Source organism: Rhea americana, unplaced genomic scaffold, assembly GCF_003343005.1.
Source record: "Rhea americana isolate MKP2758 unplaced genomic scaffold, rheAme1 scaffold_28, whole genome shotgun sequence".
Classification (NCBI taxonomy): Eukaryota; Metazoa; Chordata; class Aves; order Rheiformes; family Rheidae; genus Rhea; species Rhea americana.
In genome coordinates this window covers 4,406,648-4,478,736 of record NW_028186401.1, presented here as the reverse complement: position 1 = coordinate 4,478,736, position 72,089 = coordinate 4,406,648, and the positions used below count along the sequence as shown (strand labels likewise).

The window sequence follows — 72,089 nt, the reverse complement described above, 5'->3', positions numbered from 1 at the left end:
GACCGTACACRGGCCAAAAATAGCTTGGTGGATTTTAACGTAAAGACACTGTTAGGATGTGGGTTGAGGTTACTTTTTTTCTTACTCGGCACCTAGGTGCTGGGGAGCTCAGGGTGTTGCAGATGAGGTTGAATTATCAGCGAGACCCGGTGGCATTCGAAGGCTGTTGTGGATGTTCAAAGGCGGGTCGCGATGGAAGCCAACGCCTGAGGTCTGGGCGTTCACACAAGATCCTCACTGCAGGCTGCAGCCAGACTTGCCTCCCACGCAGCAACCAAGAGAGGGATGGAGACATAGGCAGAGAGGGGAGGGAGAAGGGATTTATTGCGGGTTATAGGATTAGCTGGATGCAGGAGGCAAGTTGGGATTAGGGTAGGGTCCAAAAGGGGAGGAAGGGAGAGGTAAAAAGGGCTGAAGTTTTGGGAGGCTGCAGACAAACACAGGGACGGTTCAACAGAGAAGTGGGCACCACAGRCCTTGAGGAAATAAAGTGGAAAATGGTGTCCAAGGTGGAGCACATTCCCCTGGCCATGGGTGGAGGAGGAACGTCCTTAACTGACTAACAGGATATCCAAATTTCAGAGACAAAGAAGAGTTTCTTTCAGCGGGGAAAGAGAGAAAGTGACTTTTTTTCTGCTCTCCTATCAGACCTCATGTTGCACACACACTTTTGGAGATGATGTGGAGGAGATGCTGTGGGTGTTTTCTAGCTTGTCAGTTGTGCATGGCCTGGAGCCTCCTGAGCTTTATGGCTTGCTGCCTTCGCCACAGAGTCCCAAAGGGGTAAATGTTCTCAGTCTCTGCCAGTGAGTACTAGAGATTCCCCCTCCCCTGCCTGAGCTTTAAGATACCTCTGATACTGGAGCTGTCCAGCTTCGGCAATTCAGGTGGGAATTCCACCTGGAAACCCATGGGGGCCCCCAAATCACTAGTGACATCCATTCATGCTTTCCTGGATTTGTATAAAATTGCCCTTTTCCTCCTTCCAGTTCCCTGAGGATGTAGCGATTGTGGACTCTTGTTGGCCCTGCAAATGTATTGCAGGGAATATTACAGCAGGGAGAGTCAACCTGCGACTTTCAATCACCGTGAGAAATCAAAGAAACTACATTTGACTTGGAAACCAAAGTTCCCTTTGTTATCTGAGTGTCCAAAATAGATGTTTAAATCTTCTGCCCTGTATTCAAAGGAAAACTTTGGAAAAATTCCCTCTCATTTTGGTTAAAGATAAATATATCCAGAGAATAGTTATCCACCTGACATATTCTGCCAAAATTCTGGTAGTCTGGAATCAAAGWACCAGGCAACCCAGCAGACAGAAGACAGGTCATCCAATGACTTGCRTGGCATATCTGAAGCTTCTGGTCCTGCTGGGTCATGTAGAGGAAAGACAGTTCTGGCAGAAAAGGTTTCTTGTAGAGGTAGTGTTTCCATAGGTCCTGCAAGGGGAATTTAGCTTGGATGGATGTCCTTTCGCTGGACTACATTGTTTTTAATATGTAATTGGCACTGAGAATTGGTTTCCTACTTCTATTTGTAAATTGAGTCAGATCTGTTGTATTAAAATAATGCTTCTAYTGTTGTATTAAAATAAYGCTTCTAGCATTTGATGGTAGTATCCTGTGGTAAGGAGGCCTGTAGCAATGCCTTTGAGTAAATATACAAGCAAAACTTTGCTTACTCACAGCGCAAGTGCCAATAAACAATATTTGCTCTAAAGTTCACCAAGCCCAGCAAGAAAGTGTGCAGAAAGAAGGGACCATATCTGTCTTTCTTGTTCAGATGACGATGGTAAGTCCTCAGCAGAATTTGCTGTTCCCTACACATTTTCACTGTTCTTCAGAACCAATTAAAAAAATCCTGAAACTCAATTTCAAAAATTACATCAACCAGTTCAGCTTATGCTAGCCATTGATCAGTTCCTAAGTGTTTTTTGATGATGTTACACGGTCATCGGTAATCATACTTGATTAGAAGAATGTRGTCACAACAGGGTTGATGGATAGATTCTCAGCTGATCAAATTGGGATTAGTCTACAGCCCTGAGGCTCTGATCCATACTGTATTTAAAACCAAATTAAAAATCTAGGCTGATGTTATTAGAATGTGATGTTTGTTCATGGTGAAAGTCATCTGATACGATTTTGGCATTTYTTTTTCTTTCAGACTGTTTAGTGTAGCTATTTAGCTTCAATTATTTTTTCCTATTTTTTATAAAAAAGTTATTGTCTTAGCACTGGGAATTATTCCAGCTGGAAGACTTCCAAAACAAAATATTTTCTTTGACATTTAAAAATCAAAATCCTGAAATCATTTTTATTAGATTTTGATAAGCCATTTGATTAAAAATGATCCAGAATTTTCAGCTCCACATAGCGCACTGTCAACTGCTGGACCTGATAGTGATTTTTCAATTCCTTTAGAGAATTATTTAATTAACTGTTTGTTTGGTTTTTTTCATGGCTGCTATGAAATAATACTATGATTTTTGGCAGGTTCACAGTATCTGAGAAGCAGCTCTGCAGAAGTGTGTGGAGAAAAAACAGACTACTAAATCTGCCACAGCATGAGTAGGAAATAATGCTGGCTCTGCCAGGCCCCAAAGAGTTGCAAACAAGATGCCTGGGCCAACAGTTCAGCTTGTTACGTGGACATTTCACAGGGGCCAAACCTCCTGTGCATCTTCSTTGCTCGTGACTAGCTGAATGAGAGGATTTTCATCTTTTCCTACTTTGGGACCTGTAGGATGGTGGCTTAGGGCAAAAGCTATGTAAATCCTATTGCTTTCCCCCGAAAGGTGCTCTTAACTTCGGTGGAGACCTCCATCTCTCTCTCCAGGTGCCATTGCACGTCAGCGATAAGACACCCTTTTTTCTTGTTCTAGTATAGTATGTCCAGATGTAGCTCAGCTTCTCTTGCTTTCGTTCTTCTTTTCTTTCGGCTTAATGTGTGGGGGAGGGACTCATCAGGGAGGGATATCCCCTGGATGGAAGGTTATTGCAAAGCGACTGCCACAGAAGTTTTGAGAGCAAAAGCATGGAGCCCAGCTGTGGAGGGATGTGGTGAGAGGACTCAGCTTGCCGTGCATCTGCAGAGGGGCCGTCTTCCAGCCCGGGAGATGGTGGGTGCTGCAGAGGCCTTGAACAGCAGCAAAACAAGCAGCTTCTCACTCCGGCCTTTATGCCTGCGAGTGGGAGCAGGTACTGGCAGCTGGGGAATTTCTGCCCGATAGGGTTTCAGTGGATAACGGAGCTGCTTCTGTAATTAGCYCTGGCAACTGCTGCCGTATTAATTAGTGGCAGAATCAAGGGTACTGGAACACAGGTATTACTAATTTGGCCATGAATGCAGCCTGGAGCTGGGAAAGTTTAGGGTGAATTTTGCTCCCAYCATTAGAAAAAATCAGTTTCAAGATCTGTTTCCAAATAAATGTTTGAGTAGAAAATGCCATGGTTGTTTCCATCGCTTGGCTGTATGAGATTTCAGTGCAAAGCCTTCCTACAGGGCTTTATTTTGCATCCATCTGGCCCTGTTTGCTCACACTTGGACTGCCGTGTGCTGGCTGAAGGCRGTCATTCTGACTTCATCTCCCCACCAGGAGGGGGAATCTTGCCCATTCCAAGTGGGGAGATCAGAATATGTATCAGGCTGAGAGGCCCCTGAAAGGTGTGTAGGAATAAATCATTTAATGTGGTTGGAGAAGCAGAGGCTTGCTCTAATCAGCCATGCTTATTTAAAGCACGTAAGYGAGGATGTAAAAGAATTGCTTTGTGTCATACTAGTGTGTGCTGATCCAGGTGGGTCTTTGCCCGTTCAGTTACTGGGCAGCCTTCAGCATGGAGAAGGATTTTCTTATTTGGCATTTGCTGAGTCAAATGTGCATATCAGTTTACTGAATGAGCCCTTTCTGCATCCTTATGCAAAACATTTCTTGCTTGAAGATAGAGCTAATAATTGTGCATGTATTTATCCAGTTCTAGGGGACCTGCCAAGCTCCTATCTGTATTTCATGAGTCTCAACTCTCCCTGAGGCTTGCTGAACTCCTCTTTGCCTGCAACGAGTAGCTCCTCAACTGCAAAAGCAATAATGACTCAAGAAAAATGCACGAACAGATGAAGCTGTCTGGATTTACCTCCCCTAACTGCCTTGGCCTTATCCCCTTATTGTTGGATGGCATCTGGATGGTCTTGCAGAACCTACCAACAGTCAGACACACGTGGGTAGCCAGTCAGYGAGTGCTCGACCATTAGGCTAAGCTGGCAAACAAGCTGTTCTCCACACCAAAGACAAGTACTACCTGCCTTGTGCCATGCTCTGGTGTCTTTTCCTTCTTTTACTCGTAGAGTGGTTAAAGCAAGGCTCAGCTCTACAGTCAGCATCGGGCTCATATTTGTGGGGTGCCTGCTAGCAGTTTGTCTTGTCTGTTTTTCAGCAACCTCAGTGACGGGTTTTCTATSTTTTCCCCTGGTACTGTGTCCTTCAGCCCTAAAGCTTTTGCTGTCAGGAGGCTTTGTCTAAACTTCAGCCTCAGGCTGAATTTCAGGCTTTCACATCTTCTGCAAGTGCCCCAGCAGCTGACCAAGGTGATTTCTCATTTGGTGTAAACRTGAATAGATCAGCAGGAATGTAGCACTCTAGCTCAGTCCCCTGGTATCTGTCATGGCCAAGCTTACTCCTCCACAGAAGCCCAGCCAGCTTTATTTGAGAAGCAGACAGAGAAGCAAATTCCAGAATTGAGAAGCAGATTTTTTTTTGACTCACTTTGCTTAGAAACTTTCTTTTTATTCCTAGCTGGAATGTCTTCCTGGCCAGTTCACACACTGYTTTGTTCTTGTAGTTCGCATTGGATTAAGTAGCATTTTTCCTCCACTTTCTCTTCCACTGCTCTCAGTGCAGCTGGTTCCAGCAGGACTGTGTGGACAGTCAATTTACACCATCAAATGAGGCCAATGTATTAATGGCCTCATGTCTTTCTGGARAACAAGTTCACTCCCTCTGGTCAAAGAATCTTCATCCAAACATTTTATTCAAATRGTCTGTTCTTGACAAATTGGGAGTGTTTGAGATGAAAACACTCCTTTTTGTCAATGTAGGGATRTTTTAATGAAAAAAGACTTAAATCACATCAGGATTCTGAATCTTTGGAAAAAGCRTGACAAATCTTGAAGAAAAGTATTGACTAATATGAAGAAAAGGTTTATTTGCATCTTTTTTATAGAAAACTAGACTTTCTGATCTTTTCTCACTGCTTTATCTGCCTGAATGAAGCAAGTAAGTAAGCAAGCAAGAAGGAGAAAACACTTTAGAGTCATATTTTTAACATTCAAGGTTATTCCTCTGGTTTCCAGTAGGTTGCCTGTTTGCTGGGCTCTCTTAGTCAGARTCATGCAGAAGAAATAATGTCCGTTTATATCAGTAGAGCTGTATTTTTAGAAAGGGTGCAGAATATAGAGGTAAGGTTGTGTTTTTTAAAGTAATCTGTGGGTTTTCTAATGGTGTTCACAATTTTTGCTTGTTTTGAATTTAGATTTGAGATACTGTGAGTCTTGATTGGTATTTGAAACTGAACTGTGTGTATGTGGTTTCTTTATATTGCTTTTGTGGAAAGAACAAATGACACATCAGAGGTAAATCTTCARCCATTTTTAGTGCAGCATGATATTCTTCTAGTTGGGATCAAGCCAAAGGAATAATAATGTTTATCTGTGCAATGCATATCTATGAAATCTGCAGCTCTCATTGCTCTGGGATCCAAAGCCTGGCGATTCTATGACTGCTAATAACCATTGTAATTATGAACCTAATTAAATATCATCAGATCTTACCATTCACAGACAGTTGATCAGCTCTGGGGGCTGGTTTGGATTCTCCRTCTCTCACCTCATATGCAGTCTTATTGGGCAAGTAAAGCATGAACGTTTTTWATCACCCTTTGAAGTACCAAATACTAGTCATCAGTAGCCTCGGGCTCAGGGAGGGATGGACCAGCAGCATGGTTCAACGTGGCTAACAAATTCCTTAAAATTGTATCGAATGTGCTGAAAAAAAGAAACAACCTCCCCCCCACACACACACACACAGAATGACTGAACTAGAAAGGAACCAGAAAGGGCAGGAAAGCTTTGCCATCTTCCAGCAGAGAAAGTCAGCAGTGTCTCAGCCATCTGTAACAGCACAGCGGGCAATTTGTCAGCTAGTGTTAAAATGACTCTGAGATGGATCTAATCTGTGGCTAGGGGGAGGTGCTGAGGGTGCTGTACATAAAGATCAGCAGTTTGCCTCCACCAGGCAGCCAGGGTTACTCTACCAGAAAAAAAATTAGTGCTGCTCATGAGCCAAGCGAGCTCTCTCCATGATGTCATGCTGCAGGGGAACCCTTCCACTGCAGAGACCTGTGGGCAGCACTTCCCTACTGCAAAGCAGACCAGATGGGAGAAGTGTGAAGAAGACTCGAGCAAAAATTCCCTGCCTGTACTGAGAGCGGTGCAACCTTGGATAGGCTTCCAGGGAGAGGTGGACACCCACAATGACATTGGGCAGAAATGGGTGCAAGTCCAGGAGAACAGCACTGGGGCACCCTTGAGCTTAAGATGCACAAACATCGGGSATGAACTTGGGTTCACTAAGCCCCGCTGTGTTTTGCAGTCCACAGTACTGGGCAGCGTATGTGCTGGTGCCCATATTTGACCACAGTGGAGTTCCTYCTGACTTCACAATAGTCTGACACATAGGAGCAGAGTGGGACCCTCTTAAAGAAATACTTTCTCAGGTTCAAACAAGTTGAAAGGCTCATTTCAATAGAAGTAGGTGGAACTATTTCCCGGAGAAAAGACTTGCTGTGCATTGTTGTGAACAGGGAAAGTCTGCAATCTTCTCAATTTCTGGCTCCTTTGGACAGCCTAATATTTTTGGTGGTTAAATAGATTTTCAGTTGAAGGGTACAAACATATGAAACACGGTAACAAATCGATCTGAGAATCCACAGCATGAGAGGCAGAAGGCTGGAGCACATTCAGAGGCATGTCTAACCGGCAGTCTGCTCTGCCTGAGTGGAAGCAAAAGTTCTTTGAAAGTGGACAGCACTGTATAACTTTGTCTGTCCTGCCCCCAAAGCAAAGGTTGAGGGCATGGAGCCAGGCGACATTGCAGTAAAAAAGGAATTGGTTCTGCTCAGTCTCAGCATATGAAACCAAAACCATGCATCAAATTCTGGGAACCCAAATTAATCTATTCTGTGCAGCTGTTGCAGAACAGAGATCTCCTGCAGAGCCTAAATTTCCAACAACCTTGGAATGAGAGTCTTGATGAAAACAGCTGGGCAGACTCTCAGGAAACAGTTAAAGCTGTGACAACTGGATGGCTGTGAACCTGAACTCATCTCTGGCTCTGTCTCCTGCTGGGGTAGGTCAGAGTGTGGCTGAATACACTGAGATGCTGTGCTGATGCAATTGCAAGATGTCTGGCTGGGTACCTTGAGGAAGGTCTAGCTTGGAGTGCCTTCCCAGCAATCCATAGCTGGAGTAGATGAGATGCCCTTGCTAAGACCCAACCTCCTTTACCAGTTCAACAAATGCCATTTGCAGCAAGCCCTGGATTTATGGGGCATGTGTTGTGTTGGGGAGAGCTGTCACATGTGGCCTGTGAGTGTCTCCATTAAAGGCCCTGGGCCAGCCCCAGAGGAAAGTTTGGGCACCAGTACAGCAGAATTGGAGATCTGGGCAGGGCCTAGCTCCAGTCATGGTTTATTAGTAATGATGTATGCCTCCATTCTCCAATGCACATCTGATCCTCAGATTTTCCACGAGGAAGCAAAAAATACGTTTCACTCAGAAATAAAAGTTCCTTCCACAGACCAGTTTCAAAACCCATCTCATCCCAATCACAGCAGCAAACCTATTTACTGCTGAATAGAGGCAGACTGTGCTTGGCCTTTTTCCAGCACTAAGCTCAAAACACGACTGACACATCAATGAGTGTTGCTCACTGCTCTGAGCCCATCAGCTAGATCCATTTATGGTTCCCATGTGTGCAGGAATTACAGATACTGGGAGCTGTCCTTGCTACCTATCTGTGCCTTGCAGCAAAGCTAAAAACTGAATATAGTGCTCAAGCAGAATATAGTGCTCAAGCAAAGCACTAACTTTACAGGTTTTCAAACCGGCTTCTTCTACAGCACAGGTATACCACTTTCCACACGCTGCGACCTTTCAGGTGCTGTCCAGCCAAGATACAACATTGTCAGCCTCTGTTCTCAGGCATTTCACAGCATATTTGGGAAGTAGGCTTCAGTCATTTCCATTCTAAAAAATGGGGAGTAAAGCAGAGTTAGTGGTCACACAGTGCCTTACAGAAATTCTGTTGCAGAGAAAGGACTTTACATATAAAAAGTCCTGAATTGGTGTGTTAATCATGAGCCCATATTTCTCTTCCTACCATTACTTCCTTCCAGGAATCTCTTTCAAGCAAGAGGGGACTCCCCAGATCTTGCCCTTTCTTCCAGGCCTGTTGTGAGTGGTGCTACTGTAGTCTTGGTACTGTAGATTTCAGTGCTCTGGCTACTTATCCTTAAGCAACCGAAATGATGTTACAGCCACCAGCAGATTTTGCTCAGGTCACTATAGTGCTGTCAAAGACCAGTCATTTCCCCCAGCCAGTCTGCTTTAGACTAAAGGCTTTATATCCACTCGCTGTCTGCAGGCTGTTCCTTGGATCCCCTTCAAGTAAGTCTGATGTTACACTTCGATAAATAACTTCTGATCATCATCTCATTCCTGCCACTTGCTTCACCTGTGATATTTTATCCTCCTCCTTCTGAAGTGTCACTAGAGCCATCTGTCTTGAAGTATTCATTATCCTCTGGAAATTTCCCAGCTAATTCCCTCCAGCCTCATCATCTAGAGGACATCTGTTCTCACACTCCATTGCTGGGCTGCTTTCTCTCTGTATATCATCCAAGATTCCTGCTTTCAGCAAAAGTCTTGGATTTATTTTATCTTAGACCTACTCAGGATGTGACAGATTGTATTTCTCTCTCCCTTTCAGGAGCAAAAGCCACTTAGTCTGACAGCACTGTCTCTGGGGTCATTTCTGCATGAATAGCCCCGATTTAGCTGGTCAAGGGGATGCCGTTTTACAGCCTTTCTGTTATTGCTACCCAGGATCTCTCTAGGAATCTCTCTAGCCCARGATCCTCTCTCTGACAGTGGACAGCGGCAAACACAAGCAAGAAACTCCTCAGTAGACAGTTACAGAATAACCTACTCCAGAGTGAAGTTCTCCTGTTGATGTTTGACTGATGTCTTGAAGCAGAAGAACTTATTTCTCCTAGTATAAAAAGCGATTATCGAGTCAAGTGAAACTGAACTTTCCMCTTCCCCTCAGACACATCAGTCCCCGCTGTCAGTCCTGCTGCAGCCTTGGTGTTATGCAAGGAGTTCCCCAGGTTAGCGCGTAGGCAGAGATTTCCCCGTGTGCCATTTAAATCTCTTGTCTTTCTAGTTTCCTGAACGTCCCRTGGTCTTTTGTTTTGAGAAAGCAAGCAAGTCTATCTCATTCACTGTCTTAGGACAAAGAGACAAACTTTTTTTTCCTGTGGCAGTAAATACTTTTCCTGTCACAGAGCAAGCTTGAAAACAGAGCCCACATTAGGGATGAGGAAGGCTGATACACATGAAGACTTCCTACTGAACTTGTTGCTTTTGCAAGTCTTCCCTTCCGCCTGGCACGGGGTAGGGGACACACAGCTTTGGTGGCCGCCAGGGCTGCCTGCCCATATGTGACTTGACCCAGCCTTGGAAGGACAGGTGCTGCACCACCYTGCAGAAGTGCTGCCAGCTGACTTATGGTTGAAGTGAAGAATGAAAATTGAGCTTTGCACAGTGGTGCTGGATGTGATCTGTAAAGCTAGGTGGGAAGGAGTAGTATCAGCAGTAGGAGTAAGTGCGAGTAACACACTTCAAAATGCACTGGCCTGCATGTTCTGCTGGATTCAGGAGTTTGTCCTCAGGCACTGGCAGAAAATAAGAACTCTTCCCACTCACTTGCTCATCAGAAGCCAGGTGGAGGCACACTGCTGCAGGGAGTGATGGCTATATATAGACCCAAATCCTGAATCCTGTGAGCAGACCCTACCAGGCTTTTCAAGAATAGCTTTCCATGGTCTTTACAGCCTATTGTGGCTGGCTGTATGGTACACCAAGCACAGCTCTCTCTCCTAAATCTTGAGACTGTCAAAATGACAGTCAAAACAACGGGCAAAGTGGCCCTGAGAAGCCTGGGGCGGTTTGATCTCAGCACATCTGGACATTGACGGGAAGTCGGATCCTCAGAAGGGGCCAAATGCAGCTGCCCACCACCACCCCACGAAACATCGGACAGAAGAAAAGCCATGCTCCAGCTGAGGTTTACAGAGGCACGAAGTGGGGAGGGTCTCCTGGTGCCAGATAACTTGTGCTGAGTTGTTTTTGCAAGCAGGCTAATTAGAAGTGGAGGCCAAGCGACTGCATATGTGCCTGCTGGAGAGGCACAGCAGGCTCTTGGCCTCAAGCCTGATCTCTTGGTGATATGCCACAGAGCACATGGTGATGGCAGCAGTGGGATACTCTATATCATTGACTCCCCACAAGAGAGGAAGATGKTGAGTTCTTCTGTGGTAGCTTCTTAAATCTTGCTAAGGGACATATTCTTCCATGAAGCTTGCTTCAGCTGGAATTTCTCCTTTATAGCCCCTCTGCAGGCTTGAGCTCAACTGAAAATACTGACTTTGGAGGGGGGGAGGATTCCCCTCATTTCAGTACCTAGCAAAAGGGGCAAGCCCAGCCAGAGGATGGTGAAGACTGCTCTCCCTGCACATTGACTGGAGAATGCTAGTGCTGCTACTTTGGCTGGTTCACTTTAATCCCAACTCAAAAGGCAAAAATTTCCTGCTTGAGTCYCCTTCACATAATTAGAGTATGATAACAATAATGAAGATTTGGGAGAACCTGTCTTCAGTTCAGAAGTAATTAAACCCCCTATTAATAACAAGTCTTTCAACACAATTAATTACAATTAATTTAAACTCAGTTAATAACAACTTAACCCTGCTTTTATTACCATGGAAAGAGCTGACACTTCGCTATGTTTCCTTGCAGTTATTTAAGAAAATTATGCAATGAAATGAGATGGACTGGTGGCTAAAACATTGCCTGAAGGACTTGCTTCTGTCCTGAACCCTAAACTTGGTCACTGTATTAGTCACTCTTCTCTGTTCTTTCTTCAAAGCAAACAGTTTGGACCTGTAAGGTCCACGACCTTTTCCAGACAGGTGTTTCCAGACACCTTTGCAGCCTACAAAGACTTCTGAGAAGCTGAGAATTGTCTCTTCCCTATGCTTTGGTCATGCTGCAAGCATTTCAGGTCATGAAACGGGCCTTTATTTTAGTATTCGTTGACTAATATTAAGAGAATGAGGACATGTGAGGATATCATCTCTAGAKATGGGCTATCATGTATGAACAGTCGGAAGAGTCTGACTGCAATGTCCRTAGGGACTCCAGAGTTTCAAGATCTCTCCCAGCTGCCTTTCCCTTTTCTGGGGTTCTGATGAATATTATCTGTTTTTTTAGCATATCTTTGTCAGGCAGAGCTGAAGTAAGAAGAGGAACTGAAGCACATGTATGAAACAGGCTGGAAGTGTCATTGATTCTGATTAAAACCAGCACATCTGAGACACATTTGTGAGACACACTGTCCTTGTGAGGATAATTTCAAAACCACAGTAGTCCTGGCAAGGACTTTCTAAAGACCATAAAATGAAACTTTTGAACTCTCCATCAGAAACTACAAGATTCATTTTTCAGTTATGGATGTATTTATCCTTATGAAATCTCTGACAGGTAGGGAAAGTAAGTTCTTAGAGCTATTTAACATATGGAAAAGAATGACTAAATGTCTTCTCTAAGTTTAACCAGGCAATCTGTGGCATTACAGAAAATTATACTCAATTCCTAATGCTGCCCAAGACATTCAGCCATCCTTCCTCTGATCAAACCTGCCTAAGTCCTGACAAATAGCTACACTGGTATATATTTTCATTTTTCTTAGCCTTTTCATATTGTACAGAAGAATTATATGTAAAACATAAGCAGAAATAGTCAGACTTCAACTCTTATGGCATAAATTACACTGATGGCAATTTGACTTTAACTCCCATCTGTACTGTTGCACCCTACCCACAAGCATGAGTCATACTAAGCAATAAATAATAGCTAAATCCATCTCCTGCCTCGATAAGTGATTTTGAGGATTTTCTCTCCACATACACATGAACTATGGTGGTATATGCTGGTGATGTATTGTAGCTATTAATATTTAGAGGTGAAAACTATTCATCATTAATGTCCAACCTGAACACAGAAGTTCATTAGGCTGTTTGGGARCTAAATGCACAGCCTTCTCACTGCTTTGTAGTGGCATGCCTAATTACACTTATTTTGGAAATTTTACCAGCTAAAGGCAACATTAATTTCCAAGCCTGGGTAGTACAGCTGCTGTTATGCCTTTTCCTCTCCCTTCCTTTCTGTCCTCCACACTCCCACATCCACCTCCTTGTCCTAGCTCCTTTGCTATATGTTGTATCCTGTGGTTGTTTTCTCTTGTTCTCTGGGTCCGCAGTATGTGCTCCTTATTTTGGTGGTTTTCTCTTTCCTTCCATTTTCTCATCTATTCAACAGAGGGGTGAATATCGTTTTAGAAGACAGTAACACAGCAGACAACCTATAGCAAGGTGGAAAACCACAGGACTTTGCTCAGTCAGGACAYTGTCCAGGCTTAAGGTCCTGTATAAATGAGCTGCTCTAGCAAAGAGTTGTCCTAAAGAASGACATCCAAAGAGATATCCTAAAGTTATCTATAAGAAGAAGAAAGGAATATGAGATGCTTGGGAAGAAAGACCCCAAATAATCCACCTTTCCCTGCTTTGGGGTAGCCTACACTAAGTGTTCTTAAAGTAGCTGCACTCTTTTTCTGCTATATAGTGTACARAAAGTGCCAGAGGCCCTTTTGATTTGAAAGCATCCATATGGATATAAAATATAAATTTAACGTCACTGTATGTGAGGTCTTGTGYTATCCTTTAAGTCAGTGCCAACATATTCCAAGCCCTATGGCAAATTTAGTTTGCATGTTTAGTCAGTGAAAAAAAAAATCTATTTTTGTGATTTTCTGCAAGATACTTGTTGCAAAAGCAGATTCTTCAAGGATCTGGCCATCTGAGACATATGAAGCGCAGTTCTCAGCTAGGAGAGGCTATGGAAGTCACTTATTGCCAGAAAAAAAGAAGTATTGCTTTGTAAGTGCATTTTGTTTACACTGCAGTGGTATATATAATGCACATGGTGAATTTGATAACCAGATAGCAGAATCTGTTAAATGATCCTGGATAGTACAAAACTCAAGTCTTCTCAGCCCTGTCTTATATCCAGAAATGATTAGGCATATCAAAATGCTATGAAAATAGATGTAGCAAAAGCACTTGCTCCAGTACTTTTCCTGCTAAATAACCTTGAAAGGAGTCTTASAGTGAACATCTCTTTAAATCTGCTGCTGTTTGCACTTGTATTTCTCCACAGGCAAGGTGCATAATGAATAGTGTATTTGCAATTTTGAAAGCTCTTGTGGCCAGAAAAACAATGGTATCAGAGAGCTTGTGTAGAAAGGAAAGAGACTGAATTTAGGCTGAGAACTAGCCCTCTTTGACTGAAATCTTAGCATTGTAATAACTGCTTCGTAAAACTTTAGGGTCAAGCAGCCCTGCAGAGAAACGAAAAAGACAAATCCATTGAAGAGCATTACGGAAGCATAAGGTTGGCTGTGACTGCGACAGGCTGAGGCACAGAGGATTTCTTGGAACGGATTTGAATTCTGGGGTGGCTGGTGCCTTGGTACACTTCACTGGAACTGGCAAGCAACTGTCTCTAGAGACTGATGCCTGAGCATCTTGGGCTAGGAAAAGTCTGTTCCCAACAGCAGGAACCATTCCTTACAAGGAGTGCTCTCAGCCTGCGGAAATCTCCATGTCAAAACCATCCTAAACATGAACCAAAACTCTAGAACAAAACAAGRGAAAATTCTATAATGGCTGTTATGAGATACATAGTATGATTTTGTCCTCCTGTAGCCTGTTCATGGGGAGGTTTGCAGTGCTGTTCAGTACCTAAAACACTACAGTTGTTTCCTGTTTGAGATAGGAATCAARTGCATCCTGTCCACAGCACTGTGGCAACTTTGGGAAAGTGTGACTTTGTGGGACAACTACACTAGAGACACRTTGACTTTATGGAGCCAAAGAGAGGGGGGAGCTTCTGATGTCAGCAGAAGAAAGATGGGAAGGATAGGAGCAGGGAGTGCTGGGAGAAATGGACACAGCAAACTGCTCTATTAGGAAGAGGCAATAAAAAAATGAGGTATTTAATAAAGATACTTACTCAGATAAAATTCCCTTTTGAGAGAAAGCAAAATTTAGAAATCACTCAGGGTTGCATCTGCTTTCATGCCTCTGTCAGTGGAGCAAATCTATTCATCGCAGCCATGTATTAATGAATTAGTTAATTGAGTGGCTCGTTATTTAATAACACAGACTGCAAATGTGATGAAATAAAAGTCCCCTTTACAGCTAGAGGCACATCTTTGCCAATAAGCTACACAGCTCATTGTTAATCAGGCACGGTTGCTGTCTGACACCGACAGAATTTGCTGAATTGYAGGCAGTTTGCTTCCGAGGTTACTGCTAACACATCTCCAGGAACTTGTCAGGGTCTCCAAGCCCAATAAGGTTAGGCCTAATTAGCTGTCCAAGAGCAAATCGACATGGAGACCCTCAACCTTGTTAGATGACACCAGGGCACTATTGTTTCTGAACCTACACTAAATTGCCTATTAGTTTATACTGCCAGATTCAATGAGATGTTGGTTTGTTAATAGGAATTAAAGACTTGGAGATTTTAGCTCTCTATGATCTTCAGAAAGACAGGACACGAGAGAAACATGGGTTGGATATTTGCCATTGACATGGGTGACCTTAGGAAAGATTCTTGGGTTACATCTATATTGGGACATTGATATCCAGGTCAGGGTTTGTGCCTCAGATCCAGCTCGACTCCCCATGAGGAAAMGATTTGTGGGGTGCCAGTCCTCAACTTTATCTTGATCATCATATGAAAGACAACTGAGTGCAAATGTTAAGGCAGAGTCTTAAACAGAGGAACGGTGAGCATTGCCTAGATACCATGATAATGGGAGAGGAGGAAAAGGGAGAAAAGGTATCTAAGAGGAGTTTAGAGACCAAGAGTCTTTTCTCACAGAGAAGATTTTTAACCTCAATAAGCTGGCCAAATTCCAGTTCAGGCATATGCATTTTTAAGTTGCCTTTGGGTAAATTATCATCACCGCAAAACTCTGGCAGTTGAAAGCAGACACTCTCTTCTCCCACTAGTCCTCCTGCTGTGATTCTCTACCCATCATCCATGATTTCGTTCTTTTCCCCTTCACCTCCTCCCTTCTGACTAAGCTCTCAGCTGTGATTTTTCCTTCCTTTTGCTTCTTCATGCAAGTTTGTTCATTATTTATTAGCTGCCATACTTTTATACCATCTGTCTCAACTCATTATCTATATTCAGCTTGTCAATTTGACCTTTTATGGCCTTTCCCTGGAATCCTAATGTGTAGTCTGTCCCTCCTTATATAGCTTTATGACACTAAGCCATTGCTTTCCAACTCCTACTGTTAAACARCTCCTACTGTTAAACACTCTTCTCTGTATCTCATGAACACTCAGCTTACTTTTCTGTGCCCTTAACTTTAGGAGTGCTGTTTAATTCTACTTGACTGATGCTTGTTCCTTGTTTCATTTGCTGCATATTCACTGTGCCAGCTTGCTGCAGCACATACTGTCTTAGATATGTCCTTTAAAGCATCTGCACCAAAATAGCAGACTTTGAAGTACAATCTCTCTTCACCAATCTAGGGGACTTTCTGTCACTCAGCTCAAAACATAACATAGTGAATTACAAGTTAAGATCATCCCACAGTGCTATGAAAGTCACCATCACATAAGGTAATGGTATTTTAGGGCCTGATGTGCTGGAAATTAGAAATTTGCCACAATGCTCTATGGATGGGGGAGGCAAAAAATCTGCACCAGACCTTGGGGTTTATCATGTATGTTCCTGCATAGCATAGGAGGCTTTCTAGTCTCATGGGTTAGTCATTGCATCAAGACAATACCTCATCTTTTAGTTATCTTTTGCATGTCCTTAATGCAGAAGACTACAGCAAGAACCAAAGACAAACCATCTTTCTGTGCCTGTTTCTTTGGGTGCTTTGATCAGATCATGGCTCTAACAGGAACAATAAAACAAAACTTCAAGTATAATGTGTGTATAGAAAAACTACTTCTACTGTGACAAAGAGCAGTGGATATTGAGGATCTCTGTTCCTTCAACCACATTTCCAGAATCATTAGAATTCAAACAAGATGCAACTGTAATGTTTCTTTTTAAAATGACTCCCACTCTTGATCCCCATTCATATCAGATGTTGCTTTCTCTTTACCTTTCTATACCTACTTTGCTATTTTCATTTGTACTGAATAGAAGCTTATACAGCGTTACCCAGTACGGAAAAGCGTAATGGCACTAGAGCGCTATGGACAGATTCTTACTTCATGTGAATCTGGATAGCTCAATCAAAAATAACTGAACTACTGGTGTTCATACTACATCCAGTTCTATCCCCAAATTTGTGAGCTACTGTAAAAGCCTAATTTTCAAACTTAGTGTTTCCCTTCACAGAATCAGTAAGGTTGGAAAGGACCTCTGGAGATCATCTAGTCCAACCTGCCTGCTCAACAGGGTCACCTAGAGCATGTTAGACAGGGTTGCATCCAGGCAGGCCTTGMATATCTCCAGAGAAGGAGACTCCACAACCTCTCTGGGCAACCTGGGCCAGTGCTCCGTCACTCTCACAGGGAAGAAATTCCCCCTCACGTTCAGGCRGAACTTCCTGTGCTTCAATTTCTGCCCATTGCCTCTTGTCCTGTCACCTGGGACAACTGAAAAGAGTTTGTCCCCATCCCCTTGACACCCTCCYTTCAGGTACTTGTACACRTTGATAAGATCCCCCCTCAGTCTTCTCTTCCCCAGGCTGAAGAGGCCCAGCTCTCRCAGCYGTTCCTCMTRGGGCAGRTGCTCCAGCCCTCTGATCATCCTCRTAGCCCTATGCTGGACTCTCTCCAGTAGCTCCATGTCTCTTGTACTGGGGAGCCCAGAACTGGACACAGTACTCCAGATGAGGCCTCACCAGAAGCTATGTTGCTGTAGCACAGTAACGCATGACTGTCACTAGGCCACATTGGAGCAGGTTTTGTGCATTGGTGGAACAAAATATGTGCAGTATGCACTGGCACAGAAACATGTAAAAACCATCATGGATCAATAGAGATTATCTAGAAATTGTAAGATGACATGACTTAAGTTAAATAGACTCTATAGCAGTTAATTCTGAACTAAAATGTTTTCCTTGTTAAATAATCTGATCTACTGGTAGCACACTAAATTGCTTGGGTTCTGTTTTCCCCACATTTCTCAATAAACCAGTGTTGCATTAGCACCAGTCTTCTTCCTTGCAATAGCACAGAYGAAGTGAATAAATGAGTCTCGTTCCAGAGATTCCAACAGCATCTTAGGACAAATCAATGATTTTACASTGAACAGAAGACTTTTACCTTGCGTGTCCTAACTATGCTGCAGGAGAGCAATCATTAGGTGCTCTCTGTAGTGCTGAAAGCCAGTTCAGTGAACCAGATGATATGAAGTCAATGACTTTCAAATATCTTGCTCTTCTTTTAACTTACAGCTACTAATACACACACTGTASTGCAGATAGTGTGCTTAATAAGCTCCATGGAGAGTTTTGAACCTGTACTTCTATCAAAATAACTGCTTAATTAAAAAAAAAGTCTCAGGAGAAACTTGTTTTTATTTTTGGTTTTCACTTTAATGCAGTGCTTCTCTGTGAAGCTCTAACAAAAGACATCTCTTTATCCAGAGTTCAAACCAAACTCTTTTTTAGGTAGGCGCTGTTATAGAAATGGATCAKGCAACTTTGATCTTCTAATCTCCTGTTGTATAGGCCCAGTTAGCCTCCCTTAAATATTTGCAGCCACATTTGATTGTTGTAGCCATTAACACATAGCTTTGCTCCTGATAATTGTATCTTGACATATCCACGTGTATAGAAATGGTATCTTTGCTGGCAAAGTAGCTCCTCATTGCTTCCAGCTACCATGCCAGTAATTAAGAAACTAAAAAAAACCTCATGTGCTTGTCTGGAATTTTCTGAGCAAGAACAGTAAGCGTAGTGGAAAACATGCCTAAGAAATTCAGTCTGGAACTAATATTCCTCTAGATTCAAGGGGTTCCAGCCTAGGATTGAGATATCTTCTCTCAAGAGTGCTTGATGACTATGGTTTCCTTTTGACATTAACTCAGGTCAGATTCACTGCAAGAACAGGTTTCCCTTCAAATCTTGTGGAACTAGAGAGGCAAGAAGAGGAATCAGGAATGTTTGTTTAGTGATGTGTATTTTCAGTTCTCTGTATACCACCCTATATAAACCTGTGTCCCAAGGGCTAACTTGTCCTTCCAAAAGAGACCAGATCTTCAGCTAGTTATATTCCACTGATTCACTGACTGCTGTTCAATAACTCCGGTTCAGAGCTGAGAACATCCTATTGGAAACTCCCCAGGGACTCATTTGTCATCCCTGCCATGTGATTAGGCTTTTTTTTGATGGAAAGAGAAGGTAAGGAAAGTGACTGCTGAAAAACCTGACCTAATTTTATATGATTCCACACACAATTCCTCCCTGTAACTAGTGGCTGATGATGTTTTAGGCCAGGTGATATTCCCTACTGTCAACTTCACCTGCAAGTATTTCAGAGTCATACACTCTAAGACTTTTCACCTGTCTGATTACTGTTTTGGCAGAGAAATAAGGCTTCAGAAGTCAGGTAAGAATTAGTAAGGATTAGGGCTAACCTCTAACAGATGGCCTGAGATAGGTTTATCTTGCTCAGATGTGAAGGTGAGAGCTGCTGTTATTGTCTAACCTGGGCTCCAAGAGGGGTTGCATGCAACGGTTTTCCCATTAGCTGCTTTGCGTGGACAGTGAAGCTCTAGACAGCAATCACCTTGCAGAAAAGCAGGTACAGCCAAGTAGTTACTCTCTTGGAGGCAGTGGCAGCCTCTGCCTTCCTGCAAGAGGCTGTGGAGGGTGAGATAACCTGCTGCTCTAAGCATACAGGGGTGCAAGAGGAGCATCCTACCAAGGACCACTGGCTGGCTTTTGTCTCCCACGTGTGTCAGTAGCTCCTGAAGCCCTTCAGGAAGGAGAGCATTTCAGGAGCAGCTCTGGCTGTGAGGGGAACCCTTTCCCTCTGCTCTAACCACAATTTTCACTTGGACCACTGAATCTTCTCCCTCCTCCCTGACTTCTGACTTCATTTGGTTTCTACTCCTCTGCCTTAGAAGCCTCCTCATTCCCCTTTTMTAACTTCAGGCAAATATATATTCCCTCTAGATCCTGTCACTTTTCCCTCTGCAGAATCCTTGCCAAGAATCCAGCCTTGCCATCTGCCCAGGARAATGACGATATTGCTCAGCTCTCTTTGAATATTGACTGATGTAGCTGAAGCAGCACTGTTAACATTAGCAGGAAAGAATAATCAGAGCCCCTTGGAAGCAAGGCTGTTTCCTACCCTATAGGATAGAGGTTGACAGAAAAGACCCTTTTTTCAAATCCTGAATTTTTCGTGGGGAAATCTGTTTCAACAAATACCTCTAAAGAAAGCAGATAGAATAGCTAACATGCTAGCATGTCCTAAATTGTTTGTTTTCCATTTTGAAACAACTCTTCATGCTGATTTTTATTTGTTGTGATGAAAAGGGCAACCTTTTGCGGTTGTAGTGAAATGAAACCTTTTAATGTATCTGATCTGAAAGTATTTTTGTGGTTTATGGAGTTGGAGTCTGATTTTTGAGATTTTTTTAGTACCTTTTGGAAAGAGGGAAAAAATTTCAGCCTTCCCTAAATCTCCTCAGCTATGGTAGCCCCATACTACACATGGTTATATCAACAGTTATAATGCCACAGATCTTATTGAAACCACCTGTTTGTTAGGGCACTAAACACAATGCCCTACAGGTGTGAAGCCAAGCCACCCCTGACACTAAGGCTATGCCTCTGACTTCTCCCAGGCAACACTCTCCTCATTGAAAATACTGGAGAATCTCTCTCTGGTTRTGCTTCTCTAGGCCCTGATATCAACTTTTGAGAGTCATCGGGGCAGAGGGTGACATTGGAGATGGCCACAAACACTTTCAAAACATACACCTGCTGTCTAAATGGGAAAACACATAGCAGCTCAAGCAGGAGGGAAGTGATTCTGTCATTCTCCATTCTAACAAAATGGAAAAAGTGATCTGAAGCASCCAGGAAGCTCCCTTAAGATTAGGCTTTTCAAGCAAAATCACTAACACTAACAACATTTTGAGAAATACGATCTCCTTCCTCCCTTTTCCRTTTGGAAGGCAAGAGATTCATGAGAATTATGTAGAGTTTAGGGTTTGGAGTACTTCAGATCTTACATTACAGAGAAACCTATTTCAGAGCATTTTTCTGAAGCTGTTATTCTTCCAAGCAGTGGAAAAATAACAGTTTACATGGCTAGAAAAAGAAACACCTGATGATGACTCTGGGGAAATTGCTTAATTTTGCTGTGCCTCATCTGTGAAGTAGGGGACACAGGGATGTCTTTTCTCCCAAAGATTGTTCATTTAGGCTTTTGGGGGCCCAGGTTTCCATCTCCTCATATAGCCACATTTRCAAGGAATTTAAATAACCAATCTGCAATTCACATCAGAAAAAGCTGTGCTATTCCCATTCGCAAAGGGGGTGGGGTGGGAGTGGAGACAGGGATCCTGGAAGCCAAGCAATTTTCAAAGGCTGCTCAAACTGTCTGCAGCACAGAGTTATACCCCAAACACAGTAACACTTTCCCTCTACCTAGCAAAGTGGCATTTAGACCTTGCTACAATCCTTGGTCTGTTTAATAGTATTTGTGTAACTGTAAGTTGTCTGAAATCCAGGATACTGCTCTCTTGGGAGCTGTRAGTTCTTAAGCAGCTCTCAAAAGCTGGTCCTTTATGCATACAAATGGATCCATTATTGCATCTTCATTAATAGCCTGAGATGAGAACATCACAAAACCCTATATGCACAATTTCTTTTCTCCTAACCATCAAGGGAAGATTCCTCCCAGGCTGTTTCTTTTTTTTTTTTTTTTTTCCTCTCTCCTGACAGCCAGTTTTGTGAGTGCAAGGTGCCTTTATGGCCACTGTAGAATTCAGGCACCTTCCCATTGYTGCTAGTAGAAAGCAGCTCTGGGAGCAAGGATGTTTTGCTAGAGGAGTTGTCCTTCAGGAAGGGTAATGAACTGCTCTGCCATCTGCTTTATGGGGATTATTCTGGTGAATGTTAGATATCCCTTGAAAACATTTTCATCATGCCCCTGCACTGCTCCTTAACACTGCTTCCTTTGCAATAACATTCATGTAACCTCTCTCTTYAGCTTTTGACTTTAAAAGTTTTTCCTTTCTCAGCACAAAAAGGCAAAGAGAAGATCTGGATCCTACCTTTGGCTCTCTCCCCACTGCATACAGGTGTGCACTCACAGCTCCCTTCAGCCCTGGCTCCCACAAAGTAACGCTCTTCTCTTTCCTGGAAACTCCTTCATGCACCAGGACTGAACATGTTATAGCAAGTCTTCTCTCCACAACTACTCTGCTCACTGATTCACTCTAAGGACTGTTCTCAGCTCTCCAGCAAGCCCTAGACTCCTTTTGTACTTTCTTCATTTTYTGTCAGGCTGCTTTCCTACTGCTCTTGCAAGAAACTACCTGCACCTCCTCTAACTCCTACTGTTCTTTAGCCAAGGGCACCTCCCTTATATGTATTTTCACAGGTGCAGGTGTTTAGCAGCTCTTCTTAMAGGTCTCTTTTCCTGAGTGGTATGGTTTTTGTTGTGAGTGCATAGCAGGCTTTAGGTTGCTGTTTTAAATTGTGGTGCTCAAATGACTTAATTGCTGGTAAGTATAGAACATCTGAACTGCCTAAAGAGCTAATAGAYGCAAGAAAAATGTAAGATGAATAGCATGTTTTGAAGAATTAATGCAGGCTAAAGTATAGCCTGAGAGATGCGATTAAGTGAAGGATATGTGCTTACTAGTATCAGGATAGCTGGTGACATGGGCTGTTTGGTGGGGAAATAAGATTAAAGTATGTACTGATGCAAAATTTAAAGGAAAAGCCACAGTGCAAAAGTACTTAGAGGGGAAGAAAAAGCAAGGTAATGTGTTGAGAAATAAACAAGGAGTTATGGAGAATCACAAGCCAGGAAGGGAGCTGTATTCCCAGTTACTTTAGATTTCTGTCTGCAAGGCTTGGTTTATTGAGGACRAAGCTTAACACTTCCTTGAATGTGTTACTTTGAAAGAACTAGAATGAGGCTATCCCTCCTTTTTCTGCCTCTCTCTGCCCTCTGCTTTCTGCCTTGGGGAACCTTGTATTTGTCTTSTGTTTAAACCTCACTTGTATGTCTTGGAGCAGCAGCTGTCTGTTTTAAAGGGCCCAAGGCTGTAATAGGCTCAAAGTGAAGTGTATATTTGTCTCAAACTGTCATGCATCACTCTAAAGCATAATTAGAAATCCAGGCCTTGAATCCTTATGAGACATTMTGATTTCTCATCTAAATGCTAGATGAGGCTGCTAATATGAGTAAGTGCAGCTCAGCTTGAGTGAAAGAGTGTTAAAGAATCAGGTCTAGAGTGAATCAGCCTGCGCACAGGTGACAACGAAAGAAGGCAAGTAGTGTGAAGTGTCTAACTGAAGTATTTAAGAGCTGTAAGTTGCAGGGGGCTTCTGGGTGCCTTGCTCCTCATGGTTACTGCCCCTTCATCTAGGGGCACCCCACAAACATCCGTCACAACGTTCACAAAGTGAATGGTAACCTACTGGCTATTATTTGACAGGACGTATTTTCAGTGTGGCATGTTCTTCCTGACACAGGTGGCTGTCATGGGTCTRCAAGACTGATCAGATCATTCCATTATTTCTTCCACTGCCCGTGATGCAAACGATGCCTTACAGTAGAAACAATGTTGTATATCAATGCAAGAGCACAGATGCTTAAATGAATCTTCTCTACGTTTGTTGTCATCTGTGGTTCTGTTAGTATAGGAAGCAGAAARCCTGGTTTCTACCTTTGGCATCTTAGTAGAGTAGAAAAAGTTCTTCCAGTGATTGGTCTTCCAAGACATACTTTTACCTTTTGAAAAGTCTAAGTGCAAGTTCTCTGGATGACTTGGAATCCTATGAAATCTATTGATTAATCATTAATATTATTATTATTTCATTTCATAAGACTGATTTTTCAATCCACTTTTGTAGCAACCAGAACAGGACAAGAACAGTGAGGTCACTACATTTTCTGTTTTGTCATTTGAGGTCACTTTGAAACATAACCTGCCAGTAAATGACACTTCAAGACTTTCAAAGCAAGGTCTAATATTCCTTAGCACATTTTTTTTTTTAAAAAAAGAAAGAGCCTTTTCCCTAGTTTTCAGATGAAAATAGGTCTCTGTGGAGAACACARTGTTCACTCATGGTACAAATCCTTGTGTAATCAAGAAAGTTACCTCAAAAAGGGGAGATTTTAAGACTCAAAGGTCCTCAAGGAGTGTTTTAACCATTCATGGTGAAGCTCTGGCATTGAAACAATACCTGTAAAMCCCATTTAAATTCTTCTAATGGCTGACAGATGTATAACTCCCTTGTATATTAATACTTTTTATTGGATGCTCTTTATTGTTACATGCACTATAGTCTATTCATCTTTCTAACTTGATCAGAATATATGTAAGTGTGTTTAATTTATTGCTTATTGCTTATTTTTCACAGCTTATTTACAGTTTATTTAAGCAACTAGCTCAAAATGTAAAGTGCACTTGTGCACTTTACAAAAGTACACTGTACATTTGTGCATGTGTACTCTATACTGGCTCTTCTGACATGACTCTACGGTTTTCCATGCAAGCTTCCTTTCAAAATCCTTGTTAACAGCTGTGTGCGGCAACAARTGCAGTAGAGCACTGGAGAGCCAGCTGGCTGAAAATCTCTTGAAAGATAATGGAAGTCAGGTGTCTGAAATGAGAATGTGTTTAGCTGTGACTTGGCTTCYCTTGGTTTTCCCTGTAGAGAGCAGAGGTTCCATGTTAACTTAATTTTTCACTCTGTGAAAATCATGCATTGATGGAAGAACGATGCTTGGTGTGACTTTGGGTGACTTTATTTTGGCAGACACAGCTTGTCAGTTCCACGTCTGTCACACAGGGAGACCCTGGTGGTGGTGGTGGGGAAAACATTAAATAAAACTAAATCTGGGGCACTGGATAAAATACAAAACCAAGCTCATATTTTGTGTCATTATGATGTTAGCCAGCCATAACTACTGAGGAGGAGTGAGCTTAGGGTAGACAGATGAATATCTGCAGTAACCTGAAAGCTCTGTTCAAGCAACTCTTCTCTGTATTGTTCTGCTGTAGAAATCACCATCACATCTGAGAGGCAGGATTTCTAGGAACAACAGTCTGGGACTAGACGATATTTTAGATCCTACTTTAGGTTTCCACTTAGATTACTTAGTGAACTTTAATGCCCTTTTATGTACTGAGGCTTTTGGTTATTTGTTTTGAAGGTGCAATAACGTTCCCCAAATACTGAGTTGCCTTTTTTGAGATGGAAAAGTGTGTTTTCAAAATGCTAGGCATGAAATTCAAGCTTACCACATTCTCATTGCTATTGTTTCCTCTTTCTCAGGATAAGATCTTCACCACCAAGATGAATCAGGAAAAACCTGCCAAATAGCTCACTGGCTGTACAATTTGCTGTTCTCTTGCTGTTCCCACACAAAGTAAGGAAGAAGCCAGCAAGTCACAAACCACGGCTGAGAAGTGAAACATCAAAAGCTCTTTGAGTGTGTCTTGCATAGAAAAATTACAGTGCTTCTCCATCTGAGCCTGAGAAACTATATGACATCAACTCCTAAGAATAGAGAAGATATGTTCAAGTAACCAATACCAGAAATTGCATAAATAAATACATACGTATATATTAGAGTATCTACACGCAGTGGTCTACAGCATTTAGAAATCTACATTCAGAATGGATGATGGATACAGAAATACAAACCTGTATCAAGGGACTAGGGACACAGGCAGGGACACAAACCAAGTCTCAGATGACTATAGGTACCAGGATGGTACCTACGAAGGGTATGCACCCAATGATGGCTACTACCGTAGTGGGGATGAACCTACTCATGAAGAAGATGCCCAGAGTGATGTTACAGAAGGCCATGATGAAGATGATGAGGTCTATGAGGGGGAGTACCAGGGAATCCCACACCCAGATGACATCAAACCTAAGCAGAAGAAGAGAGCCCCTGCAGCGGATGATGAGTACAGAGACCATGCTGATCTTATGGCAGAGAGGATGGAAGATGAGGAGCAGCTCGCCCACCAGTATGAGAACATCATTGAGGAATGTGGCCATGGGCGCTTCCAGTGGACACTCTTCTTTGTGTTAGGGTTGGCACTGATGGCAGATGGGGTGGAGGTGTTTGTGGTTGGATTTGTTCTGCCCAGTGCTGAGAAGGATATGTGCTTATCCAGTTCAAACAAAGGGATGCTTGGTAAGTGCTGCTTGTGAACAGCTGTTCTTACACCTAAAACACCATATTCCTAAAACATCTCATTCTAGTGGCTGGCTGATTTCAGGATCTTCTGGTGACTCCTTTCTTGTTTTGTACGTTATGCATAGCCACGAATGGGTGGATCTGATTTGAGGTGTGTTTTGCATACTGTTGAAGGCAGCTACTCAAAATCAAGAGACTCGCACCACATCTCAGCCCATCTTCTGAATGTGTTACGGTGCCAGCACTGGCAGCTACGGCTAAATGAACCAGGCAGCTTGCARTCAGCTGGTGCCCAAAGCAAAACTCTTAGGACTGCTCAGAGACAAACACGGAAGGTTAAAGGTGGCATTTCCCACCTGAGCATCTAGTGAGTCAGATTTTGATGCTTTTAGCAACTAAACCGTAATGAGAAGTCCACAAACAGTACTGTTCCAGTATGACAGATACAACAGCTAAAGGCCTGTTTGCTCTGGATCATTTGGCAGGCTGTTACATTGTGGCTGCCAGGGCTTCCTTGTTCTTCAAAGCTTTTTGCTTTGTCTAGGCTCCTCTTTTCTGTAGTCCTAAGTCCCAATCAGCAAATTGACTGTGTAGTAAATTTATTTGCATGCTAAATTCTCAGCCAGAGCTATTTGCTAATGTGTACTGGGGCAGAAGTAGCCTATAGAGATTTGTTCTTAGGTCTGTGAAATAAAATTARAGTTCGGTATGTAGATTAAAGGGTCAGGCTACTCCCAACATCCGCTTTGCATCACCATTGACACCTCTCTGTCGTTAAAATACAAAGGCTTAGTTATTGTGTCTGAGACTGGGTGGAACAGTTTGGAGGAACAATTTTTTCCCTCTGCAAATTATAAACTAAATATGGTATGAAGTCTCCCAGATATCTAAGAATCAGGAAAGCATCCAGCATGTCTCATAGTGAGAGCAAGCCATGCAACTGAACAGCACATCTGGAAGGCAAATGAAGCAGCTCTTGGAAGAACATTTTAGGAGGGGAATAGAGTGTCTGGATAGATACGTATAAGCGTCATAGGGAAATCATCAGTAGTTCATGCATTCTGGCCTAGAAGCCCTGCCTGATTCAAARTAAATGCAGATTTTGGATTAGATCCTGGGCCTTGACTTAATTCTATTTGTATTACTTGTGGCACAGATGAAAATTAGCCTTATATAGAGCTCTCATCTTGGTGTTCCAAAGACACTTTTTTTTGTTTCTTCTTTTTTTTCTTCTCTGAACTTAGGGTCAGGATGTTTATTCCCACAGTTTAATTCATTTTCTATCAAATTTTGTGCCATAAAAAATTGGTAACTTTTTTTAAAAAAACACTTAAAATTCCCAACTTGATAGAGTTCAGATTTAATTTTTAAAAGCAAATTGCTCACAATTAGAACCTGATTTCAAAGGGACTTCAGAATTCACTAGCTCGCTATGGGCCACCCTGCTGGGTGCCTTTTCAGTGATGTGCCCTTTTTTGAAAATTAGGTCATTTATTTTGGTGGTTAAATGAAAGCAGAGATCTTCTGAAATTCTGACCCCAATGAATTTCTATCTCTGTAGAACTGTTTCTAGTATGCACCAGAACTGGAAAACTTCAAATATCACAAGAAAATCTATCCATTTTTTAGGTATTTCTGGCCCAACCACAAGTTTAAAAAAAAAGAACAAGAAATCTCATGAGAGCTCACTCTGCAGCTCAATATTTGCAAAGCTGAAAGTTCAGAGTGTTCTGATAAGCTCTGGATAAGCAAGGAGACATTTGGGTCTGTATCCAACCCCAGCTCCAGCCCACTGCACATTAACAAATCTAATATTGAATTCCTAATCTAGGGAATGGCGTTCTTCTTTCTGTCTTTTCTGTCTGCTTTTAAAGAGCTCTTTTGAAGAACCTGTTTCTGCAGAACAATTTCCTCTCTGCTTAGCCTATTTGATTTTGGGAGTGTGCTCTCRGAGCTTGCCTTCACACTATCTTGTGGCTTAAATATGAAGGAAAAAAAAAGTATTTTCCTAAAAATAAAAGTTGRCTTATGTCAGATTGAAGGAGACTAGAAAAGCAGAAAGTAAAGTGGATATTTATGGTAACACTCTATAGGTACTGTGCCAGAGATAGGATTCTGATTCAGTATGAATGTTGAAGATACTTTTTCAGCTGCTGGATGTTTCTCTGCTGCAGCAGGTTAAACTCATGTAGGCGGTTTCCTTTTGGATCTGAGCTCTGTGAGATGATCCCTTTGTGAAAAGGGATTAAGAGTGGCTTAGAAAGCATTAGATTGCAGAGCAGTGCATTGATACGAATAATGAATACTCAAGGGCACCAAGAAGTGTGCTGGCCAGCAAGGCTATGAGGAGGCTGGTGTGGGCTTGAGGAGGCTGGTGTGGGCTTGAGGCTGCTGGAAGGCGTACAAGAGGGAAAGTGCAGATTTCTGAGTCTGAACTGGAGAGAACAGGGCAGTTTTCTGCTGTGCTAGCCATGGCGAGAGGTTAGCAGCAGGGAGCAGAGTGTGTGGGTGGTTTGRCAGACAGTGAGTCGCAGCAGAGACGGAAGGTTTGTTGGTAGACCTGCCTCTAGCACAGCCTGGTGTCCTAAGTGCTGCACTCTGCAAGAGGGTTTCTTCCCCAGTCTGAGCAGCTTTGGGTGCTCTGCATGATAAGGATAGTCACTTATCAGCTACTGGAGAGGGAGGCTGGTAAAGTGCTATTGATGGAAGCAAGAACATAATCTTCCTCAATACCTTTCCTGGATTAGCTTGAGCGCCCATCCACCAGTGACTAGAAAAGTATCTCATACCATTTCCTTGATGTTCTATGGGCTGTACTATTGMAAATTAATCTTGTTAATATGCAAGGTTCAATGACACTTATAGGCTGATTTTTCACAATAATAGGTAGCAATCAGAGCTCTTTGCCTCAATTTATGCCTAATGTGCAGTGATGATCTTGCAAGTGTGTGTCTGCATGAAATGAATGGTGGGTTGATTAGAGAGGGCAGAGCTTTTCCTCAAATTGTCATGCTGCTCTAGGGACGTGGGGTCATTATCCATACATGAGTTACTGTCCCTTATCTTATTGCTATGTACCAACAGATTTGACCACAACAGCTCATGTTTGTTCTCAGGTGACTGTTCATCTCACTGCATTTTTGCTAAGGGAACATGGTGAGGTTACCCCAGATGGAGCTAGGGTTGCCTCCAGGCAGCTGCTAATGTTTAAACACATGAGAATGTCTCAGCCGTAACTAGTGAGGCTAGGAGAGAATAAATGGGAGATAAATCAGGTAAGTAATCAAACTCTCTCAGAAATAGGAACAGACAAATAAGAGAGCTAAAATAGATGCTCCCTACAGACCAATTTAGAAAAGTTCAGCTTTTGCTAAAAGGACATTTTGCATTAAGTACTCCGTGTATTGCGTATTTTTCCTCCCTCAGAAAGCAAGAGTAGAAAAATATCAAGCAAATTATGGCCAAATTATGCAAAACTTACAAATAAACAGATGCCCACAGTGTTTTAAGAAATGTGTGAAATGAATATGACACATCCTAGAAAACGTTTACATTTTTGTTCTGAAAATAAACATCTCTACATCAGATGCAAATTAACAGCTATTTTAGCCCTAACTATCCCTAGYGGGGCAAAAGACATTTTGAGCTTTTCTGTGATGTGAAATGCTATTTTGAGGACAAGTGCAGAAGTATAACAACCCCCCCCAACAACTGTATATATTTTAGCACTTTGATTTATTGACTTTTAACACTAGTTGTTAAGAATAAGCTTGTTAAATTGTAACAAGTTTGTTCTCATGCATTCATTTGATAGACCTGCTTTTGCTGAGCTTTGTCCAGCAACAATAATAATAAAACATCTATTAAACTTATTGAAATTATATTCCTGTTTTTTTGATTCGTTGAGGACAATCAAATGACTAGTTGTAAATGTTATATTCAATTATGTACTGAAAGGCATACAAAATTATTATTCAGGGAATTATCATATATACATACATCTGTAAATGCTATTAATTGCCTCTCAGGAGGCTAARCATTGTATTTACAAGCACAAAGCAGTAAGTACATAGCTCGGATAAAAGATGGTGTCATAATCATATCTTAAACTTTTTTTTATACCCTGCATATGAAACCTCAAGGCACAGTTAAAACATCAGACTTCCTAGATCCCCAGAGATGCAGGTGTCTTGCTACCATTTCGCAGCCCGTAAACTGAGACAAGGAAAATTTAAGCACTTTGTCCATGACTGCAGAACAACCACATGGACGCTGAGAATAAAATCCGTCTTTTGGGCACACGGCTCCCTTTGTCTTTATGACAGAGTAATAAAGTTTTAAGGAGAATAAAATCTTACAGACTTTTGACTTTGGAATGTAGATCAAAAAAATAAAAATCCTGTAAGTAATTATGCAGTTATGGAGAAATTCAAGCTTGGCCATGTGAGTCAAGTTAAATAGGATGTGTGACAACATCCTTGCTCTTACTTGTGTGAAGAGGCTGTTTTATTACCAGCTGAGATAAAATTTAGCCTCAGCTTCTCATTGACCCAAATTTACATGATATGATAGTAAATCCTAATCCCCTCGGTAGCTTTTCTCCACTTTTTTTCTTTTTTTTTCCCCTCCTCTGGATAAGCACTCGGGATCCCAGAAGCGGCTTCCTCACTGTGCCGTAGCCGGTCGACCTCGGCAGAAAGGCTGTCACAAGAGGAGGCAGCACCCTGACAGTGATGGTGCCAGTGGCATGCAGCACATCTTAGGGAGAAAAAAGGTGCTTTTGTGAAATGGGGACACCCTGTTATGGAAGCGGAGTGCTGTGCAGGTGCCACATGGAGATGGTTGAGTCCCCCTTTGTAGACATGACAGGAGTCTCATCTGATGAGAGCCAGCAGGGACAGGTTTTCGTTTAACAGCAAAGGCTTCCGCTGTTAAAAACTTTGATTTAGTGCAGGGGTTGGGTGTGAGGAAACCAGATGGTCTATGTATGTTGTACTGATGGACAAGTCCTGCAGGGGGGACTGTAAAACCAGCTAAGTGTTAACATCCACCCACACTATGCTGGCAGTGCTTGCTGAAACCCTTAGTGTGCGTTTCCAGTGTGACATCAAAGAGTTYGTGGATTCACGCGTCCACCTTTTGCTCGAATATGCAAAATTCCCTCCAGTTCAGCAGCCATAATTTGCCTGGTGTCCACCCCCAAAMTTCTGGAAATGGGAAGTCTTGTTTCAGTTGCATGACCTGCTTCTTGGTGGTAGGATCATTAGCAGTAGGTAAAATATCTCTGCCTGTACTTGATTAACATGGCAAGTGCAAACCCTTTCATTTGATTTCCATTTACAAAGTTAGTGAGATTCATGGGCAACACACTAATAAGCGTACAAGTAGAAGCAGATAAGAAAAGTCAAGAAGAGGAAAAAAGGCCACTCATCCCTCAGCTAATCCTCTGCTGGGGCCGTTCTGCACTCTGGAAAACGCTGGCTGTTACAGAGCAAATCAGTCAGGGCTACTGGGTTTTATTGCTCGCTCTTCAAATCACTCGCACATAATCTGATCCTGTGCCTTGCCTCGTTCATCTCAAATAGTCCAGACCTAACTCACAAAATTTTCTTTGTGTCTGTGAAATTCATCCTCGTATGACAGATGCTGCTTGGGTAAGGTTGTTTGGATTCGGCTTGTATTGCAATAGGACCTATAGGCTATATAAAGTCATAATCCTTTTGGGTTGTCAAGATGCTTCTTCCTCCATCAAAGGCTTTCTTTTTACGTCCCATTGGTGTCCTGTGCTTTGCGAGCGGGTAAGAATATCCACGTTTCTGTTGTTACCAGCTCTGTGTAAACCTGTTAACAGAGGTGAGACACTCTTATACCTGATAAATGCACACCCCAGGCAGCATTCCTTGCCTTGCTGATGGTGCTAAGCACTCTGGGACTAATTCTTCCCATTGGGCTATTTTTTCTGCTTGACTTCTCCCTTTATTCCCAGATTCCTCATCATGACTTGATAGGTGTTATTTTCAGATGTGCCTGAATTTTAAGAACTTTAATCCTATTGACTGTCAACAAAAGCGATTTACAATTGTGATGGAGATTTGGATCGATCTTGCATTTTTCCTTTTCATATTTGAAGCCCTTATGAGTCCACTTCTAATTATGTTAAAATAGTAACACGATGGTTTAGCATGTRCATAGCCATGTACTGTAACTGTCTATTTCCAGAATTTTAGCTTTTAAATTCACAATTCTTGCCTAATGCAGAGTGCACAGTTTCAATGAAGGCTGATGAATTTCTTAATATGAAAATGTTTTATATGTTACATCTTTTCTGGTGGGAATAGCTCAGTGGCTGCATATTTTCCTTCTAACTTCAGCACTGAATGAGTCATAACTGGAAATTTATTAGAATTTCAACTCTTTGGTTTTCYACAGATTTTAAGTGAGGCTGTTGCAAACTTTCCCATAGGCCTTCATTGTACCACGTTACAGTGGTACAGTCTGCAAATAATGGTGTATGTGAAGTTGCCCTYAGTATTTCACCTGTATCTGCTGCATATGTTGATTCAGAAGCTGAACTCTCCTAGCACAGTCTAAGTCTGCCTGGATAGTTGCAAGGTCTGAAGTCAGGTTTATGATTTGAATCCTTGTAATGTTTTTCCTTAGAATGTTCTGTGGACAGAAGTAAAACAGCAGAACAAATATAACTTCTTTTGGTTATTCAAAAGACTCACTCTGTCCAATTCTCCTTAAAATTTGAGTTTTCCAAGACTTGATAGTCTTGGAAGCCAGATATTTCTCAGAGGTAAGAGCTGCTGTTGTGGCACTCCTCAGTGTTCCAGCAGACTATCCCTCCGGCATGGAGGCTACATGAGTAACTACATTCCTGCGTGGCATCAGCTATGTTATTGAACAGTTTAGCATTTTAGTGGCTACAGTGTATGTGAACCAGTGATCTAGCGATTCTGTAAGCATGGGCAGCACTCTGATGGGATCTGACGAAGCAGTTGGTGGTCTATCAGCTTGTTTCTTCTCCACAAACTAATGAAGTGACATCATGCATGCCGCAGTACTGCAGTGGCCGGACTGTCTAACCAAGCAGGTCTGTAACTGTAGTATTTGGAATGTGGTTTCCAAACTCTTGATACAGCTGAGAAGGGCAGGATAAGGGCACTGGTGAGCCAACAGGAAGGGAAGTGCTGCGAGAAGTTTGCTAGAAGAATGAGGCAGTCTCCTGGAAACATTCATATTGTGTAATTAGTCTCTCTGTGCTCCACACAGAGGTTTTTTCTCTGTCTGCTCYATTCTGGGCAGTGGAAATCAGAATCAGGCACTATGAACTTTGACTTCAAACTCTTTGTCCAACCAGGAATTTTTTATATTTTTTAGGCATAGCCTTCCACCTGGATTTTGGAACTGGTAAGCTCTGGAAAGCATAGGCTATTGATCTGATGAGAAAATCTAGTGCAGAAATTATTGCAAGATGGAGCTATATTGGGAAGTTTGTACTCTTGTATCCCTGTAGTCACTACTGATACAATACAGTGCAGGCCAAGTCAAACTCAACTCCCAGGTTAAATAAAATAAGGAAACCAGCATGTCAGTACAAGAAAGGAGTTCCTGGCTGGGTGGATTTTTGAGTATAATGACTAAAAGCTTTTGCTGACAGAAGGGACTGTAACATTTGCTGCAGCTGAAATGGCCAAGTGAGGCATAGCAGGAACAAAAAGGGGTTATCTGTAAAATATTCACCTGGATGGAGCATCCACTCTTCCCTTTGAGCTGGGAAGCTGCTGGAGTCATCCCTGGCCAGACAGTGGGCTGTCCTACTGCCAACAAAGATAATCAGTTATAATAAATCGTGGGCTAGAACACAGTAGCAAACTTCTCCTCTTAACCTAGGACATTTTATGGTATTAAGAGGCTTTGTATGAACATCTGCCATCCAGGGATTTTCTCTAGGGAGAAAAAAAAAAAAAAAAAAAGGCAAAACAAAACCCTAAACTCTCTGATGATTCATTTTTCATCTGGATTTGGCAGTGCAGGCTGAGCTGTGCTGTGAACTACTCATCTGTGCTGGGCTCACCCTCAGAATAGGTGCTGTGAAACACCAGTGATAGCTACAGGCTGCATCATCACTTCTGTCTACTGGATGGGATCGGAGCTACTCCATTAGATATGGCTCAAGAGCCAATGTAAAAGCATTAAGTCCCGGAGTATTGCATTRAGATTCCTTTTTTGTTAGGATTTTGGATTAGTATGTTTTTTTTTTCCTAAATTCTCCCTTGCAATTTACACTTCAGTGAAGCAGCTGGAGGCCAAAGTTAATAGAAAAACAGATCTCAGATTCTCAGCTACATACGTGTCTTCTCTGTTTGCTGCCAATCAGAATCTGAAACCTTTATAGACCTTTAGATCACATCACCAGAAAAACTTGGGTGAGAGATAATGTATAAATCAAAAGGGCAAAAGGATCATGGAGAGTGCTGACAAAATCCTGTGTCATTGTTCCAGTACAAAGGCTGTAAAGAGGCAAGAGTATATCYGAGCAGATCTTTTGCCTTTAATACACAAAATTCTGATTATCTTGTAGCCATTGTGTGGACAGGAAAAAAAATCAGAACAATTCACAGATATAATCCCACTGCTCTGCTTATGGAATGGGGCATTTTAGAAGTCTGAACTTTTCTACTTCTAGTTAACATGAGACCAACATTCTGTGAAATGCTACAGTGGCTTTCTGCTGCATAACTTTTAATTTAGTAATGCATTTCAAACCAAATGAAGACATTTGCAATCCAGAAAGAAAGGCAAAATCAGCTGCCAAATAACTCTGTGCRTTAGTCCTTAGCTAACTTTGCTGGATGGCACAGAACAGGCCTTCAGCCATCAGACTGATCAATGTGTTTACACATTCATGTATTACAAAAATATGTGAAAAAATCAGGATCTCCACAGTAGGATTTCTCCTGCCTATGATGTCTAAGATAATACAGTAAGTATTCTGGAAACAGCCTTTTGCTCCTCTTCGCTCCCATGCGATTCTTGCCACCAATTTCTTCTGAAACGTGACGATAGTGATATTGCTCCTACTCTTTAAATCCCTAGCTTGAAGTAGAAAGGTCTGAGACCTATTCAATGCACTAGTCAAGGAGCTACCATTATAGTCATCTGCTTGGATGTACTGTTCAAAGTTCTTGGTGGCAGCAGGCCACCAGGCCAGCAGAAAGGGCAAGAAAGACACCRAGTCACAAAGCATTTTGGCCCTGCTATGCGTGGGCAGGGCAGTACCAGCCACACACTGTACATGGATAAAATGTGAAGGGCTTTRTCCTTCACATGGTGAAACTCAATACAACTTTGGTAGAATAGTCTGATAGTCCATCTCCTTGCAGTCTCACCTCATCTGGACTCATTCAAAGGAGTCTTGGAGGCATGTGCTCCTGGCCCCTTCTATCCTTACATCTTTCCTTCCTGAAGGGAATGAACAGTGATATGTTTACTGACAAGCCTAAAGCAAAAAAGCCCTGAAGCCCAGAGGCCAAGTGCAACCTTRTTGTTCTTCTAAGACCTGTTCCATTTTCTGCCAGCTGCTGGACTAATCGATTCCCAGATGTCTTCCCTTAACAGCAGTGCAAATCATTTCACTCTAGCTTATCATTTCCAGCCCCTCAAGTACTGATTTGCACTGTATACTATCATATTTTAAATGCTTAGTATTTACTCCTGCTGTCTTTTCATATCATAAYTCCTGCAGGTTTCAACAGGAATTTTGCCAGCAGAAGGACCAGAGCTTGTGGGTCTTTCTGGGAATATTCTTCTTGCTCACTGAAGCCTTTAAATCTGGAAAGTTAATAAAATAAATGAAAAAAAATCTTTGGAGCTTGAAGGTTGTTAGTTCTATTATCCCCCACAAGACAAAAGGATATATAATAGGTGATCCTCCTGGTCACAGTCTTGGTAGAAGAGCCAAGGACAACGGCCATGCTTTGCTGGCCAGCATTGTGAGGACATGAAGAGCTGGATACAGAGAGTGTGCCTAAAGAAAATCATTCTCTCCTATTCAGCCTTGCACATGGGGTCAAAAGACCCCATGGTGAAAGATCTAAGTAAGTCAAGTTTAAAAATAAAAACTTTTTTTTTAACAGTGTCAGGGTGATTAATCTATAGCACAAATTGTTAAGACAAGCAGTGGAATTTCCCTTCTCCTGAAATTTTCAGGTCAAGATTTTACTATTTTCTATAAGTTGTCCTTTACTTAGACAYAAGATCTTGGCTCTGTAACAGAGCAAGTATCTGTGCTACACAGGTCAGACTGAGTTTATAGCGTGATCCTTTCAAGTAATGCTGTGGAAAGTGGAAGAGATGATATGCTCCAAAGGAAACATGGGTAGAATAGGTAACCTGCAAAGAGAGTTATCTGTGTGGTCTTTCACCTGTCAGGGTTTTCTGCAGGTTTTCTGCATGTAAACAGTGACAAGAGAGACTCTCCTCCCTACACACCCTCAGTCCTGTTGTGCTCAGGGGATGAGTGGCGTTAAGACATTAGTCTTCTGTTCTGTAGTTGATGTCACATAGCTGGGACACGTGCAAGCTAAGCTGCTTATGGATGGCCATTGCTTACGTGCAGGGGACATGTGAGCAGTGAGGCTGGAGGAAGAAAGGTGTGGGTCTGACTGAAAGAGGGCTGTCTATGCTGCACAGTGCAATGCAGTAGGTAGGGATCCAAGCTAATGCATAGATGGGGAAATCAGTGAAAAAAAGTGTTTCTGGCACCTGAGATGGCTTATTATGGGTTAACGGAGGTATTTCTATTTCCACATGTAATGTGCAGTGTAAGGGCAATTTTCTAAGGCTTTTTAAGGCATCTGCCTTGTGTTCAATCCAGGCTATGACAATTCCTAAGGTACAAAACCTAGAAGGAATGAATAACCAGTTACTAGACAGTTTTAAATTTTAGAACAGCTCCTATTTTGCTTATTAAGGAATTTTAATGATTATTACTTGGACAGTAACAGTGTCTCCTGAGGGCACTTGCAAAATGCAAAGGGCTTTTTAGATATGCCTGAAAATAGCTCTCTCCAAATTCAAGCATACAGAGCCCAGACAAGTCATATCTGTTTCTACATTCTACATGCTGGTTCATAACAAAATGGGCTTTTGACAGAAATGGCTAGGATATGACTAAGGCCCTCAGTGGTATCTCTATCTCCATTTTCCTCTATTAGGAAGGTYTCGGGCAGCAGTTGTCTGTAATTTGGGGGAACAGCAGCTGATGTTGATTATGTATGGGATAGCAAACTACTTCCACTCAGCAAATGGGAGAATGGTTGTTACCAAACTCACTGTTTTTCTCTCTCTTCTAGGCTTRATAGTCTACCTAGGAATGATGGTGGGGGCTGTGGTATTGGGTGGCCTAGCTGACAAACTGGGAAGGAAGAAATGCCTCATCATATCACTTGCAATCAATGCTGCCTTCGCGTTCCTTTCCTCCTTCGTCCAGGGATATGGATTCTTTCTCTTCTGCCGCCTTATCTCTGGCCTCGGGTAGGTAACTGGCTAGTCTATCAGCCAGGAACTCCCTTTTCCCATGAAAAAAGCTGGAGCTGTACAATGGTTGGGTTTGTCAGATGTGAAAAGGAAGGACTGGCTGGACTTCTCTGGAGATGTGTCTCAGCCACCAAGCTGGGACCGCCTGGCTGTTTACCTAGTGTGGCTGAGGTACCTTGGTCGTGTCAATGGAAGCATTATCAGTAAGAAAGTTGGATCACTGAGATTTTTCTTGTACTGCCCAAATTGTGGATGAAGGCCAGGGAGACTGATAAATATCTACATCAGTTTTTCACCTGACTGCTAGGGCCTCCAATGAGCCCTTGCTGCTCCCATCTCCTAGCTGGTTTTGGCCTGCCTAAAACGAGAATTTGCCAAAGAACAACAGAGGAGATGTCTACGTGAAGAGCAGGGCATTACACTACCTTTGTATAAACTATTCAGTAAAATCAGCTTTCAGAGCATAACAAGAATCTTGCTTATCTCTGAGGTCTAAAACCAGTCCAGCCAAAGAGAGATTTGAACTTTTCCTCCATGTGTGCAGTGAATCTGTAAGTGTGACCTTGCCTTTTAGTATGAGCAATCATAAGATACTCATACAAAGACATGAAAAAAAGATTTATCCTTCTCATGTGTTATTTTTTCTCCTCAGTATTGGGGGATCCCTCCCCATTGTGTTTGCCTATTTCTCTGAATTCCTGTCTCGGGAGAAGAGGGGGGAACACCTGAGCTGGCTGTGCATGTTCTGGATGATTGGTGGCATTTTTGCTTCAGCGATGGCTTGGAGCATCATTCCACATTACGGTAATTGCTTTGTGCTTTCAGCTTTTGGCAGCAATACATTCATGCGTCACTACACTGCTTCAAGCCTGCACATGAATCATTAGTCCTTACAGATCCCAACATAAACAACATTGAAAATAATAGATATCTTAAATGAGCAGGGCTTGAGGTCTGGTTAGATATTTGTTTCCAACACAGTAGGGTTGTAATTTGGCAATGCAACTTCTTCAAGAATTAAAACCACAGCTAATCTTACTTTTATCAACATCAAACTTTTCCCTACAATTGTGGAGTTTTAAAAGTCCTACCTGTATGAAGGTGGAGGACTGTCTTTTTTACCAGAACAGTTATACAACAGAATTTGTAACGCATTTGAAACTCACCTGGCACAACTGACAAATGAAAAATAGAAGGTCTGATAAACTGGTTGACTGATTGATGGATTGACTGATACTAAGGTTGTGAGCAGGACTGACTCTGTGGCATGAAGGCTACTTCATATCAAAGGGTTCAAATATATCATTTGGAGTTATACTGTCAGAGCCTGACCCCTTGGTCTAAATGCCAGAGAATTCAGGGAAGTAGAACTGAGATTATGTTCATGTTGAGTGCAAAGCTCATCTTGATTGTAAAGCTGGGACAGTTATGAAAAATAAATAACTTTAATGAGGGAATAGCTGGGTGTTAAGAACTTTAGTAGTGAGGGTAACACATATTCTTTTCCTTAGCCAGATGCCAAAATTCTTCGGGTTGTGTTTTTGGAGACATGTCTTTTGGGCATGCAGTGTGCRGGGGGCCACATCTGATTTCACCTAATCTAGTTCAGAATTGAGTTCCCTGTGCAGCGCTGGAAGTGTTAGAGAAACAGGAGACAGGAGGACTCTGGAATACGTGAGTGCCCTGAGGAACAAAAATCTGCATGTCACATGGTCTTCCTGGTAACTCATGTGCATATTCCTAGGAAAACATCAGACAGCAAATATCTACTGGGAAAGATTAATTCCCTCAGTATCCACTGACACCAGCTGTTTGCAGAATCCTGTTTGAGGAAAGTAGGGCAGGCCACAAAGACCCTGAAGAAAAGCACAGATATCCATCTATCTATCTTAAAATGTATTCAGTATAAAGTGTTCACGCTTTTGATCAGTAAGACACAGATTGCTTGAACAAATATATAAAATTGAAGCCTAGTGATGTCAAGTTGAAATAATCTTTCAGTATTTTCAAATACACTTGCTTTAAAAAGCACTTAAAATATAAYATTTACATTACATTTATTTTCTAGATGGCTTTTGATATTGTGTGACTTGTGTTTTTACATTTTGTGTGCTGTAACTTTTCTTTCTGATTTCCCATGATTCCCTATTGTTTTGGGATGTGGTGAGAGRAGTGCAGGCCCATGACTGGGAGAAATGAGACTTCTGCAAAGCCACTGTTCTTTTATTTTGTTGTTACTGCAAATGAAAATGTCTATAGAAAAAAAAGGAGATAAAATATTTCTTTGAGATTTGAGTCTAGAAAAAGTAAACTGAGGGAAAAAAGTGCTTTCATTCACGTCTGCATGTGGTATTTGTTTGTAATTGCCTTTCAGTGTGTTTTAAGGAAGTATCTGCGTTGGTGCAGGTCCCTAACGGAGCAGCACAGGAAYGGTGCTCTACTTGCTGCTCCATGGCAGGGGCTACCAGACCCTTTGGGGTGGCAGGGAGCAGGCAGGAGACAGCGGACCCCAAATGCAGGAGCAAGATCTTGATTCTTCTGAGTTTGAATCCTATCCTTGTTCCCAGCCTTGCTTGCATACAGCTGAAGGGAGTTATTCTTATTTCTAGATGATTTTTGAACCTAAAGATAAAGTTTTTAAAAAGATAAATCCTGARTGAGAATGCATTCCATTTTCTGTAGTGAACATGAACTCATGGGCTATTATCTATTGAAAATACCATTGAGCCTCCAAAAGAGGTCATTACCAAGTATATCAAATTTTCAGCCTGTCCGTATGCTGTACAGAGCTGTACAGTCCAGTTCAGAGCTGTTTTAGAGACAAAAATCAGAATGCCTGGTCAGTATTYTTACTTTTTGCCTCTTGCTGTTTTCAGGCTGGGGTTTCAGTATGGGAACCAAGTACCATTTCCACAGCTGGAGAGTCTTTGTGCTTGTCTGCTCTCTGCCCTGTATCGCTTCTCTGGTGGCACTGAAATTCATGCCTGAAAGCCCGCGGTTTTTGCTGGAGGTAAGATGATTCATCTGAACATTGTAGCAGAGGATAGCTGGTCCCTAATGTGTCCCCGTCTGTCTGTCTTTGTCCCATCAAAAACACATAAYACAAGTCCAGAGCAAAAGCACTCCTTCACGCCTGCACGCACTAACTCTAGGGACCACTTAMAACCTAAAGGCTACAGACTATGGGGTTAATCAAAAATTGTTAGTGTTTTACTGCTGAATGCTGCACAAGAAGAAGGCAGCAAGGGGATTTTCTAMGTCCAATATTTTGAAAGCATCTCTCTCAGAGTTTGGGATTGTAACTAGTGAATCTTGGAAGAAGAGTGAAAAGCAAGCTGACAAGCAAGCTAAAATACATAAACCTCAGAGCTCTGGAGCAAGTATATTTTATTCTCTTTTTGCAGATGCTGTCACTGCAGCAATACCTAGTTTACATTAACCCTGCAAGTCCTTAGCAGAGATGGGAACAGAGCTTAGGTCTGCTGATAAAACTCCTCWACTCTTCTCTGGGCACTTAATCTCTGATTCCTCTCCTGCCCCAGATAGTTTTAGGGTACCTCCTTTCTCCAGCCACAGAAATGCCATRCTCCCTGTGAATATAATCCATGCTCTCAGCTCTTTCCCTTAACACAGCCAATAGCATGTGTGTGCACATCTCTGCTATACTGGGCCTCTAGTACTGGTTTGTCTGTATGCTTTGATAAAATGCAGAGCTGCAAACACTAACATTTATTCTCCCTTGCCTCGGTGTTTCCAGATAGGTAAACATGATGAAGCCTGGATGATCCTCAAGCAAGTTCATGACACCAATATGCGGGCCAAAGGCGAGCCAGAGAGGGTGTTTACGGTGAGTTTTTAGCAAAGTCATTGGCAGGTAAAATGAAAAGCTGGATGTACTTTCCCTGGTGCAGCACAGCACCAGTATTATTCTTCTTTCCAGGGACTAGAGYGTCCCCCTCACAATATGACCTCCCTCAGCAATCTGAAAAAGGACTCCGGGATAACACATTGCGCATTTAAAGTCAGATACCAGCCTGTTTTTTCAAGAGGTATTCAGTCCTGCTCAGTTGCAGTGAATACTCTTCATTCCTGATGTTAAACTAGAGCATGCAGGCCAGTGGTTTTTCAATTACACATGCACTTAATTGGTCCGCTCCAGGAGACTAAAACCAAACAGGGTAGAGATTAGTCATGTGGGAGATCTGAATCACTCCTTTCTCCATTTAGGCTTCTAATCAAACTCTGATTAAAGTTCATGTACCTCCTAATGAGCTTCCCAAACTTATCTGTCTGCCTCATACTGAATCTTTAATCTCTCCAAGGGAAAGTGAATGAGTGGTTATTACTCACTAGTCTGCAGCTTGTGAAAAAGGTCACACCAGGGGACTAGATTAATAGTAAAATCAGGTAAAAGGTGTACACTGAGGTTAGCTGCAAATTACTATAATTCAGGTGTAAACTGTCAGTGAGCCAGACAGGGAATAGTTCTTGATTTATGCTTTTAAAGATGAGAGGACACATGCTCTGGAAGGATGCAGAGAAGGGAAGWGAGGAGATATATTTGTATGTAAAACATGTCTTTTAAGGCAAAGAAGAAAAGAAGTTACCCTGTTCAGAGGAATTGTCACAAGATGAGGTCACTCAGGAGTGATCCTTCTAGAATATAAAAGATTAATTTATGTAGATGACAACCATGTAAAGGTAGGAATTTAATGAGTGTTTAATATTTCTAGGCTACAGGTCRTTCAACTCCTGCAAACCTTGTTGACAACGGCGACCGAGAACAGCATCTTTGTGAAATCCCTGATGAGGTTTTCTGTAATGCTGGGCTGAGGTTTGATGCTGAGCCTGGTGTGTCCTTGATGGACCCAACCTGCAGGGAGATTACAAGCGATGCTGTGGCGTGTTAGCTGTACATGCATGGGGAATGTGCGTGCTGAGCCAGTCATGCATACTTGGCTGGTGGATATGAGCAGGCTTTTCAGTTGCCTTTCAAGGACCAGCCTGTAAGCTGCCTGGAAACAGGCGCTATCATGCCTATATGGGCCTGTTCCTGCTTCTAAGGCAAGCTGTATCCTGAGGCTTTTAGGAGTCAATTTGAATTCACCTATGAGACTCAAGAATGTGTATCTCCAAGTAGGACACTATGTGGATCTGTGCTGGCTACAGGAATCTGGAGAGGCAGCAGAGCACCCGTTAGTGCTCATTACTCCAGCCAGCAGAGGCATGACTGCTATGTGATGCACTCATCTTAAATGTCGCACCTTGAGATGTGAAGTGTCTGCTGAATCAAAYTTACTGACATCCCTTGGCACAGATGGAGGTTCAGTTCGGCTGGTGTAGTATAAACTGTCAGATCTTGTATTTTTCTGATAGGCCAGAAGTTGCCAGTTTGTCATGAATCAGCTGTTACAGGGACAGTTCCCAGATATGACATTTAAATGGTGCCAGCAAAAAGAACACACCGACAGTACAGCCAAGCCAAGCAAATCGCTCCTACTTAGTAATTTATTCGCTAAATTTTCACCTCTTTCTCATTTTTACAAACAGATCTTGCTTTCCTTGAATATGTCCTTTGTTCAAAGTTACTCAGCACATATTCCCCAAGACTGATTCTGAGGCTTCATGTGCAGTCCAGTTAAGGTGTACAGTGTTGAAAATTCAGACTGATTTGATGGAGTCAGTGATTGTATGGTGTGATTCCACTTTAGGACTGGATGCATTTCAGGTGCAAAGATTCCCATCTGTACATTCGTTTGTCATAGAAATTCTGCTAGTGGTACACACAACGTGTGGAACTGGGGAATATTCCTTCCAGCTGTGTTTGAAAAAAAAGATCCTGAGGGCACAGTTTGATGTAGATACAATCAGCTAATCGTGGAGATACTTTRTATGGTAACTGCCCAGCCCTGATCTCTGATGGGGAGTCTAAGGGCTCAGAAATCACTAAGTGCACAGGCATCAACCAGTAAATGAAAGATTGAAGTGGATGTGATGTATCTGAAATGTTTCAAGAAATGAGAGATAAAGACAGAGTGAGAGAGAGAGAAGAGAAGGAAGGCAGGAAGGAAGGAAGGGAGACTTCTTTCTATAACAAAATCTCTCACCATAATAAGATCAATTAAGTCACTTTCTAGTGATAACACTCAAGGGCAAGATAATAAAGGATACCTGGTGGCAAGCATTTTCCAGAAGACAGTGAAGTGTAAAATCCACCCAAGATCAACCCTGAAAAATTTGTGCCATTTTTTTGTTCCTTTCTTTTCAGGTTTCCTATATCAAAACTCCAAAGCAAGTGGATGAGTTTATTGAAATCCAGAGCTCAACAGGGACATGGTATCAGCGGTGGCTGGTCAGATTCACAACCACTTTCAAACAGGTGAGAAGAAAAACCAGCTCAGAAGTGCTTTTGCACTTTGGGCTCCAGTGCACTATAGCTTCGGGCCATTGCATCCTAAAATCCTGACCCTCACTCAAAAAGGCTGCAAGTGTTTGCTAAAGCCTGTAATCTGATTACACTTCTCAGACATATACATATACCTGCAAATTGCCCCAGTGCTAGCCAGGTCCTGAAACGGTCCTGTGAGCACCATGGTAGTCAAGCTATGCTAATGGCAGAGCTTCCAGGATGAGATAGAACCCCAAGCACTTGACTCTGCTTCTGAATGGATAAGTATTGATTCCCTCACACCCAGACCTAAGTGAATTTACCATCTCCAGTGAATTCTTAAGAATGCTTGCTCTTTGCTCTTGCTGAGCGTGAGTTTCTAGCAAGGTTATATTTTCTCCTTACCTAATTTAAAATTTCCCATATGCTATAAGGTTGATGTGTGCCCATGTAGAACTTTGTTGAAAATCATACTGGATGCTTCTGGTCTTGGAGGATACAATTAAAGTAAAGGGCAGTCTTTCTAATTATTAGCAATACAGGTGCTGTTACTGTGCATATATGGCAAGGATAAGAGCATGAGTTCTGTCTCTCTCTTGGTGTGCTTGTTTTCATTCACATCTGAGTTCATCCCGCTTGTCTTAAAGTGTCAAATGTGTTTGCCTTTTTGTTCACCAGTTGTCTTTACAGCTCAGTTTGAAAGCATCCCTGAGACCATACATACATGTGAAAAGATGGAATGGTCAGACAGTCTGAGAACAGGCTCATATCCACGTAAGCTGAGGGAGATACTGCATTATCCTGGCCCATCAGTGAAACCCATAGCTAGTCATGCACTCCAGCTCATTATAGAGGGTTCAGATCAAGTACCCAGGGACATAAGCTGGATACAGGATCTTTCTGTAAGCCATGAATCTACCTCGATAAATATAATTTTGAACAAACACTGAATCTAAGCCATACATCTGAMCTTCCCCAAATGAGCTGTTCTTACTGCAAACATTAAATTTATGATGTACTCAGAAATTAATCTCGCAAATCTCTCTAGGATTTCCTTGCAACTAACTCCTCCTTTTGGATTTGTAGGTCTGGGACAATGTGCTATATTGTTTAACAGCCCAGTACAGGATGAACACACTGATTCTGGCTGTGGTTTGGTTTACAATGGCCTTAAGGTAAGGTACTTCTCCAGTACCTCTCAGGTACTCACCTTACTTTTCAGGAAACTAGAGTTTTCTGAGGGCTCTCAGATTTGAATAATTACATTGTACTTTTAAATAAATAGTTACAAAATGAATCCTGCTCTTATTTTAGAGCCTTGCTCTCCTATGAAATACTGATTGATCTGATTGCTTATATGAGAATACAACGTACTCTGAATAGACCAGGACTTGAGAGGTGGTTACTAGTGTATACTAGTATACTGAGTTTCTCGTTTCCTGATCTTTCATTTGATCCTGTGTACATGTTTTGTGTCCCCAAAAATCTGCCTAAGTCTCAGCTGTCCAACAGTCTAAACCTCACTATGGCCTCATACTTGCAGAAACCTGCAATCCAAGAGGAGCTCCCATATTTCCTGCAGCTCTGCATATCTCTTCGGGAGCAAGTATAGCACATTGGCTCATTGGCTGGGATATATAGCAAAGTCAGTGAAAATTAAATAAACTGCCCTACTTCAGGTTAGCTAGAACGGATCGATACGATTCTGAGAGCAGCTAGGTGTTTATGCTATATAATGTAGGTGCTTACACTAGAGAAACAGGTTACTTAGCGCGGTGTTAGAGCTGAGCAAGAATTTGCATCAGAAATGCATTCACCTTGGGAACCTGAGAGGTTTACATGTTATGGAATAGATCTTAGGAAAAGCGCTGTGACATTTGTACAGGATCTTGYATGCCTAATGTGTACCTCCCATCTGGCTGCAGTTACTATGGCCTTATTGTCTGGTTCCCTGACATGATCCGGTATCTCCAAGAGGAGGCATATGAATCCCGTGTGAAAATCTTTGATGAGGAAGAAGTGTCACACTTCACCTTTAATTTCACCCTGGAAAACCAGATCCACAGAAATGGGGAATATAAAAATGATAAGTAAGTGACTGTAATTTGTTTTGATTAGTACTGAAGGGGAGATGGCACATCTGGTTAAGTAATTCTGGTTTCAAATGAACTAAAATATATTTCTAGGAGACTCCTTTTCCTCATTTTCTGCAAAACTGAGGATCTAGGTTGTTCTTTTGGGGACACAGTCTATAACTCAAATTCCAGTAGCAGTTTTTTCACAGACCGAATATTCTTTTCATCCTGCTTTTCACACATTCTGCTGCAGCCACTTGCATCTCCAGACCCAAGGAAATGCATTTGAGAAGTTTGTGCAGAGTCTCGCTCTCAGTAGATCCCCTTGGCAGCTGCTTGCAAAGAGCAGTGAGCAGGAAATGGGCATATGCCTGGATATTTGGGCATCTCTGGATGTGGAGGTCACTTTCCTTAGGCTACACTGACATCTACTGGTTTTGGGCAGCAGACACCATCTCCTACAAGAAACCTACTTCTTTTTCTGCTTTCTGAAAACAAAAAGCTATGTTCGCTTAAAATCCTTCATACAACCTATCCTGGTCTCCATTCTGCAGCCCCTCGATGCGAGTTGTGTCATGACCCTCAGCTGTACTGGTGTGATTCTCCCACATTAAGTCTGTCTCTCCCCACTGTTTCACCTTCTCTTTTACTGCTTTGAAGAAAATTATGTTACTGTCATCGTTTTCCTCCCTTTATCCTCTTTGAACTGGACCTGGACCTGTGTAACCAGACTCAATCATTCTGAGCTCCATACAGTAGAAATCCTAGTGATCGGTAGCATACCATTTGTACTTTTCTAAATCTCAAGGTAATGGGTGGAAATTTACCTCAGTGTAAACTCCATGGAGATCCTATAGCTCCCAATAGACTAGACATGGTGTTACTCAGGCTCCCTTGCTCTGTGTGGAGAGGTCCCCCTGCAYGTTCAGTGTTACACAACATACTCATTATTTCACTCTTCACAGCTGAAGCCATACCCAGTTGCCTATCTGAGTTGTTCCTATTACCTTAGAAACTACTTGTCTGCATTTCCTTGGTGTTTATCTGATGGAGTCTGATGAAGGTCTTCCCTGGCTCCCAAATCCTGCCAGAAACCTTCACTGCAGTAAAGAGCTGTCCTTGATGGTCTGAACCTAGRGCCACAATTGCTACTTCCCCAGCTATGGAGCAGTCAAACAAAGTATCTGAGATATGAATGGTAGTCTGATTTATGGACCAAGGACCCTTGTCTTGCACCTGGATGAGGTGCTCAGATTTCACTAACTTAACTGAGAATAGATGATCAGCACAATGCAGGATGGAGACCTAAAATTGTCCTGCATGTCGCTATATTCCTTCATTGGCCCTCCCTACTTCAATAACTCAAAACCTGATCAAGCTGTGTTCTAGCAATGCCTAGTGCATGCCTCATTATGATTTATAGCTCCATTTTCCCTCTAGCCGTTGGCTGTGAGTTAAAACACCGCTGAACACAGACCATTGCTAAGTGAATCTCTTAAAGATGCATATTAAGAAAGAAAATTAAAAGGGCTTTTAATAGCCTTTAAGAGTAAATACATCACAGGCTATTACTGAGCCAATGCAGATCAGCTTATGTTTTGTTGTAACCTGAGAAACCTTCTATACAGAGCAAAAGATTTGAGTAGTCTTCATGTTGTATTTTGAGCATTAACAATATCTTTTAGAAGCTACTGTTTACACCATTTAATTATGTAAATATCCAACACGCTACACTTTYGTAAATGCTCAGATGAATTAAATTTCTGGGTATATGTTAGAAACCTTTTTGTTTGCTGACAGTTGTGGCCGCGTTAGCTTGAGTAATAATACATGCATTTAATAGCTCTTCCTATCTTTGAAACACACCTGTGCATTAACACATCCATCTTCCAAGTGTCCCTGCAAAATCTCACTGGTAAATCAATACTGGGTCATCCCTCAGGCAGGCAGGGGCAAAAATGTCAAGCTTTCCATCAGAAGAGAAATCAATCACCTGACACCAATGACTATTCGTAGTGTAATTTATTTTCTTTACGTTATATGCAGTCCTTGAACAGAGATGGGTACAAGTGGTACACAGATAATCTCCCTGCTCCATCTAGATATCATCATGCATTTTTGCTTCAACAATCACTTCTAGTTTGAATAACTGTCATGTTCACCAAATGGCTCAATAGGCATCTGATAATGGCTGGTTTTATTTATGCTTGAGGAAGGGGCAGGATATGGGAGGCAGCAAGGTCAGCTTAACAAAGAGAACGTCACGCGCTGAGCAAAATGATGTCTTCTTCAGATGGATTAGTACGGAAAGTGAGAGGATTTGTGTCCACTCTTCCTCAACAGCAAATTTTCTTTGATGTGACTATTTTGAGGAATGAAAAAGCTGCCAGAAATCCTAAAAGCACCACATCTCTTTTAAAAAATTGTTTAAATTCATCTCTCCTAATAAAATGCATAAGCATTGGATTGGAATTTGCAGGGAAAATGAAATGCAGTTATACATTGAAGTAATGTTCAATGAAGTGAGATACCTTTTCTGCAAATGACCTCAGAAACGGTCATTACTGCTTTGTCTCTTGAGATGGCCGTTACACACTATATAGTATAGGAAATACCTCAAAGCACAGAATGAAGCTCTGTTTCCTGCACCACAGATTCATTGGCATGAAATTCAAGGAAGTGAGATTTGAAGATTCCTTGTTTGAGGAATGCTATTTTGAAGATGTGACATCCAGTGAGACCTTCTTTGAAAACTGCACCATCGTGTCCACTGTCTTTTATAACACAGGTAAAGGCATTCCTAATACGGTCGAGTCACTGTAAGTAGAAAGTATYGTATCAGACTCTGCGAGAAAGGATGATAGAGATCTGCGTGTCCATGTGTGTGCTGGGTAATAACGGTGGTGACAGAAAAAAAGAGAGTGAAGGAACCAGCTACTGTGCTAGCTTTATAACCGTTTGGTGTCTGGAAGAGAGCTGGAAAAAACATAGTGCTTTTGGCTTGTAGTATGGCTAGACATTTTTCTTTTCCTGCAAACTGAGCTTAACTGTCCACGTAGGCATGAGCCTGTCAAAAAATTCTTGCTGCCACTAGCATTGCCCCAAAAGTTGAGGCTGTTCTCATTTATAGTTTAGGTTCTGATTCTTGCTTAATTCCATGTTTCCAACAACCCATTTGAAAGGAGGTTTCAAGTTGTTCCATCAGTTTTTTGACCACATGACTTCTGATGTTATTTGTTACCCCAGGGAAAATGCAGAAATCTGCTCTCAGATGTTGGCAGGTTGAAGGAGTGGCAAAATGCCTAGCAGTTTACYAGTTCTCAATTCAAAAAATTTGGCTTAAAATCTATTCAAAGGTCCTCTCCTTAGTTCATATCCAACTTCTGGTTGCTSATCCTAAGCTATAAAATATTCATTAATTTATCCTGAAAAAGCTTTTCATATCTCCTCTGGTAGGGAACAACTGTAGTTTTGTGACAGTGACAGCCTGAACTGCCCCAGTCCTTGTGATATGAGGACACTGGTCCAGGTGATTCCACAAATATAAGGAAGTGCAYGAGCTTATGGCCACCAGATGCATAGCATGAACGTGTAGTTTGTCACTTAACTACTGATTAGAAATGGTCATTTTTGTTTCGTGGAGACCACCTCTCAGATTTCAATTCGGTTTTGATCCTGACTCCTGTTGCTGCTGTGTGAAGGGATGAGAGTCGTGTGGAATCAAGTCTTTGCCTCTTTCCCTGGCAGATCTCTACGAACACAAATTCATCAACTGCAGACTCATAAATAGCACTTTTCTGAAGCAGAAGGAAGGCTGTCACCTGGACTTCGAGGAGGAGAATGACTTCCTAATTTATCTCGTCAGCTTCCTGGGCAGTCTGTCTGTGCTGCCAGGCAACATCATCTCTGCGCTACTCATGGACAAAATAGGGAGGATAAAAATGATTGGTGAGTGGGGATGATGGGCGCGTGGCRTGAGTTGTAAGTATGAGCAAAGAGTCAAGGTCAGTGTGAAGGTCTCTCTCCCTCTACACATATGAATGCAAGCAGAGTAGGCTCAGGTGGAGATGAGTCATTCCCGTACCAAATGGAGCAGAAAGGTAAAAAGTCTTGAGGGTGAGGCACCAGACAGCGACTGAGAACAATTTGGTTCTATTTCTGTTTCTGCAAGTGATCTGCTCTGTGGCATTGGGCAAGTTATCTGCTCCTCCCACCCCCCTTTTCTGTGCATCTATGTCATCTTGCTTTTTTCCTTTATTTTGACTTTTATGTCAAAGCCTGTGTGTTTACCCAGCGCTTAGCACAACAGGGTCTGAGCTGCTGTGGGACTTCTTGGTGCTGCTGAGTTAACGCTGATGTCCATAATATTCTGTACAAATAAATGAAAGACTTTGCTTGTAGCAATGAATATTCATGAAGATTATTTGCTGTGGGTGTTTGGCAGTGCAGGAGTTCTCTCTCTTAGGTTTCTGATTTCCAAATGAAATACAAACAGCTTGAGAGATTATATAGTAGATTAACTGACCACATTACAGCTTAGAAAGAGAGCCACCTTTAGTCTGACAGGACTGAGTTCTCACATCATAAATTTCATGATTACTTTGGGTGTTTGTGGTATCTTTTTTTCCAAGGTTCAAACCTTGCTTTCTAGACACAATGGGGATCATGCCTTGGGAGACAGACAAGTGAGTTTCCTAAAATGAGGGATATGGTTGAGGTGTTAAGACTGAATCATTCTCTTGAGCTCACTGTCTCTCTCTTCTAAGAGTTTAATTAGCTTAGCCTGGTGACCACTGTTAGTCAGATTAAAAAAAGCAAGCAAGATGACCCCACATATGTGACAGCAATGTCCACTGCAGCAAAAAAAAATAGGGTTCATGTAATGAATTTGGGGAAGACCCAGAAAAAACAGAGGGTTTGTGAGGAGAAAAAAAAATAAAGCTGAAAGAGAATCAGATTATCCACCTAGCAAACATGTCAACATTTCAGTGTTTTCATCTGGAATTGACATGACAGCTGGAATTCAAAATGCTTATTTCTTCTACAGAATGAAAAGTACAAAACAAAAATTGGTAAAGACATGAAGGAACGTTTCACTATGGAATTCTTAATTGACACAGAGCCTTCTGGCATCCCACCCATACCAGCCTGCTGAACACATTATTTCTGGTCAGCTTAACATGAAAACTGATTTTCTCTTTTGTGGAATGTGCTTCACTGRGACTTCAGTTCAGGTTTCTCACGTTCCATTAAACCATCTCCTGTGATCTTCTGGTGTACCTCCTGTGATCCTCATTTGTACCTCTTAAGCAGAGGCAATATTCCCAGGACACGGTGTGAGATGTAGTTTGGCCAGGTGGTATGGAGCAAAGAGAATATGGAGTCCTGAATGGCAGCTTTCCATAGCCTGTGCACTGCAGAGACATACTATCCAAAATAAAACACTTTTGTTGCAGTTTAATATTCAAATTATTTTGGTCTGTGTCAAATTAACTCAAAAACAAACAAGTAAGCACATAAATTCTTTGGTTGCCTGAAATACTTCAGCAACACAGAACTTCCCAGTGGAAGATATTCTGATTTTGCAAACCTGCAATTCACCTGCATYTTTCAGGTGAAAATTCCCAGTTAGGGAAGAAGGTAGTGATGTAGCCACTAGTAATTCTGAATCTGAACTGTAGCTGAGCGTGAACACTCTCACTTTCTCCCTGAGTGGTTTTCATAAAATTATAGCTCCTGTGCAAATGTGCCATGAAATATAATGATATTCTTATAATTAAAAGAGACTTCAAGTGCTTTATGCAATTGAGTGTAAATCACCCTAATTGAGACTAGAAATGTGTCAAATGATTTGAATATGATATGAATTGCCGTTCTTGACTCAAAGCTCAAGTAGAAAAACCTTCACAATGATTCTTCCTCACTGACTTTCATGTTTACTTGTCTCTGTTCTTCCTGGGTCCATCTGGGAGTCTGAGATGCTGGAAACCTGCCTGGAAAAGCCTGTCTTCAGAGTGTCTATATAGCAGGAATATCAGCAAGATCAGATGGTCAGATGGATTGAGAACATTTTCAGGCTGGTTTCCAACATCAGAGAATAACAGAGAGGCAGTATAAAGGTATTTTGGGAGTTTTGAGGATTGTGTTCATTTTGGGGGTGAAACACTGCCATTTGAAGGCCATCTTTATCAGTGGTGAGGCTGACTGGCCACGGATTGGGGGAACTGATGCTAACATATTTTTTTCTTGACTCTCCTATAGGTGGTTCAATGCTGATCTCTGCAGTGTGCTGCTTCTTTCTCTTTTTTGGCAACAGCGAGTCGGCAATGATTGGCTGGCAGTGCCTGTTTTGCGGGGCCAGCATTGCTGCCTGGAATGCCCTGGATGTGATCACCGTTGAGCTCTATCCCACCAACAAAAGGTGCTCAGTGTATTCTTTCTCTTCAGTCCTTACTCTCTGATGTTGGCCTTTTGCTTCTTACCACAAAGAGACAAGATACGTGTAGATGCAGGAGATGTATTTTTTTATTTTAACAAATCCTTAAGGGCTGGATAGTGCCATAGCTGTGCTTGATCAGCACTGACATTTGCAACTGTAACTCAGTGCATTGTAGCTTGTATTCAGGAATTTATGTGGGCATATGTAAATTATAGGCAGATAAAATATGGATAATCTGTCATTTCCACAAAGATGCATGGAAGTCTAGCCCTTCAGACTGTATCCCCCAGCGTCTTGTCATAGCTGATCACCATAACAGCCTTCCCTTCCACAACCTGAAGACAGTCACACGCACAGAATGATTTGGGAAATGAGGTACTGCAGAAACTTTTGGGARCATGTGCTATAAATAAGATCCTTTCTGGTAACATCTTTAGAAGCATTTTCTGCCTCTTTCAGGCTGCTGAGGAGAGCCAGGAGGCAGTGTGGTTTCAGCTTCTGGGTAAAGCAGGATTTGGAGCGGCCAGGTTATTTCTCTGATGACAACTCATTCCAACCAGTGCTTGCAAGGGCTTTGACAAGTTCTAGAGCAGGTTGTGTCCTGCTTTCTTTTTGGATGACAAAAGCTGTCATAGTGGACAACTCAGGAGCTAGGGAGAAGTTGAGATAAAAAGGAGAAACAAGTACACACATACATTTTCCTCATTCACACAGACATGAAAAACAATGTATTTAGTTATTCTGGCTGGCTTTGTTTACCAGGAGTGTAKCCTGGGCAACATAAAAGTAAGCTACTGAGATCTCCTGCAGTTCTGYTGAGACCCTCATTCCAAACCATTGCTTTCTGCTTTTCTTCTCCACAGGGCAACAGCCTTCGGAATTCTCAATGGGCTTTGCAAGTTTGGTGCCATCCTGGGGAACTCAATCTTTGCCTCCTTCGTTGGGATAACCAAGGTGGTTCCCATCCTTCTGGCTTCCTCTGCTCTGGTTGGAGGTGGCCTGCTAGCTTTGCGCCTACCAGAGACTCGAGACCAGGTCCTGATGTGAGCAACCGAGACCAGGGGGATGAGGAGGGTAACGCAGAAGAAGAACAAAAAGAGCCAGGCTTAGAAAAATCAAAACGTCCACTTGTACAATGCTCTGTTGATACCTTGAAGAGAGGGGCAGGGGGAAAGAAGAGCCCGAAGGGATAAAACCTAACCCCTAATTTCTGACCCTTTTAGAGCTGTGATGGGCGCATGCAGCTATGGCACACACTTTGCAGAGCTTGGCTGTTTGTGTTTAATCTTACCTACACTGGGGAGTTCTTGAGGGTCTGTCTTTTCCCTCTCCATCCCAGTGTAAAGACAGAGGATGCGAACAGCTTTGTGTGCTTGTGCGCTAATGTGGGTGTGAGTGCATCCGATGGGAGAACAGATCCTGACCTGTGCACGACTTTGCCGCATTGTGAGATATTGCCTGCCTTGCCAAGCTCTCCCTGGCACTTCGTAAAACCACACTTGGTCATGAAAGGCAGAATGGGAGGCAGTTAACAAACCAACTCTAGGTGAGATCCAGCAATAGGGACAAGAGCTCCAAATGCAACTGGTGACCTTAGTGCTCTTGATTTTGGGGTTACTATCTAAACCCACCAGAAAGAGTCCTGATTTCTGAAGGCTATGGGGATGTGTGCTCAGCTCTCTCAGAAGAAGCCGGGTCTCAAAGCCCTTTATTGTCTTCACTCGGGCATGCAGAATCACTAGGCACTTTCCAGGTCTAGGAGAGGTATATATATATGTATATACATAATTTTATACATATATATGTGTGTTTGTGTATTTACACATACTTGCATACATAAACACACTGAAGTGATCAGCCATTGAAATTTGTAATTTTTCATTTTTGCATCTTTAAGAAGACTTTGAAAGAGACACTGAAACTTATCTCACTGAATCAAGATTATCTGAATGATGACTAATTTAGAGACACATCATTCTTCATGGCCAGACACCAAATATTTAAATATATTGATCACTGGGAGTTTATATTTCTGTGATGGTTAAGATTTTTTTTCCTACAACCTTTCTTGGAGGAGAAACTGATAAGACATTGGAGCATTCACCAAACCAAATRTGTACATATTATCTTGTGTAAATAGGGGAGTTTTTGTCTAATATCTAGAATACGGTAACTAAGAATTTACCAGCATTTTAGCCATATTAGTTAAAGGATATGATGTTTGATTTTCTTATATATTTGGGTCTYGCTGAAACACTCTAAGCACAGTTACTTACAGCCATTTAACCTGTTATACGGAGAATGCACACAGCAAGCTTTCACTGTACAGAACATTAAATTCTCTATTAAATTTGATAGTTAAGCTTGATATCCTGTAAAGATCATTTTAAAAATTATATGCCCTTTTTATCATATGACTTCAGTTCTGTTGCACCTAGAAGCAAAATGARTTACCCATTTTTTGATATATTTTCTTGGTAAGCAAGAACAAAATGCATACTATTAAACAAAATGCCAACACTCACAGATAATTCTAATTATAGTCTCCTACTAAACTGACCGGAAACTGTCACGTAATGCAGGGATTTTTGTCTCACTAAGATGTTTTGTGGCATGAAAAGGTGTTTTATACTTTTGTTAACAATCTTCTTAATCATTCCTTGAAAGTTTTTTTTTTTTTTTTTTTTTTTTTTTTTTTTTTAAGAAAACAAATAAGGCTAGAGAGAAATGTCTAACAACATCACTGCTTTAGTTGCCTTCAGCTTGCATCAGGGCCAGCCTCAGACAGCTGTGGAAGTCGGTCTCGGCTGTACTGTAGAGGACAGAAGAAGGGTACAGAGTACCACTAGATMACAAGAAGCAAGTCCTTGCCAATGACACAAACTCTCTAGTGAGCATCACTCTTTTGTCATCACATCTATCAGGGATAAGCAGTTACAGAGCAGCTAGGCTACAATAGGCTATTTGGGATTTTTGAGATTTATGAAACTGATAAAATCATAAGCTGTTGTARTAACTAGGCTTATTATGCCTCATTTCATCATTTTATGGGTAGCTTAGGGACTTATTTGATTTGCCTTCAAAACAGCAAGGTTTATTCTCTAAGGTAGGAGTGAGTATAATTATGTCCTTTCAGTCTGGCACAAGTTCACAGCTTCTGTTGAGAATCACAGCCCAGAATGTTTTTTTTTTCCTTCCCCCCATTCTTCCCCCCAAGAATGTCTGATCCCTTTACATGCTGAGAAGCAGCTAATTATTTCAATACTAYAAAGATCATCATAGGCTTTATGTTCATTCATCTTGTTGGGCTGCTCATGCCAGTTACCATACTGTATTTGGGAGAAAAAAAAATAGTTTGTTTCATCTTCTGGACTACAGTGTTGTGCTGCTCTGTGATGCCAGAACTCATCTTTATTTATTTTACTAATCACTGTTAGTTAGGTATGTATCCAGTGCTGAGACAGCAAACATGACTATTTGTGTTCTCCAGTGACATTGTATAATGACTCTAATGGCATTATTTATTTTGCAAACTTCTAAATTAATTTTCTGAGATGGAGGAAATTGAAGTCTTAAGGAGAGAGAAATGGTAAGGTAATATTAGAAAAGGTTATCCAATCTTATAAGCCTTTCTTCTTTACAGAATCGCGCTTTCACAGAGTCTGATTCAGTAAACTTCATATTCAGGACATTAGCTGGGATAAGGTAAAGAGTAATAGGAACTTGCTGTCTCTGTTACCCTGGCTACCCACATGAATAAATAGACCCTTTACACCTCTGCAAATGCATGGTTCAAGGGCAGAGGATGTTATCCTGATAATGCTCATATTCCTGACATTTGACTAGTGAGTTCATGACCTAATACAAAATGCAAACACACATTGCAGCTGGTAACATGAGAGCCTGGGAAAGTCCAGTGAGRAACAAAGACAGCAGAACAGAAAATCTAAGGGGAAAACACATAACTTAGCGTTAGATACCTAAAAGTTAGCTAGGTGTCTGAATCTGAGCTATTCAATTGGGTTCCCATTATTCTCAGTTGAACAAAATAGGCAATATGGGACCTTTCTCAGAAACAATGCTTAGGAGGAGATAGGTTGCCCTAGATGTCCCTTTTCCTGTTCTTTGATAACAGAAATATCCAGAGTAACAGCTCAGGTTCGGGCATTTATCTTTGTGATGCTTGTGCTAAGGATGATGACTTCTACCCACCTTCAGTGTAAGCAAGACATGGCMAGTGCACCAAACATTTTTTGTTGTYCTGGCAGTGATCCAGATTTGTCTAGGTGTCACACTACTCTCAAGAGCAAAATATTGGGTGCAGTCCTTCAGCACCGGCTRTGTTTTGAGTGTGGATCATATGCTAGGCCGGGCCCAAGCCACAGAGCCCCAAAGCACTGGGCAGGAGATTTATCATTGGGTCACCTCTGATGACAAATCGACATTACACCTGCAGTGCAAAGACCAGCATGTCTAGTGGTTCCGCCTGCCTACTTTTGTCACAGTGAACAACTTTCTTGTCTTGGAGATTTGATATAGTGGACAGAAGAGGAAAACTCCTGCTGATTAAAGGCCCACATCACTGACAACTCCTGCAGAGCACTATTTCCTTGGGTTCATGAATATTASTGCAAAAATGGCACAGAGGATGAAAAGACAGACCTGCCTTAAATCTCAAAGATCTCTTCTAGAGAGSAGCTGGACTTCATCCATCCATGGCACTGTTGTCCAGTCATTTAGCCAGGGACTTTGTGGCATGGAAAAGATGTCTTATTGTCTTTATCTGTACAGCAAAGTTACAGTGGGTCACAGGAGCAGTTCGTTATGGGTCTTTCAAGCACCCAGAAACAGCCATTGGAGGAATGGAAAGCATTATTATTATTATAAAAGACCCAAAGTATTACRATTAGAGTTTTGCCTCTTTATATTCCTGGATGGTTTGACTGTTTTCTATGTACCTCTCGTCTCGCTTTGGTTATGCAGGCTGCTTTTGCTATCACCTTTGGTTCTGCTATGTCATATTGGTGGTGCAGCTTGGGATTGGGTAGATGACCTCCATGAACACATGATCCTTGTCCCCTTAATATGCTGTGTGATTTATACATGGCAGTGTATGGCTCTCTTAGACCAGAAAAGGGTCACTGTTGAAAATTGAGCCCAGAGTCAAACACTCTCCACTCTGGGGAGAGGTCAGGCAGCTAGATATCACTTGGTTACACCAGTGAGTAACTATTCCCTGCCCTTGGGAGCCTCCCAGCTCCAGGGAGGGGKTCAGGCTGCATGGAGCTGAGCTTTCTATAGATGTGAAGGTCTCTCCCAGGTCCTGCTTTAAGATTTTCAGCAATATAGTTTACACTTAATGCTAGGGAAGTTCTAGGTCCATTTATGTCGCCTGCTTATGTCATTTGACTCTTCAAAGAACACACAAAACCTGGGACCATATTTTTAGGTTTATGTATATTTGAGACCCATGCATTACATTTCCATTAACTTTCTCCCTCAGTTTCTCACCTTCATTTTAGCAAATGATGTTTTTAGAAAGAATCAAGTCAGGAAACTGTGAAGGAAACTAAAAAAAAGAAATTTCTTTGATGTATTTAATGCTTGTGCTGTCTAAACGTATTCACATCGTAAGTTCCACTGTAAATAATACCCAGTGTTGTGCATTAATGAAATGTTTCATTCAGCTGTTCTGCTGGCTGTCTGTGTGAAATAGCCAGTTTCAATTCCTTGTTTCCTTTTTTTCACTTGAAACCTCTTTTTGTTTTCTTTTCATTTAATCTCTGTCTCATTGTCACTGGAAAGTGCAGCTGTTCCAATGGATTTTGGTTTTGTTCTGTCTGTCACATTAAAAGACTGGAAGAAAAAGAACGCCACTTGCCGTGTTCATGTTTTAATGTGCACTTTGAGTCCTTTTAGAAGGGCTGTGGCCAGTGACTTTGTACTTTTAAAATGTGGAGACTTCCTCTGATGTTTGCTATGTGTATGTCCTTGCACTCTCAAACAATTCCCCTTCAGTTAGGTCTCCTTTTTACCACAACTCTATCACACTGTGTATTTCCTAACATACTACATGAAAAACTCTAGAGCATGAAAAGTTTTCTGGTGGAGAAACTTGTGGGATATTTTTAAATACCACAAAATCAGTGAGCCAAACTCTGTAACAGGAATAAAATACATTTCTTTTTGTAGCTAAGTGCACCATTTGATCAGAACATATACCCTCATCTGGATGTTTTTTCTGGGGATGTGTGCGCTTTTCTCATTTGCAGTTCTGTGTGTAAATCCAACTATCCACCCCATGCTTTCAGAGTAGGATGCTCAAGACTTGTGTGACATAAATTAAGTAGGAAAAAAGCTCATGGTGCAAACAGTGGAGGATAGTTTGGCAGATAGCTAAGCTGACCTCTGAGGTTTATGCATGAACTTCAGCTTTATGTAGTCTATAAAACGCACTGATCTTTCCTGACCCTAACTGGCTGAAAACCAGCATGGTTTTGACTCTAATTCAACTCTGGCTTGCTGGTAAGACATGTAGGTGGTTCAAGGTTCTTAATTCAGTGTTTAGTCCCCTCTTCACATACACTGCATATGTGACATACTAAGGCTAGTATTCAAGCCGGATATAAGGAATCATTTCACATTGAAAATGTCATAAAGTAAATGTAAGGGTAACTGAGGCATCAGGAGACTGAATTAGAGAGTTTTCCTCAACTTAGAGCCAACCAGGCCCTGTAGGATCCTGCRAGTCTCAGCAGGTTCAAGCTGCAGTCTCAGCAGGTTAAGAAAGGCCAGTAGCAATCTGGGGGAGCTGGTGAGGACTGATCTCAGGGGTAAGCTGCTTGCCATATATTTTACAACAGCTATTTCTGACTGCAGAATACAGAGCTATGAAGTCAACAGTTCATAAGCCCCGTCTGTGTATCCTGCCTTTATACAGGAATCTATGTATTAGTAACCACTATAAAAAGTCAAGAAGTGGGCTTTTAAATAAAGGTCAGAAAGATTTCCACTGAAAGCCTTGCAGGTGCTTTCAAGCGCTTCTTACTTCAGGCTAGCTGACATCCTGCATAAGGCTGAAATCTCAGTAAATAGGGAAATGCCATATCTGAATGTGAAGGAATGTTTTTTGATATCAGTTGTACATTAAAAAAAARACTAATTTTAAAGCAGGGCTCAGGAATGGGATTGTACAACATGGTTGCCTGAGATAGCATGGGATGGATTGGATGACCAGAAAGYCCTTTCTAGATCTGTGTTCCATTTTTTCCATATTGATAGTTTTCTCCTGACCATCTCCTGCTTCTCAGCATGTGGAGCTTCTGGCATAGACTCTCACAGCTACCAATAAATGACAGGATTCTCTGGATACTCAGGTTCAACTAAGCTGTCACAAAAGGTTTCTTGGTGGAGGAAAGTGTTTTCAGCAGCCACCAAATCCAGCAGTAAGTCTGGGTGATGCTTTTGAATTTTGAGGTGATTGGACACTAGGAATATGATTTGCATCACATTGGCCCTTCCTTTTATCTGTGATCCCACATCTCAGACCTTCACTAGATTTGGGACTTGAGACCAGATTTGGCAATTTGATTTCATTCTCATTCAAAAGCCATGGGAAGAAAGGCAACTTGGCCCAGGCACTTCATGCTGGGAGATGAAGCTCTGTTTTTCCAGCTTGTGGCAGAAACTGCTGGATTTAGGACATTCTGCCAATGTACCAACCCCAGTACAGCTTTGTGGTTGATATTAAGTGAGTTTGTATTTCTCTGATGAGTTTGTCTTAACAGATGTGTACAATACAAAAAGAACTAACCAAATCTGTTGCAGCATATTTATTTTTGGACTTTTTTCAATGAGTCAGAAGAATTAACTGAGGAATGTCACACAGTCTTCTTAGTCATGCTAATGAAAACAGGGCTTGCATGTCATTTTAAAAAAAGTTAGGCCTAATATAGCTATTACCCAACTTATCCTCAAAAGTTCTATTTGAAAAAAATGCAAATAAGATATAAATAAATTGCTCAGTACTTGTTTGGCCTAGCCAAACTTCTTTGTACCTACACGTACACATATGCATGCTTATGCATTTACACATCCAACTAAACTATCATGAATGACCATACTAATTCTGCCTCAGTTCCAGTTTTGAAATCAGTCTCAATAGTACCAGAAGATGGCAGCAGTTACACACAGAAGGGACTGCTGGCCTCTACACATAAGCAGCTGTCATGCTATTTGCACATGGCATTACCCAGGAGCTGCAGCCAGGGCAGGACCTCACATTAGGCACAGTGCCATGCAGCTACAGATCATACCTATCTTTCTTGGCCCTTTGGGGGTCTGGATCCTAAGACGGGGAGGAGCTAAGGACCTAAAGATAGCAATGATGATAAGGAGTAGAAAGCGAATGGAAAGATCACTGTCCATTGCCAAGGCTTTTGAAATAGAGATATGCAAATCTGAAGCAAAGTAAATGTAATTATGGTGAATGGATAAGAGAGTTTCTGCTTCAGCAACTTGTGCAATGATTTTCAAATTTTCTTGACTTGCAGCTCCTAAGTGTTACACAGTGGAGATGCAAATCTCTTGTCAAAATGTGGCTAGGACTCCAGTTGGAGAAGAAAAACTCCAAGTTGGACAGTGCCTTAAAGAGAGACTTTGGAACAARTCAGCATCAGCAGTAACTCCTCGGAAAGCCTGTTGAGGTGCTGCAGTTGATGCTCTGGCTAGACAAGCTCTCCAGCTGAGCTAACCATGGCTAGATGTCACCAGCACTACCTCACTGGTTCCTCCTTCTCCAGCCTCTGGTACAAGKGTAGCTGCCTCCAGTTAAGATCTGAGCTCTGTGTCTGAGCCAGAAACCATGGGTCCCATTGTGATGGGGTCTAGTACAAGAGCAGAGGGGTTTTATCCTTGGTCTCAGGCACTTCCACTCTGTCTAGCATGCTCACATCACTTGTGAATTCAGCTGCTACCCTCCCTCTACCCCCCAGGAGTTTTGCATTGATGGTTACTCTCTGAGAACCAGAATACTAGGTTTCCTTGGAAAGCTTCTGCTTCACTGTAGGAAACAAACACAAAAAGCTATCCAGTAAATACAAACAGATCTAATTATAAGGAGAACAAAGCCAGTTCTCAACTGGCTCTGTTCCTCTATTTTGTAACTCTGGCAAAATAAACAGAATTATGCCAGGGATGAAATATTTTTCATGAGGTTTCAGCCACTCTGTGGCAGACTGCCTCAGGCRGGACAGCAGCTGGAGCAGGCTCAGAGGTGGCTGAATGATTTCAGAAGAGGATGATGATGATATTTCTCTAGAGGGAGCCCTTTCTTAGCTTTGAAATCTTCTGCTTCAGACTGGGAAGAGAATATTGTACTTGGCCTTTCAAAACATATCTTTGAATGATAAATTCTGCACTTTTATCCTTTCTTATTGAAAGTTTACAATAAGTGGAATAGAAGAGCTTTGAAAACTTCCCAGCAGCACTGTTCCTTCTCTTACACTTCTTAACAACAAACTGCTCCACAAAAATCAACCACATACTGAGCTCCTAGGCCTATAAATATTTCAGAACAACTTTTTTTTGCAGCCCCACTTTGACCTTATCCAAAGAGATCATAGACAGTGCCCAGCTCTGGCTCAGACCAGCTATAGGACTCTGTCTGAGTCACTTTGTCTCCTTTATTGTCCCGTCTGTAAGAGGAGAAGAATAATGTCACTTTTGTGTTTGTCTCTGGGCAGGGGTAGATCTCTTGCTCTGTRTGTGATTACTGCTTAGCATAATTTGTATTGCTGCATTAGAGGCCTGGGAAACCTTCTTAGGCAGATTTTCACAGGTTTTGATGTGCCAATTACTGTCTAATGTCCTAGTGTTCTGTAACTCGGCTGAAATTAATCTCTGAAATTTCAACATTTTCCTATCCCACATCAATTATAGCAGCTTTCCTTTTTACCTGGTGCAGAATTAACTCAACATAACCAGCTTCTCTATCTTTTTAGGTCAAYGGCCAGTAGAAAACTTGAGGGTGCCAAAGGCTGTACAAGGAGAAAAAAGAAAATAACTTTCGGTGAATGTCACATCCAGTTCCTCTGGCAGAACTATGAGTTTGGTTCAGCGTCTTTCCACTATTCATTTATTTAAAGAGTTTCCTTCATTTGCCTCATCAGTCACTAACTTGTCGCTTAACGTCCTTGGGCCCAGACTCTGTCTTCCCCCTCCCTCTCTCAGATGACCTCTCCCRGCACAGTATGTAGTGCTCTGCCTTATCATAACAAGTTCTAGCACAGCTCTCTTTGTACTAGACAGATTTGGGAACAGGCCTAATTTTCTGATCTCAAATATTTAGAATTGTTTTAGGGCCTGATATWCCCCACTGGCAGTACTGGCTCTTGCAAATGTGCACTGTATACTCATAGATGGACACATAATGTTGTCACTGGGGAGGGCAGGGCTTAGGGTTAGAGACAGGGCGTCTGTCTCATCTACTATGCAGGCACACATGTGTCTGGCTCTGCTCTTGGAGGCCAAGCTTTCTCTCCCAATTCAAGTTTGCTTAAGTTATGCATTGAAGTGTCACAGCATCCGGACAGTGTAGATCTGAGATAATGTCCAATTCAGGAAGCATATTTAAAGCACTGGCCCTAAGTACCTACCAGCACTCCAGGAATGATTCTGAAATTACCAATCCCAAGAGAGASAATCTTTAGTCACTGCTGATCCAAATCCCTCAAAATCCCAGGGCTAAAGCAGTAAACTCTCAATGTCTTGTTACCAATCCATTGATTCACTCACTCTCTCTTTTCTCTTGCAGAATAACTTGTAAAGAATAACATTTCTAGAGTCACAGAGCTGAGAGATAGAAATGGTCTAATTAAGGTATCTGGTTTATCCCTCCTGCCAATGCAGGATTGGCCTCTTGTGTTTGTGTAATATTGGTTGAAAATAAACAAAAAGAAGTAAGAAAATAGATCACTAATTAATAGCAAAGGAAAGCTCTTCATGTCTGCAACAGGAGAGAATACAATCAGAGGAGCTCTAAATGAAGTTGTGTGTCCCTAAGCCATGATCAAGTTCATTGCAACCTTCCAATAGCTACTGGGGAAGAAAAGTTGTCTCAGGTATAGACTTCAGAGAGAGGATTTCACAAAGAAGAAGTAATCCATAGATGATGCAGGAAGATGTTAAAAAACAAATAAAAAATCCAGACTCAAAATAAATCCTTTTCTGGTCATTATCTGGTCTTAACATCAGAGGTTTTGCAGTTGCTGCTTCTCATGGTCATTCCATTTTAAACCCTGGGAGAAATTATTGTGTGGAAATTTTGACATCACACTCCATRGCAACACAAATATAGCCTAAACAAACTAATGATACTTGTCTCATACTGCTCCATCAACAGTACTAAGGTGATAAARCTCTTATCACCTCTGAGGGAGACAAACTGGGAAGTTTATATCCACTGTTTCATGGGTAAATGATGTTACCAGACAGGTGAAAGACTTGCTGAAGCTCATACTGTGAGTTTGCAGGGGAAACTCATAGCTCTTTGCTGGAAATCATGTTCACATGGCGAGAATGTTTTGACGAAAGGAGTCAATTCATTGACAAAAGGAGTGGCTTTAACAGCAGCTCCACTCAACCCCTAACTGAGGTGCAATTCAAAGAGTGAATAAGCCATGTTATGTCTATATCCTCTTTCTACTACCCTTCCTTTCTGAAGGCTAGGTTAAGACTAAGAGTCAAGTTTGCAGAGGAAGAATTTGATGTTGTCTGGGCCTTTTTGGGTGCACAGAACATTTTGTTCTCCAGAATTGTCTTTCTGGCACAAAGCTGAATCCTTGCAAAAGAAACAGAGCAATTTCAAATAATTTCCAAAAACAGAAACAACACAGACCAAAAGCTTGTGGGCACAAGATAGCTACTTGGAATTAAAGAAGTTTGCAAGCTTAAACAGGGTGGCTATTTTTGACAAAGTCTTTGCCTGAGTGCTCTTATGCTCAAAGAAGAGACTAAAACAAAAGCARTTATCTAGCTAATCAGAGGGCAATAACCCTTTTCTAGCCACTGACATCAGYTTGATATTAGGCACTGTAACGGGGCTTTCCAACAAGTTATGGCTTCTCCCAGTGCAACACTGATTGTGATGCAAAGTGAACACAAAAACCTCAACCTGAATCTCTGTCATGCACGCAAACTCCAAACCAGCCCTAGGCATGGGTGGAAGATTCTCTGAATGAAAAAAGGGATCRTGCTGGCTTTCTGGAAGGTTGACAGTTCTTTCTCACTTCAAAAGAATTTCTGAACCAGATCTCTGCTGAGATGATTCACAACATAGCAAAATATGGGAAAAGAGCTTCTGTCTCTTTTTCTTTCTCTCTGTTTTATCTCTTCATCTTCAAGTATAACATCTCTGAGGATCTACCTTGTTTGGTAGAACTGAAATCTGGCAACATGATCCAAGTGCAATACTAATTTTTACATGGGATTATGCAAATCCAATACATCCAGTCTTTGTAGTCCCCAGAATTCCCTTATCAGCAATGTAATCATTTAGTCTGAAATTCCTAGTGTATACAAGAGAGTGCCAGGGAAAGAATAAGGGGTCAGCTATGCACATCTCGGCCAGGTGTTCCACGTCCACAACACGGAACCAGTACAAGGTAAAATATTTATTGTACAACAGAGATTTCCACAGCAAACACTCTGATTTTCAAAGAGTAAAATAGGCATACTGGAGCAGGATTCTTCTAAGGGGCTAGAGGAAGATCTCCTGAATACGATTTTTGGACAGACATTTTTGTTCCTACCGTAGAAGCATTTTTCTGCTCCTTTCCGAGCCATACACATGCATAAGAAGAACGTATACTTCCTGCTCTGACGTAGCTTACTTTCTAATGGTGCCCTGTTGTCAGAACCTGGGAAGCTGTAGGTTACTGTATATGATATCTCTATAACCATCCAAGTACAGGAAGGCTCTCAGGTAGCAAAAAAAAAAAAAAAAAAAAATGGAGAGCTGATCTTACAACCCCGTTTTGCTGAGGTTCATCTGCAGGAGGAGATGTAGAGTGTTAGGGCTGTATTTGGTTTTAAAATAACCCCTTAGGTACTATTCTCTGCTACTGTTAGATAGAAGAGTTCCCAGGCTGCTTTAACTTACACCTGTGAGTACAACCATCCAAAGCATTAAAGCCAACAGTGGGGAAAATCCAAACTTTTGTGTTAGCTTGTTGTCTGCCCMTTCGCTGGTCTAGGGAGAGGGATAAAACATTAGAATCTTCTGTTCTGAGCTGCATAATCCTGAGCTACTAGTTCTTGTGTTCCCCTTTTCTTCTGGAACAAATTTCTGTTGCCTCATCTTAGACYTAAAAGTCCTTGATTGGGAGCCTGATTATCTGGATTTCAAAATGAGACATAGGGTATGATATTGCTTGTACCTATAGTCTGGAGTTCTGTCTTTCTTCCTACTTAAATTTGCAGTGACATCTCACAAGTGACTACATAATTTCTCTTTGGACATAACTTAGCTTCATTATTGTCATTGTTGTTATTACTATTCATTAAAAGGTTATCAAGGTAACCTGGCTGATGGACTTTTAAGCATTTGGCAATGACTCCTGCAAATCACAAAGACAAATGCATCTTCCAATCTGAAGCATAAGCAGAAAGCAGATCAATGAGATGATGAGCTCTAAAGACTAGCTATCCTTTCAAGTCAAGCATTCATTTCAGCTCAAGATGATCATGCAGTAAATAATGCACCCAAGACTTCAACAATAGGAAGCAAAATTACATTGTTGCAAAAACACTAATTGTCAGCCTAGTGACTCACATTATTAGCTGAGAATAATTATTTTCTCCAAGGAAAGTATAGACCTTCAAAGCAGATAACATCTTAAATCACAGCGAATTTTAAATTAAATTCAAAGTGTAGGAATGCCCATAATGCCCCTTCTTTCTGTTATCTGGCTGGGCTGGTGTCATTATAGTGTTTTAAAGACAGCTCCAATCATTAAACTAAATACCTGCAGTCYAACATTTTGCAATTCCATTTTCTTCTTGTCAGACTGTGTAATTGATATTTGTACTAGAGGTAACAAAACAGAAAATGTGAAGGTGTTGATAACTTTACCATTATTGTCTCTTAAACTGCCTGAGAAATAGTGAGAATTGGATGGCAGTGAGGAACTGGTACCTTTAGAATAGGATATTAAACAATTTGCCAGCTCAAGCCTGTAGTCAGTGTCTGCTTGGGGTGAGATACATATGTAATCTGGTACAAGCTTGTCACAGTATCTCGCCTGATCATTTTGTCAGCAGAGAGCCCAGTACTACAAAGTGCTGAGTCCACTGACTTAAGCAATAGCTCAACCTGCTACAGCATCTGACTGGGAAATCGGAGATTCAGTCACTAGCAGATATGAATGAGGCTCTCCTTGCAATCATTCCAGTTTAAGATGCAAGTGTTGTTGCAGATGGAAGACCCTGAAACTTTTGCAGTTGACCTTGCACTCTATCTTCTGTTAATCGTGCTCTCAAGGTCTGACAGCCCATCTCCCACCAAAAGCCACTTTTAGATAAAGGACTGATTCTATTTCTGCTGTCTTGGACTGAGGGACGGGGCAGTAGATCTGTCTCGTGAGCTCCTTGCTAGGAGTCCATCATGGGAATCAGAATGATTTTTTTTTCCTTCTGTTGGAGTTTGGTTCTTTCTCTGAATGCTGTAAATTCCAGTAGAGATGCTTGGGTTCATTAGAGTGTTTCTTCTATGGTAAATGGCTCAAAAATGGCAGACTACAGTGAGGGTCAAGTGCTTGTATAGTTCTCTGAAGACTCTCTAGAGGCATCTCCAGAAGATCTTCAAAAATACACATTCAAAACTGAACATATTGAGTGCAGTGTATAGCTCATGTAATTTTGAATGAAAATGATGGAGAAGAATCTAATTTTCTCGATTTTCTTGATTATGTTTCTGCAGTTTGAAGAGGAACCCCTCAGGGGTCAGTTTTATATAACATTATATTGACACAGCTCCAGAAAACCTGAGTCAATACAATGGCACTCATTGCAAGATGTGTGTAGACTACACTGGTATCTGTATTTCTCTTTCATCACCCTGCTGCTATCTACGTCCATGCCAGGACAGAACTGAATAGACACCTAAGCAAAGCTTCTGTGAGGGGTCAGTGATAACATGGGCCATTTTCCAGCTCCAGAGTTAGTGTCAAGCCAATGAGCAAGACCTGTCTGCTGAGTGTTATCTTTTCTGATGTTTCAGCAAACAACTTCTCAGCCATCATAGCTCCAAAGCTAGGTGAAACACCAGAAGACTTAATCTTCTCCATTACCTTTTTGTTGTTTTCAGGTTTTGCTTTCAAATTTGTGCAAAGACAACGTGAGGCTGATGGATTGGGGGGATGCAAATGGCCACCAGAAGTGATCTAAGGTCTGACGCCTCTGAAAACCGGGACTTAATATTGAAATGAAATTACTAGTCAAGAAGACAAAACAAACAAAAACAACCTCCCACCCCCCAATCTGAATCATTTGTTGAGAGACACTTTCTCTGTGGTGATACATAATTGCTAGCTGTTCCGCCTCCAAAACAACTCAAATCAGCCTGGTGACACTTGTCACAGACAGAGGCAGTTATTAATAGGCTGCATATCTATAAAACTTTTTTACAATGCAAATTAGTTCTTACTAAGCTGCCTTCATTCCAGCTTTTGGGCCATTTTATCTGTGTATTCCTGACTTCTCACTTCTCAGTGGTCTGAATATCCTCAGAGGAAAGAGRAGTGAAAGCCCAGCTGTGCTTCCCAGCATTCATAGCTTGGGGCAGCACCAGAAGCTCTGGAGATGTTCCAGCAGGGATGTAGAACACACTGCTCTAGCAAGGATTCAAAGACACTGGTGTTTCTTTAGTATTGCTAAAACAAAGAATACAATGAATCCCACAATATGTCTGATTTACTTGTCATCTAATGCTCACTACAGGAGGAGAACAAGATGCTTGTATCCATCTCCTGCGTAATCCTTATGGAAAAAGTTGTTTAATTTCTTTGGATTACAAAGATACTTTGGTAGATACAGAATAGAAATCTCTCTGTCTTCTTTTCAACATTATATAAAATGTATGCTTCTGGCACTAGGGTACAGAATTAGTTTTACAGGAATTTCCTGATTTTAAGCCTCTTGAGTTTAAAAAATAATCTGGGGAAAAAAAAAAAAAGGGAAAGGCTAAGGGAAGGTAACAGGGATTTGGAAAGTTGTGAGTTGTTTCTGATATCCCACACTGATGGCTGTTTTTATCATCAGTGTCAGGAAAAAAAGTGGATAGGAGAAGAAGCCAAATATAGTGCAGCCTCAAAATAAAATATCTAAATGCAAATCAGCATGTAATAGTAGCTGCGACCCAAGGTCAGGCACTTGCTAAGAGACTTTCAGATTTTCAGATGAGATTTTAAACCAAGCTCCTGATGCCTTCTTGTCAGTAATGGGTTAATGAAATGAATACATATACAACATACAGTATGGGAGGATGTCAGAAAAGTAAATACTGTTGTCCTGGCTGCATTATCATGTTCGGCACAGTATAGCAAGTTGCTCTGAGTTTTGGCTTTTCTGAAAATGTGCCTCTACACTGAAAAATATTCATATGTGTATATACAGACCAAATTACACTTACAGTAATATGTATACTATATAAACAGAATTTGGTAGCTTTTGCAGTCAGAGGTCTTTTAGAAATGTAGATTACTGTTATTATTAATAACTATATTATAAAACTAGTATTCCAGCTGGGGTTTATAACCCAGGACACCCTAGTCTAGGCAGTCTATTACTAATGTATGTGTCCTGATCATTATCCTATAAAACAGCAAACCTAAGTGCTACACTGCTCATAGGAAATCATCCCCTCTGTGGTGCTAAGTGAACTAAATGCATAGGTACCATTAGTACTCCATTATAAACGCTTCCAAGTACAATTAGGAGCAGACAAGGTTTAAAACTGGGGCCTGTTGTTTTTCCCAAGTGTATGATGCAGGTGGAGTTGGCTTATTATGCCCATTTCAGTTATTCTTTTTTTTTTTTTTTTTAAAAAAAAAGCGCACTAAACAGTCACATTAAAATGTCACAGAGAAAATTTATTCAACCTGCTGAAATATTTTTGGCCTATTTCAAAACCAGTAATCAGTGTCTGAGGACAGTCATCTGCCTTGCTAATGGACCACAGTTACATATGTAATTGATTAATTAAGGAAAGAAAATCACTGCTGAGACCAAGGGAGGAATCTGCAACTTCAGCAGGCAGTGAAATGAAATAGCAGCTCTTCCTGTGCAAAGCAGCTGAGTCTTTTTTCAGGTATTCTTGTCTTCCTCACACTACTCCATCTTTTCTGTACAGATTCTTATCTGGCACCTCAGTGTTACGGGACCTAATAGTTTGCCATGTGGGTTAACAAATAGGAAAATAATAAACACTCTGACTCTGCTTTCACAGCTGGCAGGAGAAGCATAGTTTGATTTGGTTTTAGCATGTGTATTTCCATCCAGTCGTTCACTGGTTTTGTGTACATGAGCTGTGTCCATGCGAAGAGGTGCTGGAGGCAACTCATCCCTGAGCTTTCTGGAAAGCTTGGCATGAGTGTGATGACCTCTGCTATCGTTTGCAAGCTGTGCTGTCATTATCTACCTCCTGTGAAGGTCGTTTCTCCTGTCTCCRCCCTTGTTTTACTAGTTCTAAGTTTCAGTGGTGTATCTCAAAGAAGCAAAGCTGCTTTACTAGGACTCAGGCTGAGGAGAGATTTCACAGGTAGTAAGAGCCAAATATAAATATCTCAGCAGATATTTTGAAAGTAGGAGGAGTGCTGTAATGTGGAGTTATCCCTGGCAAGCTCATGGTGAGTGTATTGCAGGGTGGAGGGATTGTGCTCCATGTGAACTTGTTTGGGGGTAGGACTTCTTCCCGCATAGAAGGAAGTGTGGCACTGAAGCATGCGACCTGCAAACGACAGTGAGGGCTGGGATCCTGATATTGCCATAGAATACCTGGCCTGAGAAAATCCTTATTTTGAAAAGACTTTTTTGGTGTTTTCCAGTGATACTGGTATTCAGAGTTATGCCTGAGAGAAAATAAATACAGACTGAAATGTTTTCCCGCACTAGTTCTATTGCTTTTCTATCACTCTYGCACACTTTCCATTCTGGATGCTTTAGCCTGATCTTTCACAAAGCTCTAGGCAGATTCAAAGATCAGGGTGAATTTATAGCTTGTTAGAAGGAGCCACTTCAGCATGCTGAAAAATGATTGAGTTAAGAGCCCTAAACCTATCCGCTGATAAGCGTTTTGAGCCCTCTAACTGCTGAAGCACTGGCGGTTCAGCCAGGCAGCTCAAGCAAAGCCGGTTTTTAATAGTTAGAGACCAAGCTGTTCCCCTTGCTCTCTCTTCATGTGCCTATTAGATGCCTCCCATTAGGCATGCCACTCCATTTGTGYAATGCTTGATGAACTTTGGGGGAACAGATGGCTTTTATGAATTCCACAGATGAAATTTCCTTCAGATTAGAAACAAATAGTTTTGTTTRTTTTTATATTCCTRAGGATATATAAATTGTGAGGACAGTTTGGAGTTCTCATTCCCTGTACTTTAGCATAGACCCTTTTAGAGTCTGCCCACTATAATCTCCAGGAGGTTATTTTTATCTTTGTTGAAATGCAAATGAACTGTTTGAGTTAGCAATGAGTTACCTCTATTGGTCAYGATGGATCTGGAGAGTAAATGAGACACTAGTTTTCACTGGGATCCTCAGCAGAAACAAAACAGCCTCACTGAGTTGCCTTCAGGCTTTACAACTTGTAAATTTGTTTTTTAGGCAGATAGAATGAAATATATGGAAACTTTCTGGGTTTTATGGCAGCTATGTCCAACTGCTATCTTGAGAACTTTAAAAGCAATATCTTTGTACCATTATTCCTTAGAGCTTTTCTGATTATGAGAGCCAATCAATCCTTCTTCTCTAGGGTTCCTTGAAGTTTTGCTTGCAAGTAGCAAGATCTGAAGTCAGGTATATTTCCTTAACTACACCTTAAGGTATTTGCTTTTAATTGCTATGAACAGCTGTAATAATATGCGTTTTGGATGTGGTTTAGGTCTGCATTGCTAAGGTATCCAGTGCCATATAAAGATTTGATGAAGGATACTCATCTGAGCTGAATTTTAAGCATGACACTAGCTGTGCTTAACTCCATTTGTTATCAGTGGAGCTTAACATGAGTTTTTAATGTTTCACTAAATAAGGATGGATTTAAGCAGGTGCTTACTGTTAGGCATGCACATAAGCATCTGACAGATTTGGGACCTAAGAGAGATAAGTGGAGAGAGCTGCAGAACAGCTGGTATCTCTGTCCTCCTATCAATGCAGATTCCATCCAGTGAGCAGGTAAAAGGGGAAAGGAATTRGAAAAGAGAGAAACTAGATTAACTAAGAGGCAAAAGAGAGACAAACAGGCATTGGTTGTGTCACARGCATGTTCAGAGTGATATGTTGGCTCCTTTTGACAGATTCACATGTATGGCTGTGTCCTTTATTTTTTACAGTCTATCTCATGGTTATGAATGATTGCACTTATTCTGATGAGCCTTCTATGAAGCTATCTCATTCATAGTCCATAGACTAGTGGTAGAGAAACTTCYGGTATTCCAATTTACGTCAGCTTTGAGACCAAGCCAGAAAATCTGTTATTATGGAGCAACATTGCATGTGCATGCACACACTCATATGTGTATGCA

General features: G+C 41.6%; 1 protein-coding gene across 1 annotated transcript; it reads left to right on the top strand.

Annotated features, from left to right (window-relative positions):
* Positions 1 to 25,318: 25,318 nt before the first annotated feature.
* On the top strand, positions 25,319 to 53,343 carry SV2B (synaptic vesicle glycoprotein 2B). Its single transcript, XM_085308740.1, has 12 exons — positions 25,319 to 25,847; positions 37,211 to 37,391; positions 38,047 to 38,198; positions 40,271 to 40,404; positions 41,152 to 41,241; positions 43,663 to 43,773; positions 44,869 to 44,957; positions 45,708 to 45,872; positions 48,512 to 48,645; positions 49,605 to 49,805; positions 52,119 to 52,278; positions 53,160 to 53,343. Exons 1-12 carry the CDS (start codon positions 25,319 to 25,321, stop codon positions 53,341 to 53,343), a joined length of 2,130 nt encoding a protein of 709 aa, XP_085164866.1.
* The last annotated feature ends 18,746 nt before the right edge of the window (positions 53,344 to 72,089 follow it).